The following is a 72,089-nucleotide window of genomic DNA, read 5'->3' on the forward strand; positions in this document are numbered from 1 at the left end:
GCTTAAACTGATTCAAATACTCATCAAAGTAGTTGTGGAACAAAAGGAACACATGGACAGAGATATTTAAGGCTACAATTTTCCAAGCTATTGTTTATTACAAAAATGTGCTCATGAACAGAGCCTCGTAATTAGTGTTTTTGCTGCTCTTCCCCCTTCTCCCTCTATTTCTTTTCCTCTCTCTCTCTCTCTCTCTCTCTCTCTCTCACCAAGTGATGGGCAGAGAAACCAATCAAGCTATACATGTGCATATGTTAACCATGTCCTCTTGTTTGACTGTAGAAGGCATAATAGTGTTGATTTGGGTTGAGTGTTGTTTTTGAGGTTCCCCTCCCCTCTCTCTCCCCTTCCTTTTCCTCCTTCCCACTCTCTCTTTTACTGCTCTCTCAGTCTACGGTTTGAACCTGCATTGGCCAATGAAGAAGAAAGGGATCAAAATCAATTAGTTAGAGAGGGAGACAAATGTAACAACTTTACTTAAACTCTCAAATAGATGAAGCCATTGTGGAGGAGAATAGGGAATGACATCTTTAACTTCATTGGATATTCTACACATGTGCATAACTGCATGATTGAGTATTTTCTTCATCTCATTTAAAGTTGGTTGTAGCAACATAGGGACCAATTAGCATGAGCTTAGATGGAACTTTACCACCAAAATCCTTGTCTTAGTCAACCAACAAATTTTCTCTGCTATTTTTCTTTTATTCTTTGCATCAAAACTAGGTTTTTGTAGTCATTTCTACTAGAGAAATAATAGTTTAATTGCCCCTTCTTGCCCTCTTTCAAGTGAGGTACTATTGCTCTAATAAAAATTGTTGAACCAAACTTTAGGCATGAGAAAATTATGTTGGAAAAGCTCATGAATTGCTATGCATACTACAAAAAATGTATGTAGTGACGGGGTTGCCGGAAAACAAATATCTGTACTAGCGATTGAGATCTTGTCACATGTATACATTAATCCTCTAAATAAGATGCAAACCACCCACATTTCCCCCATTTTGTTTCAATGCATTAAAACCCTCTTTTTCCATAGACAGAGAAACCCTATCCCTCATCCTTGTCGAAACCCTCTCCATTTATTGTCGGGTGCGAAGGTCTATCCATTCACCACTGACTACCTATGTGCTTCTCTCTCTCTCTCTCTCTCTCTCTCTCTCTCTCTCTCTCTCTCTTATCGGGCTTAGGGCTTCATTGCAACTTTTGTATCTGGTTCGCTGATATCTTCTTCTCCTGCTCGTTGCACTCCATTGATTGCGGATGAAGAGTACTCTCCATTTATAGTGAACATCGAGCTCCATCTCTCTCTACCCATCAAGGGAGGGTGCGACGGGAGACGGCGGGCCTGAAGGACAAATAATTTTAAAACTTGTGTTTATATATTGTTTTTTCAAGTGTATCCATTGTTTAGCATGTAAGGAGTCTTTCCATCACTGGAATAGGGCAAGAATCTACTGGATTCACACCTGAATAGTCCAAATCAGGTTGGACTATCCAATGAACAAATTTCTTGTTCATCCTGACTAAAAGGTGGGTTTTTTTGTTATGGTTTGATTGTTCAACCCACATTCTTTTGATTCAATATTATCTTCAATCAAAGGGGAAAGTTGAACTTGGTTTATGATGGTGAAAATCACTTTTTTAGAAAGAATCAAGCACTTTTTACAAGAAGGGAACTAGATATCGAAATTAATGGAGTGCATCTAAACCCCTTTTTTTGTTGATTCATGATCATTTCTTGGTTTTGACTTGTGTTTACACTTTTTAAGTTTGCAAAAAGGCTTCTGTTTACCATAAACAAATAGAGCCAATGCAAGGTACACTGCAAGCAATGTCACCTACTAAGTTACTTTTCTTGAATTTTGTTGAAGGACCATCATTCAACTAGTTTTATTCATGAACATGTTGCTTGTGGTAATTGTTAGCATGACTCATGTGCCGACCAGCGGTCATCATCACTCTGAATCTAAAGAAATTAACGTAAGGCATACAAATTTAATAAGGGATTTATTTAAGGTTGTGTGGAGACATTTGTTTGTAAGTTATATTATTATTTATACTCAGATGTTGGACAAAATTACCATTTTTTTATATGGGTTGCTTGAGACAACGTCGATCTCATTTCCTATGAAAGTTCAAATTGTTTTCAAAGTCTGTTTGTAATTATATATAAACATTTTTTTATCATTTTTTATGGGTAACAGTGAAGAGACTTTCAAAGGATATGCTCATGAAGGAGAGCACATTCATGTCACTGATCAATTATGTGTTGAACATAGTCCCTTTCTTGGGCACACTCAATGTGAATGAATGAAATTTGCCAACATGCATCCCAATAGGAGGATCATGCATCATGATGATGGACAATGGGATGGAACAGAAGATGCAGGGATTGAGCTCGTCACTCTCTTTCTCCCTCTCTCTTTCTTTGCAAGTATGGTGCATGGTACATGATGACTAAATTATTGAGAGAATGTCTACAAATTGCTTGGACGACAACCCAATTCATTTAATATTAGATTGAGCAACCATTTTCTTTTCTTTAAACACTTTGTTTGTGGACCGGTGAAGATAATGGAGCACACAAAAATGGGGAGTGACAGACAACTCAGAAGGCTTTCTCAAGCCTTTAGTCCGAACTTGTAGTTTCTATTCACAGGCTCCCTACTCTCATATGGTTCAAACTGCATGTAAATATATGAAATTAAAGTGTCTAGATCAAGGAGGAGGAAATTGCCAGTCTTTGTCTCATGAGAAGCTAGCCAGTTTCATTATGGGTTAAGTTTGCTAGAAGTCAAGGTTTGCAGAAAAGTAACAGTTTGTTTAAATTCATTATTTCCAGGATTGTTGTAACTTTGTAGCTGCAAGAATTCATCCATTTATGCATGATCCTTTTTATCTCTGATTTGGGTAGAGCACTGTAATAAATTAAGTAATTTGTGTTTAAGTCTTTGACCCTTTATCTTTCCCTTTTAATTAAAGTTCACATGGTGTTCATGCATATCTGCTTGTACAAATCAACGCATTTGCTTACTGTAATAGACAAATCTGCGCAAATTCCTCACGTAGGTGAAATTGAAAACTAGTTGCTCTTGAAAACTGGCATTTTCAGGTCACAGGATATGGCAATCACACATGCTAATGTATATAATGTAACTATTATAACCATTTTTTTCTTGTATATATAGTTAAGCATTATTGTATATGTTGTGTTTTGCATTGTAGGCTTTAGTGATTATACAACTATTTGACGATCATCCAATAAGATCAATTACTATTCAGGAGGAATTTCATTCTTCAAACTAAATAGCACACAAGCAGGATATAACCTTTGCGTTCAAGTGAATGCGTCCTATATCTAGATGATAGATAGAGTTACCTCCCATGAAGTTTTACTTCAATGATATACGTGCATGTGCATGTGGGTGCATCTGTCTTGTGCTTGCCCATCGATGACCATGTACATATTCAAATAATTGAAGTAAACTAGACTACATTGATGAGCATGTCTATATTTACCGAGTTTCAAGGCTAGGCTACATTTGAGAAAATTGAAGGGCAACTAGACTTAAAATACCCCAAATTGTCTTAGAAACTTTAAGAAAACTGAGGTGGATAATTGTTGTTCCTTGAGAAGATGAATAATTAGTGTATCTGGATGCTCTGGTCAAGAAAAGATCCTTGCTAAGGAGTTGATTGAACATGGCGGCCTCACAAAATGGTTGTTCAGTGACTCTGATTGTTGCCTTCAATTGGAGAAGAAAAAAGGTATTAATGGTTATTTTTTCAGTTTCAAGGTCATGGATCAAGTATTAACCATGAGAGATAGAATAAAGAGATTGACAGTGATGCCTTAATTTCCATTTGGTTGTGTCTCTCACTCTAGTATTTCAATCAAACTCTAGAACCCAAAGAAAGCAAAACCAGAACCCTACAACAACTTGAAAGGTAGCCCTTGTCAGCAGATTTCTTTTCTCCATTCTTGACTTTTGTCTTCTCTTGGTTGCCAGTGGTTGTGTTTTCCAAAGAAATGTTGTATGCCCTTCAATAAACAATCAATCATTTGACAACGGGCCCAATTGGCATTAAGAAAACTTGACATCACTTTTATTGATGTGGAGACCGAGATCGAGATTTTGTATGAGATATCATAGGATGCTTTCGATATAGCTCGAATTCTCTTTAGTAGATTTTTTTGTGAACTAACAAGCTTTATTTATAACATAAGAAATATTGGCCTTGCGAATACCCCCCTACAATGCTTTTGTAAATAGTTGGTTCTTTAAAGGTTGACTACTAAACTTTAATATATTTGTGTTAGCAGCAGCAAGAGTAAATAGTAGGTTTGACATTCTCCATATTGGACCTATGAAGAAGCTTCTTAACATATTTTTGTTGGGACAAAAACAAATGGTCCATTATTTTACCAATTTCTAGTCTCAAGAAGTAGTGGATATTGTTGATGGAGAATTCTGAAGGAAAATTGTTATAAGGTTCTATAGATAAGAACTGGAGCTTCCTATGGCAATAACATTATCAATAGAATGACAACAAATGTGAGTTGAACATTTGGTTAAATTCTAGAACTATTGTGGCCAAGGTGGCAATGCCAAACCGGGGCATTATCATCCTAAAGTGAAGCAATCATGGCATGCATACTCTTGAACCACTACTTGATCCTTGCAGTACCTTTCAATTAGCACCATTAGGAGACAAAGAAATGAACCAAACATACAACCCACAGTTATTTACTTGCTAACGAAGAATGTGTTTGAATTGCAGGTCCTTAAACAAAAATTTTGAGAATGAAATTCAAAATTTTTTATGACCATTAAATTTAGCCACTAATAGTAGATTCTTAGAGTACCAATAATGTAAATATTGTTGCAATTTAAAATTTATGCCATTAAAAGAGATAGAAAAATTATCAATATTGGAAATAGGGATTGACAATGTTGTTGACCATGATGTCATTTGCACCATTACAATATATTTTGTTTGAAAGAGCCTTTTCTTTGGCAGTCATGTGATGAGAAATGCCCACTTCTGAGTACTACATAACATCAATGAGTTGTCATCCTAAATATATAAATTTGGTATATCATGACTCTGGTAGGCTACAATATTTCATACCACAAAATTGATAAGCTACAACTGGTTAATCAATTACATTGTAACATCTTATAAGTTTAATCATATATATAAGATTATGAAAAATTTTGAGGGACTTATAAAGGGGTTGTTAAGTGGGTGGTTGTCATGATTCTTAGCCTTTTTGGGCTGTAATCAAAGCTACTAAGGGGTGGGTTGAGATATGATAGATCAAGGGCCAAAGCCTGATATGAGAGTGAACCGGGTTGTTACAATGGTATCAAAAATATGTTGAACACTTGGACCTAAGGTCCCATGTGCAAAAATGCATACGCATTAAAGGGATAGATTATAACACCCCAAAAGTTTAGTCTCATATCTAAGATTCTTGAAATTTTTTGGAGACTTATAAAAAGAGTTGTTGGTTATCCTAATTTCTAGTCCTTTTAAGGCTGGAACAGAAGCTGTTAAGCTGGGTTGGTATCCACCAACCTGAGAGCTTGAGCCCAATCGCGTTATTACATGGACTCTTTAAAATCACAATTACTTTAAACATGCTGGTTCCAATTGTTTTGACAATATTGATGACTGTCCTTGCCTCAATTATGGTGATATGCCCACAAACCATGTTGCTTAACGGCAGTGAGGTTTTCGATTTGTTGGGTGGCTTGTTGGTTAATATTTTGGAGTTGCTTCTCATAGTTCAGGAGAAGACCATATAACTCATCAAGTGTATGAAGCACTTTCATATTTAGTGGACAAAACATTGAGCATATGATACACAAGATCATCATTGGCAACAAGTTCATCAACAACACATAAGGGTCAATAAGAATTTAGCATTGTTTAGATAATCAATCATGGACTGATCTCCTTTGTGGACATCTTGTTGCAAGGTTCTCATACTTGATTGTGAAGCATAAGAGTTTTCCAATGAGTTTCATGTATCTTGAGTAGTATATGAATGGATAATTTGGCCAAGAACAAACTCGGCCATAGGAGATTTGATTCAACTTGAAGCTCGGTCTTCCAAGCATTTCCAAAATATAAGTTTAGGATTAATAGATTTATTTTTGTCATTACAAGATATTGACTAGGGGTCAAGCAGGTTCCATCCAAAAAATTAATCAAGTCTAGGTAAACATACAAATTCTATTATGATGACCAAAGTAAAGTGTTTGTTCTATCTAACTTGACAAAAAATACACTTGAGAAAGCATTCTAGTGAACCATCGGCTTAGACTAAAGTGATATCATCAAACATATGTTAGTAGGGGAAGAGGACAATTCAAATGCTGCCATGAAGGAGCAAGAGCAACTTGCATGGCTGAAACATGAAATGTTGAGAGATCACGAATTGGACCCCACAAATAGATCGACTATGTGGCCAACCTATTCACTGAACCATTTACTTATTATCATGAGTTTTGCCTTCCATCTTGCAAATTAATATTGAAGGAGGGGTAGAAATTAAAGAGGCTTAGGAGACTCGGCCTCACATTCTTTGTATTTATCTAGTCTTCTGGTTCAATTGCCAAGTAGTGATTTGTAATCATTTTCTTTTCAATTGCTGCTTTGAAGGTTTGGATGAAGATGAGGAAAGACATCCTAGATGGGATTACCATTGTGGATTTATATTTTTGACTCAAACTTGAGAGGAAATCCTTGAACATATGTCGGCCAAGGGATTGGTAAAGCGTATAAGGAATTTGAATCCCAATGAGGTGAAAGACCCCCTAAAATGTTAATATTATAAGTTTTATCAAGCTTACAAGAAGTGTTTTGTATTGCTAAACATCATACAAGACTACATTGATGAAGTGTCTCAGGCTCAGAAAGAGGAGAAGTCCAAGATCTTTATCAACTCTTTTTCTGAACATGACAAACCCTCAACAAATGTCATTTTAGAACTACCATTCATTCTATAACAGTACATCATTCCAATGAAAGGCATAGATTGATGGAATGATAGCACGTATGGTAGTTCTATATTTCAAATTCTCCTTCATTTGACTTATTTGCAGAAATGGCTAGAAGAAATCAGGTTGAACAAAAAATGAGTATTTATGTATGATTAGATGCAAAAGTTAGTTTTGTGTATGTCTTTGCCATGTTAGCAGGTAAACAGATGGTGCCAAGGCAATGAAATAACTACTAGCTACTTCTCCTCCTATTAAAAATAAGGATTAACCTCCAATTAAGACTAAAAGGAAGGAGAAAGTAGTTTGTTAGAAGTAGTCTGAACTAGGTTAGAATAAGGGAAAAACTAGTACTTCCACTAAAATCGCAGTAGAAGTGATTGTTGCTTAGCTTGTTAGGTCTTCACTAGTGCACTCAGAAGATCTGGATGGGCTAATAAAGAAGTTTGTGATCAAATCAGATACAATCATGTAATATCTTACTTAGATGATGAATTCTATCATGTCCAATTCTCTAGTTATTTTTTCAGATGATGATTTGCCTTGCCCTAATGTCTTTCACAACAATGTCTTATATATAGTTGTAAGAACACATGAAATGGTGGTACTACATGTGCTAATAGATGGTGGTAACAATCTTAATATTTGCCAGGAGATCATAGCCAAGGCCTTAATGGTTGAAGAATGTCAATCATATGCACTCACCTTTTACAGTTTTGACAATAATAGACAAACAACTAGAGGTAGGATTTTTCTGGACTTGCATATCAGTTACTCGATGGACAAGGTAATATTTATGGGTCAATGTGCCTCCTTAATAGAATTTGTTGTTTGGCATGCTATGGATTCAGACGAATGCGGTTCCTTCCACACTATATCAGTGTGTGAAGTGGAGCCAAGGCGGTGTTATCACGAAGGTGTTAATGGAAAATTCCAAAGAATAATTTCCATGGCCCATTACACCCCTACCTTGCCTACAATGTTGATGCCCCAAGTATCTATCAGGAAGAAGAAATCTCTTTGTGAAACAATTGAGGGTTTTGGAAGATGAAAGAGCCCATGGAATTCATTTAACAATTTTGTATTGAGCCTTGGAAAGACCCTGTAATTTTCAAAGTGGAGGAAAGTTGATGATCGCAACATCTGAGATCATCCCTTCTACCAAAAATTCATAAAAAATAATCCCTTACTCAAGTATGCAAAGGAGGTGAATTCCCCAATGAGCTCTTCAGCTAAACTTCAAAAGAAGGGACAGATATATAAAGACGAAACAATTTACAGGAGCAGCATCGGAGCACTTCAATTGCACTGGGCTCACAAGACTAGATATTTCGTTTGTCATAAATAAACCTTGCCAATATATGCACTGTCCAACTGAAGTCCATTGGAAATCAGTCAAATGCATCTTTAGGTATCTCAAAGGTACGCTTGATTTGGGTCTTCGCTTGAAGCCTTCGACAAACCGTTATTGCTTAAAGCCTTTAAGGACATAGGCTAGGTCGGATGGGTTGATGATAGAAGTCAACTAAAGGGTGTGTAGTGTTTCTTGGCACTCCCAAAAGCAAATAATTGTTGCCTTGTCAAGTATCGAGGCAGAGTATAAGTCACTTGCTCTGATCCAAGCTCTACTGAGAGAACTTGATTTTGAGGAAAACAAAATTTTAGTCTTATGGTGTGACCATTGTATTGGGCTTCAAGACTGATTTTTCATGTAAGGACCAAACATGCAGAAATAGACTTCTAGTTTCTTCAAGACCATGTAACAGAGGTCATACCGCTATGCAGTTCATCAAAACTACTGAACCAATGTTTGTCCAAACCCCCGAGTGTGTTCATGTTTTAACCAATTTCAAAGCGATATCTGCATAGTCAATACCATGCTCTGATTGAAGTGCATGTTAAGGAAGAAGATCACGGGGTCTAGACAATGACGTTGGAGGTAACAAAAGAGGCATCAAATGAAGTGATTCAAGGCTGGCATGAGAGTCGACCGTATCTCTGCGATGATTGGTTAGCTTATACAATTCTACAGTTAGTCTTGCTTCTGTCCTATACCACTTTAACAAGATCGAATGATATCAAATGCATATTCGTTTTCATTGACCTGGAGTTGGATCAAGCGTCGTCAAATCCGTGGAAAACTTATTACACGAATAGCGACTAATGAGAAAGTTCGGGGAGTGTGTGTGAGAAGCCACCAGAGATTGTCTTTTGGAACCTTTGTGATTCTAATGCCACATCTGCGTGGTAGACTGAGTGCCACCCCTTGGTGAATTTTCAAAGAACTTGGTGCAGATCTTCATAGAGAATAATGGTGAAATAAGATCATAAAACTTCTAGACGTAATGGAAACAGCTATATCAGGGAAGGATTATGAAAAGTTGGTGATCAAGTTTTACTTATTTTCCATTGTACCAACATGGGAGAAAATGTTGCTACTGTTGGTTTGAAAAAGAAAAAGGAATAAAAGTAGAACGTTTGCTAAATGGGCTATTGACATAATTGGCAAGCGTGCTAACTATATGAAGCAAACATAACTTGGTGCTCCAAAAAAAAAGAGTACTTCATATGAGTAAACAAATTATATGAAGCAAATGTACAAGAATACGAGGGCCCTCATAATGACAACAGCAAACTCATATGCCATGATTTAATCACAAACTTAACATAGCTTAATTTAGATTGTTAAAGAAAAACTAAATGGTAACTTCAGAAACTGAAACGGGATTTCAACTTTCAATAAAGGGAAAGGAAGAATGTGTGTGTCCACGATTAGGGTCTTGGAGAAGGTAAGAATGAGAAGCTACAACTCTGATGACGATGATGGTAATGGAGAGAAAGAGTGTGTGTATGTATGGTTGAAACGATGAAGACTTGAAGGGTTGAAGGTGGGGATAATTAAAAAAGTTAATTTGGAAGTTCAAAAGTCATATCCATATTAACTTTAGGTTGGATCTTATACATCATATCATATCTCTGCCATGTAATTTACCAAAATATTTTAACTTCCTTATTTTTTAAAATGAAAATAAAATATGATTAATTGATTAAGCTAACTAAAAAACTTTGTGCATTTATTAAATAAATCATCAAATTAGGTCACTTAGACAATTAAACTAAATATATACCTTTTATTGAGTGAAGCTTGTCGTTTAATCCTTGATTTAAATTCTTTAAGTGATTTTCCAATATTTTTTCAAAGTGATTTTCCTAAATAATCTCAATTAAGTAAACTAATTGAAAAATAATGGATTGTTTGTGTAAAGCATCAATGCAATTATTTAAAACAAATATCTTCATTTAATAAAACTCATATTGCTTAGTTCTTCAATATTTATTTAAATATCTTTCCTAGAATTTTTTTCTCCTTCCAAATATTTATCCAAGAAAATTAGGATGCCAATTGAATACCTAAGGCATTTACATAAATTGAATGGTCACACAAAATGATTCATTTGATTAATTAGACAAATAATTGATATGAAAAATAAAATTTCAAGTTATTCATTGTTCTCGTATTAAGCGTATTTTTTCAATGTCAATTTTTACATTTATGAAGAATAATAAAGTTTGTTGAGATTTCTGATTAAAGTTTGTTGACCAGGTTAATTAAAATAATCCATTTCATTACATAAAAGGGTCTAATTAAACAAAATAAACCAAAAAGTTTTTTATTAATTGAAAATTTTTGTTCGCAACTAGAGAAATTATGAATTTTGAAAATTTTATGGTGCTGGTATTTTTTAATTAATTGACTAAAAAAGTATCTTATTTTACATCTTTATATTTTTTTATGAAGGAAAAACATAGATATAAAGATTTTAAATATAAAATAATGTTTGTGGCCATGATTATTGTTAAACTTGCCTCCATATGAAGGATTTTGGAGATGCTTTGCTCATATTTTGCTGGATCGATTTGACCTCAATATTATTTTTAATTAGTTAATAACCTTCTTTTCATGATATTGACTTTTTTACATATGAATGTTATTTCTAAGCTATTAGTTCCTCCATTATAAATAGTTTCAAATTTTATCAATTATGATTAGGATGTATTGTGGTTATTGTCAAACATTTTTTGTGTACCATCATTTTCTTATTATTTTGATTGATTAATTGGGTGGATTAGTCTGCTGGTATTTTATTTAATCCAATAATCCAGTTAATTATTCAAGTTTGCCTGTTTAATTAATTAATTGAAAAATTTTGTGTTGACCGTAAAAAAATTTACTTAAGATATAAATTTTGAGTCTCAAATAGCGATCAAGGTTATTATTATTGTACAATTAATTTTATTTTCTTAATACCATTTTATACTAAGATTGTTTAAAAATGGCAGTTTTTAATTATTATTAAGCTTGTAGGTAGCCGATGTTCAACATATCTTATTCCAATGGTCCAGACTCTCAACCTTTTATTCAGAATGAATTTATGTACAAAAAGGAACTAGCAAGGATGTTTTGCATCAACCAATAACAACCAGAACCTAGATTCACGACCCAGAAACCACCCACCTTGTACCAAGAAAACAGCTACAAAGAAATAGTAAACAAAAAACCAAGAGAGCTAGCTAAATCAAATCAGCCATATTCATATCTGTTGTCAGTATCACTCCACCCACTGCAGAGGAAATTATATTATTATCAATCCAAAGAGCATTAGTCCTCTTTAATTCTCCTCTAACATTCCCCACTCTCATTCCTTCTAGCCTATTTTTCAAGCCATGCATTATTACTTCTCACTGAGAACCTGTCAACTTGGTCTCCTGCCATCTCAAGACCCTGCAGCAGCAGACCATTCTCAGCCACATCCCTCCCACAGACGGCACCACCTTCTTGATTGTAGGTTGCTGACCACCATAAAGCTCTAGAACTCCAAACTTTTCTGCAACCACAGGACTACAAATGATATTAGTTGACTGCTTTACTAAACACCCTTATTCCATTGTCATGAGTTATCTCAAAGCCATCAAATCCTCCATACAAAAACGTGAAATACAACTGTAGACATGCTCATCAAATTTCTCATAGGGAAAATAACCATTTTTGTCCTTCACAATGTGATTTCAAATTAATTTCAAAAACGAGATTTCAACAGTTGGGGCAATTTATCATAATGAAACTCTAAAAACTTCATTTTGTAACAAAGGACCTAGACTAGATCACCTAGGTTGCTGCAATCCTAAAAATTTCCATTTTGCCCAACCTGTAATTTTTAGCCAAAATCGAAAATTTTACCCAAGAACTCTGAGATATAAAAAATAAAACTTGAGCAATTAGGATAACTCTCATTGTAAATACCACAAAATATTGACATCATGACAAATGACTATTTTACCCTTGAATGCCAAAAAATCTTAGAATATTGATAATGATTAGAACAAACTCAAATTGAATAATTCTTATCTCCCCAAGTCTCTCATGATAGTTGGAATCAACTCATCAACACTTTTCATTGGCTTAAGTCAGCTTTCCATATCTCAAATCAAATCATTAGAACCTAAGATTGTACTTTCTAACACGACTATATATCTGTAAGTCCAACCCATTTCAGGATAGGTTTACCTTACTAGAGATAAAGTATTATTTCACTTACTTTTGAGTAACCAAGCCCAAATTTCAGTTATAGAGTAACACGTAGGTTTCCACTAGGTCTCTTTTTCGTTTTTTAGGAGATCTGTGAATTTTAGCTCAGTCTCATGGAGTAAGCAGAAACTATGTTAGGGTCATATTTATCATGTATAAATCTATCTTCCCTTAGTTCTATTTGAGTTCATTCATCTTAGTTTGAGTTCAACTCAATTCTGAAGTTATTGGAGTTCACTCCATCTCTTGTTTTTAGGGGTATGAGCTGCAGTTGAGCTCAACCAGATAAAGTAATCAAACTGAATTAGAATCGTGTTTATCATGTCTAAATCTATTTTTCCTTAATTCAATTTGAATTCATTTATCTCTATTTGAATTCAACTCAACCTCAAAGGTCCTGAAACTCACTCATCTTTTTAGGAATCTGAGCTAAATTTGATATCAACCCAACAGAATGAGCTGAAATAGAGCTTGGATCCTATTTGTCAGGTCGAAATCTATCTCCCTTTAGTTAGTTTGACTTCCTTTCTCCCAGTTTGAGTTCAATTTAGTTTTGAAGGTTATAAAGCTCATTGTGTCTCCTATTTTTAGGGTATGAGCTAAATTTAAGCTAAATTGGATAGAGTGAGCTGAAATCAAGCCAGGATCATATTTATCACATATAAATCTACCTACCTTCAATTTTGTTTGAGTTCATTCATACCAGTTTGAATTAAATTCAGTTTTGAAAGTTTTGAAACTCACTGATGTTACTTATTACACTTCATACTTGATCATGTAGGCTTTAATATTCTCAGACAAATTGATTTTTAGAGCATTTGAGGGTGGAAATTTTTAATGGAATTTTAACCAAAGCAACTTATGAGTAGTTCTATAGGCCAGTCCAGCAAGATCAAAAAATTTGTTGGAGCTCTGGAGTATCACATAGGTGCAAAACAGCTATTTTTTAACCACATTTTCCTACATCAACAAAGTACAAGTAAATTCATGATTTGAGCCATTTCCCAGTCCAAGACCATGCTATGGGTAGAACAATCAGACTCGTCTGACACATATTTTTCAGCTAAACCTAGGATTATATGACCTAAGTTCACTAAGCTGATCATTTTCATATCTTCACAGCTCCAACTTGAAATCTTTTTTTTTTTCATTTCAAATAGATAACAAGTGATTCAAAACTACAACCAAAGTCAAAATAGTCATTTCCATCAAAATCTTTTCCCCATGTTCAAGGGAAAAATAGTCATTTCATATTTAAAAATACCATTATGTACTTAGGTTATATATACCTAAGTTTATAACATGTGGAGCATTAATTATAATCTCTTCATCCACATTGTTAGGTCCAATGAATTGTTGCCATCTAGATCTCTTATATAGAATTTTGATCCACATCTCCCATCATTTCTAGAATTCATTTTCTAGAACTTTCTCTAGATTGAGACCTTGATCTGAATCTCAAAACCATATCTAGAGTCCATTTTCTAGAACTTTCACTAGATTCATATCTCGATCTGATTCTCAGAACCATATGGAGAGACCATTTTCTAGAATTTTCTATGGAATTAAATCATGATTTGAATCTCAAAACTATATCCCAATATGAATTCCAAATGCATAAGTGGGCACAAATGAGAAAAATATTGTGCTTGATTGTGTTTAGTACGCTAGATATTAATATGAACAATTGTTCATGACTTGTGCAAAACTTTGACCTGGGCACTATTGTCCAAAGGAGTCGAATTTGGCATTTGTATGGCTCTGAAACTAATATTCTTCTGTTTGATATCTAATATAACATATGTTTGATGTGTGCTTTCTCTCCATTACATTTGCATTAAATTCTTACCCCATGCAACATGCCAACATGAGCAATTCATGAATTGTTGAGAAGTTTGCAAAGATTAGTTGTTTGAGACTGAATTGATTTTTGTGAAGATATGGCTCCAAAATAAGCAAAATATGACAAAAATACACTTTTTAACATATAGTGTTTTGTGCCCCATGAGGGGAGCACGATTTTGAATACCAAAAATTTAGTTCTTTATTGAAGGTTTTAGAGGAGTTCTTCTCTCTCCTCGCACTATAAAATAGGTGCCTCCTTCCTTCATGACACACCCATCTCCTTTGAGAAATTTCATTTAAATGCTTGGAAGAATTGAAGATAGAGAAAAAATTTAAGGTCTAAGTCTTGGCTTGATTTGAGTCACAACATTGGACAATCAAACTAATTGACTAAGGCGAAAAGTAGTCAGTTGAGGTCATGGGACCGGAGTAGGTGCGGGTCAGGTAAATTTATTTTTTTCCTCTTTTTTTATTTTAGTTATTTTCTTTTTCTTTCTTAAATAGCATGCTTTGGGTTTTTGTTTTTATGTTTAGTAGGTTTAGGTTTGCTTATTTTTGCTTTGCATGCGTAGTTTAGCTCATTTTCATTTTAATGTTTAGGTTAATTTACTTTTGGTTTTGTGCCTTGGCTAATTTTAGTGCACATGGAAAATGGAGGCAAGTATAAATTATAATTCCCAATAGGCGGTCCATATGTGCAAAGCTGAACATTTTTGTATGTAAATAGAAGTGGTGACCGTGATGGGACCTGTCACCATTTGACTAAGTTGCACCGCCTAAACTTCTAAGTTGTGAGTGTCATCCAAATTCTAGAGTCTCCTAGGTGCCTCATGGAACCGTGTATATGTGATTTATATGTGCATTAGGACTTAAAATTGAGAGAGACATTTATTGCTCACATAGGTCTAAAGTCAAATGTAACCTCTCTTAATTTAGGAGTTGCTTGAAACCATGTTTGTTCTCTCTGCCCATTTTAACAACCACCTTAGGCCTCATTGCATTAGAGTTTACTATTTGTGCATGTTGATAATGTTTTCCAACAACCTCAAACCTATACAAGTCATGTTCATCATATCTTAGGACTCAACTGTCAAGCAATAGCTTAGGAAGTTTGACAGTTAGACCAACCTGCCAGAGGCAGGCATTGGCCCTCCTCTTACCACATACTGGAAAATGCCCCGTATATCTTAAGGTCCAAGGAGAAATGGAAACCCTAAACTTCATAACCTACAAGAGAGTCTTTATGCCATGTACCTTAGATTTTTCCCAAGTCTATAGGCATAATTTGTTAAGAAACAACTGATGATTAAAATGCCGGAAACTTGGTTTAGGAGTCCCAAGCCATTTTAACCGTGTATCTTAGAAGCTATGCCCATTAGCGTGCGTTGTATTTGCATGTGCATAAACTATGTGCTTATTTTACCTATTGTAATCATGCAAATATTTTCTCAAAACTGAACGTGTATTTTAAATGATTTTTTCTTTTTCCTTTGTCCAACACTGTATAGATGTCACATCTATTGTTGTCTTAGTTGATTTCCTTCTCATATGTCTCTTTAGGCTAATCTGGATCAAAACTGTCCATTATGTTGTTTTAACCTTCCTATTGGGTTGAACCAGTTAGGCACAATCCCTTCAATAAGTTTGTCCATTCCTAGTTGTGTTTTGATCTATCTCATGTCTGTATTAATCCCGCCCCCCGCCCCCCCCCCCCCCCCCCCCCAACCCCACAATGTTTGGACACTCAATTTTTGTCCAAATATGATAATATTTTCAAAAGTGTCCCCATTACATTTTTGAACTAAGCTAACATCACATAAACCAAGCAATAATAAAGCACAATGGCCCCTCATACAATATCAATAAAGAATAAGGATGATGCCTTTGAGAGTGAAGAAGCAGAATTGGAGTACAATGAAGATCCTAGTAGTTCAAAAGACATTAGAGAAGAAAAGAACATAGAGTTCGATCAAGAAGCTTTCGTGCATATTCGAATGATGTTCTAGAAAATGATGAAAAACAATGGAGGATCTAGGTCATTTGGGAACAGGAGTAGGAGAACACAACCAAATGACTCTCTCACAAGTCAATGAAAACCATACAGTCCTACTTGAAACAAAAGGAGAAGGTCATGTGCTAGATGAAAAACAAAGACAAATGATGCTATTCACAAAAGACTTATATCAAGAATTGGATGAAAAGGACCTTGAGGACCTGCCTAGGAAATTCAGTAAATTTAAGGGGACAGAGAACCCACACGTGCACTGGATATCTTTTTTGATAAATGTAGCAAATACAAGAATAGTGACAATTCTCTATTTATCTATTTTCCAAGGAGCTGGTTGGGAGAAGCGGCTGAGTTGTACGTCAAACATATCAATCCCTCTAAAATGAAAAATTTTGATGGAATTGTAGACACCTTCATCAATAAATATGAGCTGAATTATTCAGTGGTCCCCCAATTGACATTCTGATGCCAATGAGTCATGCCAGGGCTACATCCAAAAATGGAAATATGTAAGCTGCAAGACGAGAACCCAATTGTAGAAGACCATGCTCTGACAATGATTTTAGGCAGATTTTGGGAGCACATCAGGTACCACCTCATACAACATGAGTATGATTTTTTTTTTTTTTAGTGATCTCACCAAAAAGATAGAAATAATTGAGAAGGCATTCAAGAATGGGTGTCTCGAAGCAGAAACTGATCAGAGCTACCACAAGAAGGATGATAACATGAAGTCACACAAGTCTCAAGTAGATGCACTATTTCCAACTTAGGTCAATGTTGTAAAAAACAGCAAACGAAGCAAGTCATGGGAAAATAAGCACAATGACATGGGAAACAAGAACAAAATGTAAGACTGTTAACGGGAGATAGAAAAAGATACCTATGATGGACAAGCAACAGAAAATTTGCCCCTCTAGAGCAAACCAAAGAAGAGCTTCTAGAGTACCTCCTTCCGGAAGGATTCCGCAAACTCCCTAAGGTGGTCGATCATTATGAAATCGAAGGTAAATACAAGGGATGAATTCTGTAAATTTCGAAAGACTATTGGCCACAGTACCAAGTATCGTATTCCCTTCAAGCACATCATATAGGATTTCATTGACAAGGGGTTTTTGTTTGAGTGGGTGACACCCAAGAGAAATGAAGGAGCCTAAGTTGAACTGGCTATTGCTTTGCTTTCTTATCTTCCTTGTATATTGTAGAGAGATGGTGCACCCCCCCCCCCCCCCCCTTCTTTTCAATGTATTGAACAATAAAGTTGATTTTCCCCTGAACAAGTGTGTCTTTCTTTTCATGTCCAACCATTCTTGTTCTGTCATGCGACAAATTCTCGGTTTACAGTAGTACTCATTGGTGTTTACTTTCACTTTCTAGTTAATTGTGTTCCATTCTGTATCACTTTCGATTCCTTAGATTAGTTGGGTTGTTGATCATAAATTAAAGAATCGTCTCTTGCACTATATCAACTTGGTATCAGAGCTTTGGTTCACCTTCTCCATATTGCTTGATATGGCACACAATCTGAGAACGTCCCAAGGCACAATAAAAAAAGTGTTGAAGATCAGATTGCTTTGTTCGGGGATTCAGTCATCGCAATGCGAGAATAAATGTGGACAAGGTTCATTCAAATGCATGAAAACATGAACATTGTGGGAGAAAAGTTGTAGTTATTCGCAGATTCATTGGAAGGAATAGATGCAACATCAAGTGAGAATTATCGAACTCTCAAAGGCATGTTCAAGAAAAATGAGAAGAGATTAGCGGGGACAGTGAAAGGGTAGAATGATGACATGAATGAAGTGTCGAAGGAACCCAACGGTGACCTCAAGACATCGAGGACTCCATTGAACAGCATGAGGCATATGGTTTGAAGGGCATTGGGGAGACCCAAGAGTTTCCTTCTCCCACCCACCGGCTGATGAACCACAAGTTTGGCATACCAACCACCTTGCCAAATCCGGTTGTAGATCTGCAGGATCCTATAGCCAGACTGTCAAACTTCCAGCAATGGTCGGACTTCCTAAACTATGGTGGTGATGATGGTCTCAGCTTGCACAAATAGGGGCGCCCACCCGTCCTTGATTTTTTCCGGCCAAGGCAACTAGCATCTTCCATGATAATGCATGAAACACATTATATTATTATAGTATTTTCATGAATTTTGGTGTTTTTAGTTGTTTAATTAAACTGCAGTCACAAAAAACGCGGAAAAAAAAACGTGATAAATTAAATTGCAGTTTAAAACTTAAAAAAAATGTGTTTTTAAAAAAACTTTTAAAAAACGAAAAAAAACACATTAATGTGTTTTTTCAAATTTTTTCATTTTTTTCAATTTTTTTCATTTTTTTTAATGTCAAACAGATTTTTTTATTTTTCATTTGTTGTAAATTTACTTATCTTTTGTTGTTTGTGTTATTAGTTTTTCACTTCTTTTATTTTTTCCACATTTTTAGTTTTTCAATTTTAAAAATTTACGGTATTTTTTTTATATTTTTTCAAGTTCACTGTTTAAAACTCCAAAACATTATAACATTATTTGGGACTATGTTTTAAACTTAAACTCCCATGCATGTGTTCAAATAGCCCTCAAGAACGCTGTGGTGCAAATTTGAGGTAGAATAGAGTTAAAATGGATGAAATAGAACGAAAACAGTGAAAACGGCCTCTTCAAGGGCAAAACCATCATTTTCTTCATGAAGCAAACTTCAATCCCACCGAAACTTTAGTGTCCAACATAGATCCATGTCCCAGGGATTAATCCAGCTTCCTAAACTCAGATGTGATGGGCATGAAACGTACAAAATGGCACATAGTACAAGAAATGGAGTTTTCAGGGACAATTTCATCAGTAATGAGGAAGATAGATAGGCAATTAAGGTTAACTTTTCCCATAAAAAAGCAAAGGAGCACGAATTTTTCCATCTCCCTTGGTGATCTTTCAGCCTCCAATTAATCTTTTCTAGACATTGGAGGTGGAAGAACCCTTCAACCATGGAGCCCCTTCTTCAATTCCTTCTTCTCTACACCCCGAACCCATTGATCGTGCATGGAAGAGTGCAGCCCTTAAAGGGAGATGCTTGGCTGTGGCTGGATGGTGGGAGTAGCAGCTACTTGTGGAGATCGCAACCCAAATTAGGTAACTCATTATTTGTCTCAGTTTTAGAATTACAGATTCATGCATGCATGCATGCATGCATATAGAATTAGGGCTTATCACAAAGTCAGGGCTTGCTTCTTTCTGTTTCTTGCATTTCCATTGATTTATACATATATTGTATTCACGACCTTAAGTAAGGCAACATCCTCTAAATTTTATTTTCAACCGTGATTAACTTAGATTCTAAGTTTCTTTAATTATTATTGAGAAAATTGGAGAAGATAGACGTCAACAAAATAGATGTCTAACCGGCAATCTGTCCAAAATTCGGCCACTCACTGGCCAAATCCTCCACAAAAATAAGTACTTATTTTATTTTTGTTAAGAATAGAGTTTTAGGCATGAATTACAGTAGCGTCTTAGGATTGGATTCAATTTATAGGAGCTGGTCCTATCTATTTGATTTATTCCATAGTGCACATGCTCGTCCTTTTGTTTAGAGTCGTTGTTTTACAGGAGGTCTGTTTGAGATCGTGGATAGATCTGTCGTCAAAATTTTTATGCTGATTTTGATTTTTAATTTTCTATTTTCTTCACATCACTTCAGCATTTTAATAGACAGTGCACAATATGTTCAGTTGTTTCTAATTATGATCAATTTTTTTGGGGAGCTTTCTGGTTTCCAGATTGTTAGAATGACTGCAATAGTCGTGTTTAAGGTGTGGGAAGATGTGCGTAGGTTGCTGGTTTGAATCAAACTTCTGTTTAGTGATGAGATTTTTCTATTTTCTGCATGTCTTGTGTCCCTTCTGTTCATTTACTGTAGCTCTCATAGTTAGGATGTGTCTGAGGCATTCAGGTAAGGGTCGTGGTTTACTCCCAAAAAAAAAAAAAATTGCACGGCATTGTGGAGAAAAACAGCAGGTAATCAGATTACCCTTCAGTCACAATTGTCTCAATCGGATCAATGATCACATGATAAAATCTGCCATCTTTTGCTAAAAGAGTGATTTCAATTTTCGTTAAATGTCTTATTGTTTTGAATTGATTTTTATTTTGCTGAAGTACTAGGAAATGGATTAGGATTTATTTCTATTAATTTCTCGAAATATATCGGTAAAGGGCAAACTAGTAAAACCATTATTTTTGAGGATCAGTTTGGTTCTTTTTCTGCAAAGTTTATATTTTTCTTATATTTTAGTGTCTAAGGTCTTGTTTCAACCTTTGATCAAATTGTTAGAGACCTGACCAGAAGTTGTTTATTTTCTTCGTTTAGACGAGTCTTAGTTTAACAAGTGTTTATGTTCATAGCATTTTGTATATAATTTAAGACTTTTTTATAATTTTAGCTTGCTCCACCATAGTGTCATAGGTAAAAATGTCGTTTTTTTTTTTGTTTTATATTGTGTCATTCATCATATTTTATCACATTTTAGTATTTTAAGTGATTTCTCTGATGTCACTGACTTGTCATCTTTCTCTTATAGGTGTAATTGGGGTTTTTGCTTTTGATGGCAACTCTACTACTTGCATGAGTCATTGAAGATTTATTTATTGAATTTGCCAATCCATTTGGACCAAGACTCTTTTTTTTTTTCTTGTAATTAACTTTCAATTTGTTGACATTTGGGATTGTGTGAAGCAATGAAAGTTCAACTCCATTGATTATGCTTCTTCTCAATAATATGTTTCCTGAGTTCGACCCGGTATTCACTACTTGTGATTCTGGTTAAAGTTGTTATTTGGTGTATGGTTCCACTTCGTATTGTAAAAAGAAAAAAAATTGATTTTACAAGTGACATTTATTGAATTTAAAAGGCATATGCCGTAAATCCCATCACTCATACTGATTTTGGGCACGATACGGTCCATTATGGCTCATTATGGGCAGATTCATCAAGCCCAAGAATCGGTTTGAAGATCGAACCGGCTCCCTTATACCAACCACAACTCGAATCCAGTCCCAAATCTGATCCAAACTTACTATTTTGACCTAAACCCAAGCTTAAACCCAAATATGCATGTCTAAATCCAAGCCAACTTCAAAACCAAACGTCATACCTCACCCAATATTTAAGCTTGGATCCAAATCTAGACCTGAACCAGTTGACCCAAAAACTGATACCATCCTCCCACATGCACACCTCTGGAGCTGGCAAATTTGATTTGTTGAGGACGACTCTTTTCCAACCCGAAGAAAATGATGTAGGAGTGCAAGCAACATAATTGTAGTTGGGAACTTAATTTTTATTTATTGTTCCTTTTATTTGGATCCAGATCTAGCTAGGGATCCACTTTTAGTCAATATAAAGATGTTTAGGCTTCTTTCCTTGGGAGTCTTGAGCTAATAAAAACGCTAATGGCAATCCTATTTCTTTTTCCAGTTAATTATGTTCTATTTTGCATCTACTTTGATCCTTCCCCAGATTAGTTAGGCGTTGATCTTGGATCAAACGATAAGTTCTCTCTTCCACTCCATTATAAATATTACTCCGCTACTAGAAAAAAATCACCTTCAAACTTCCACCGACTACCCACCACCTAGACATCCACGGTTCTAGAAATTCACTTGTACAATTTTTCTTTTTTTGTCAGGTCTCTCTCTCTCTCTCTCTCTCTCTCTTGTTTCCTATGTGTCTATTAGATGTTGATGGTTTTTATCCAAAACTAAGTTCAAAATGCTGAATTCAATAACAAAATTCACGAGTAATCAAATAGAACTTTTTACCGAATTTCATGATATCTAATTTTCTCATATGGACACCTTAATCAGATGATATTACATATTTGAAGTGGTTTTCCCTTTTTATGTTTGAACTTGAATTGGAGTCAAATAAAAAAAAATAATGGAAATCAATATCTCAGCTTTAACTCCAGCTAGATTTATCATGATGGAGATGGACAGGTCTGATCTAGTCAAGTTCAATTTGTCAGATTTTCCAAGACAGGATCAAGCCTGGATTGTAAAGCTCGACTCAAGCTTTGGTCAAGATCAATCCAACCCAACTCAAGCTCGTCTCAGCTCATGTGCAGCCCTAATTAAGAGTGGTCGAAAGTCTAACCAGGGGCGGAGGGAAGGGCTCGCATAGGCCATGGCCCCACCCCAGCCAATGATTTTTTTTTTTTTTACATTGAAAAAAACAATAATTTTTAATTGCATAATGTATTTTTTGTATTAGAATTCAGTTTGGCCCTTCCCGGGTCCAGAAGTCAGACTGCTGGCCCGCCCTTGAAGAAAATCCTGACTCTAACGATTTTGGAGAGTTTCCTTTAGTGTAATCGGCCTTAAGTAGGAACTATAATTTTTGGGCATGAATTCAGTGAAATCTAGAATTCTCCACTTTCTTGCTCTCTTTCTTCCTTTCTGCCCTTGTCTTCTCTTTTTCATCCCTACCTGTGGCTTTTGCTCTTCTCAACAAGTTCTAGCAGCATTAACCTTTTGGGATGAAAAACTTAAGTTACTGATAGTCCATGGCAACAGGTGCAGGACCCCGCGAGAGTGACGACAGCAATAACTGTGGCTCAGCATTGTCCACCACAACAATATCAGTGGGCAAGGACATGTCCACATGGCACTTTACAGTCCTGTTGCAATTCTCCTTTATTGTTTAAAACTTTTAAGCATTAGCTATAGTCTCCAACATGTAAAATCATAGTCTTGATTCTTGAACACCCAAGGTGTGTAGCATAATTGGCCGGCATGATTGTACTGACAGCGCGTCCTCAATTTGATTCTCATGGGTACTACTCTTATGGACTCCAAAAGTTGGCATTGGTAACACTCAAGTTGAAGGATGTACCATATGACCACCTACGTCGTGATGTAACTCTGGACCCCAAGGGCCAGGGAGAAGGCGGGAGGCTTCCAACTCTCATTCAAGCGGTGGGTGTCTTGCACTTTCTAGCTTCTGAAAAGTTGGATTAATAGACCCTTTAGTCATTTCAAAATTTTCCAGTCAATTGATAAGATTAGATTGATGGACCTTTGTGTTACTTTGTAAAATAGATGGATGGATATTTCAGTCATTTACAGAATCAAATTAATGCAAAGCATTTGGTTGAATGACATATTGGCAATAGAAGCTTGAAATATTGATAACATAAGATGATAAAATGACAAGAATATCATAGTGTGAACTTTTGATTATGTCAACGAAAATATGAAACTAGAACAATACAATCAATATCATAATCATAATCATATAATAACGACATGATAAACATGAAATAAGCATAATTAAACATGTTAAAGCATAGTAACATGATCACTTTGCATGATTTTGTTTGTAATAATGCACTTGTTGCATATCTAATCATTCTACTTGTAAATAATTAAAAGTATGAAACTGATTTTGGGGAGTGCACCTATTGGGTCATTTGGCAATAGGAAGAGTAGTATATTTTTTTCATTAATCTGCCCTCAAAGATTGGGGCAAATTTATGGAACATTGTGTTACAGTGTTTCATGGATATGCCCCATTTGTTGGGTAGATACATGGAATAATATGTTACTGTTTATATTGCCAAATGACGCTTACGTTACTGTAGGAAGACCTACTTTTTACAAAGCCTGAATCCAGTACAGCTCTCTCTGAAGTCACTACTTAATAATTAAAAGTATGAAACTGATTTTGGGGAGTGCACCTATTGGGTCATTTGGCAATAGGAAGAGTAGTATATTTTTTTCATTAATCTGCCCTCAAAGATTGGGGCAAATTTATGGAACATTGTGTTACAGTGTTTCATGGATATGCCCCATTTGTTGGGTAGATACATGGAATAATATGTTACTGTTCATATTGCCAAATGACGCTTATGTTACTGTAGGAAGACCTACTTTTTACAAAGCCTGAATTCAGTACAGCTCTCTCTGAAGTCACTACTTAATTTTCAACAAAGCTTCTTTCTTGTCAAACCCGAATCATTTTTATTTTTATAGTCTCTTTTACTTCTTACTTCAAGAAAAAAAATGGAAAGAAACAAGATTAGAGAGTTTTCTGTAAAGAAAGTGAAGAAAAAGTTTGATCTACTAATGTTTTTGGGAGTTTTTTGTAAACGGCTCTCCTTAACTATACCAAGTTCGAATTTTACTATCTTCTTCACATAAACAATGGTTTCTGTCTTGCATTATGGTGGAAAAAATTTGGCGTCTCCCTTCTACAGGCCGCAGGAGTAGACTTTGGGCGGATCAATCACCCTCAACATTAACACCGTGAATTTTCTTTTAGGTTGTGCCTCTAGCCATTATGCAAATCATTTTCGTCTCGCTCCCACACCGGGTTCCCGGCAGGCAGCAGTGGTGCCGCCACCGACTACAGCACAAGAGCTCTACCACCTCAGCATTGAGTACCCATGGGTCCTCTCAGTCGGTAAAAACTGGTTCTGAGAAATCTTCAGCCATCGACAGCGCCTGGTTCGTTCAGCGAGCAGCTACTAAGAAAGAGCCCCAAAACCCTCACACCCCACCCATCTACGCAGCATGCTTCATCATACTAGGCAGCGAAAGGAAGCAATGAAGTGATTTCAAATGGCTTAGAAAATTGTTTTCTGAAACGCAAAAAAGAACGACACCATCAAAGATTCGCCCATCAGGTTCAGCTGAGATTGTTTTCTGAAATGCCGAAAAGAACGTCATCAAAGATTCACCCACAGGTTCAATTGACAGTTAATAAATCTCACTGCAGGTTCCATAAAGTTGAAAAGAAAAGGCAAGGAAGAAAAAAAGGGGGCAGGAATCATTAGGAGTTGGTTAACGTCCGCGAGCTTGTTGCCTTCTGATTCGAAGGATTCTGCAAGTCTCGACTCGTCAGGTTTGGATTTCCAGATCCAATTTTAGGCGTCTGCATGGGTAGAGGCAGGTCACACAGTTTCATCGTTCCTTCCGTTCTCAAAGTCTTCTCATCTTTGTCAGAAGGCTTTGGCAGAAAGGTTCATGGAAGAATTCTAAAACTTGGGTTGGACTCTGATCAGTTCTTGGTCACCAGGCTGATCGATATCATGCATGCAAAGTGTGGTGTACTTGCTGATGCATGTCAAGCTTTTAATAAAGCAGCATGAATAAGCATGTAATTGTTATGCTGCTCTGTTTATGTAATTGCTATTCTGTAGTGCTTATGCAATTGTAATTGTTATTCTGTTTGTAATTGTTATCCTGCTCTGTTTATGTAATTGCTATTCTGTAGTGCTTATGCAATTGTAATTGCTATTCTGTAGTGCTTATACAGATTTTTGTATGTGGTTATCAAACAGGAACAATTGTCCACAGATTTTTGTCTGTGCCCATCATACACAGGCATAGAATTCTCATACATGGATTTTTGTCAACGGATTCTCGTCCATGGATTTCAATCGGTGGTGGCCATCAGACGTCCCCTGAATGTGACTGCTGCAACTTGAGATGCAACTCATAGCCACAGACGAATAAAGAAGTAAACTCCAGAAGATGCAGGAAAAATAAGGGGAAAAAATGGAGTTGCACCAAATACTCAAAAAATTAAGGGAATTTCACAACTTTGAAACAATATTAGCTGTTGTCAAATAGCTATATGTACAGAAGACATCTCCACTCCCACTACCCCATTGCTGGTTGAATTGCAGGATCTATTCACTACCTCCGCCCAAGTACAAGCAACAAAATGGTATGTCACCAAGAATGCACAACCCTGTTCCCCCTTCATCTAGCGAGGGTCCATGTGAAAGCCAAATAGAAGGAAAGAATTGGTGAACTTGCACAAGGATGAAATACTGCCACTTCCACAAAATTTATCATCTTGCCTCATTTGTTAGCTGTAAAGATCCATCTTGGAACAACTTCAAGCTCAGGCTTGTAAACCGCTCACGTGAATATTGCCTCGAGGCCTTCCTCCAATCAGTTCCAGCTTTCATCATTGTAGCAAACTCCTCATAGCTTATGCGCCCGTCCTGTATATCGTGCCATGTCAGTTACTGTCGAGTATCTCTCAATATTCTAAACTGCCCAAAACTAGCTTTCAGGTTAATCGAGTGAATCTGGTCACCTATATCTCGGACAAATTGACTTAGGCACCACTACCAACCAAATCTTATTGATGAGTTGTTTTAAGACAGGGCTGACAGCTATGTCACATGGGTGCTGGTACAGGTGTCGACATGAATGCTGAAAGCAGACGCCAGCAAGAAAGAGACATTTTCCAAAAACTTGACATGAACGTCTATGTGTGTGCGTGTATGAGCAAATAAAACATAAATTTATTGTTTATATCAGTCACAAAAAAAGTTTTCTGGTTTTCAAGGTTTTTCTAGAGTATAATATGGTGCTTTAAAAAAAACGTACAAAATATTTTAAAAAAATAAAGAAACATACAAATTAGGGAAAATTAAAATAAGTGAAAACTAATAACAGTAACACAAACATCTAAGCAACAAATAAAAATTAAAAAATGAAAACAAGCAGTTTCGCATTAACAAGCATCAAAAAACGCCTAAAATGAAACAAGAGGAAAAACGCGAAAAAAACTGTGCTTAATTAAACGACTGACCTATTCTCGCATTGTATATGCACTTTTTGTTTGAAAAAAATGTGTTTTTTGTGACTATGCTTTATATTCATATAAACTCCAACCAAGTTTCAGGCTTAACATATTTAAGCACTAGGCACAGACTATACAGTGAGTTGATCCTAGAGCCTAACAGGACCAGGAGCATTAGAAAGAAACCAATAAAATGCAAAATTAAGACTAGAATTAACACAAAAGCTAAAGGAAATTTGAAAAAATACATGAATAAAACAATTAAAATATGATAAATCCTAGCCTAGGCAACGTTTAAGCACTAGGGGCTAGGCACATTTTGACAACATAAATCCCAACCTAGGCTGCTTAAGAGGTTCCATGAAGCCTAGGCTCGTCATAATAAACAAATGAGCGATCTTGTGCAGATTATCTAGTTTGAATGAGACTGTTTAAGCTCGTACAATTTAGAAGAGTATCAGCATTTTGTTGCATATGGGACAGTCAACAAAAAAGAGTTCTACCATTTCGAGTGAGTTGTTTTGTAAAAGGCTTGGAATTCTCAACATCCTCCTAAGAACTTTTCTAGATAACTGACAGAAGTTGAGCTTTTAGCACAAGCTAGTTTGGTTGTCCGATAGGCAACTTTATCACCCAGGCTTAACTTTGAACTTGGCTGGGACACAGCCCAAGAGGCTACTCGTGGCAACCCAGGTAAAAACACTCACGTCCATAGCCAAGTGAAACCATAATTTTAAATAATAAAGAAAACAAACCTTGTCAGTGTCAACATCTCTGACTATTGAATTGACAACTTCGTCATTGTCTGGACCCAAGTCATCAACCAAGGCATCTCTCAGTTCCTCGATCTCTATGTATCCACTTTTGTTCTGATCAAAATAGGAAAATGCTTTGTGCAAATGTTCATCATTTCCGATCTTTTTCAAGTGGATCGAAATAGCAACAAATTCACCATAATCCAGGGTCCCGCTTCCATCAGCATCAGCCTGTATTACAAACAAAATGTCTGCCATGAAGAAGCACATTCATACCAAAAAGACAAACATTCAAATTTGGCAGTAATAAATGACAAAAAAGTTCACATGCAATAGAACACAAAGGAACAAAGATCGAAATAGTCACAAACAAAGAGATGGTGATTTCAGCCAAATCCAAGGGCTAGTTTTGAACAATTATTCATAGCCTTAGAATAGTATCCGCATTACAAAGTTGCATGACAAAGCACACTACATGACTTTGCAAGACCATAGCATTTGATGCTTCTGAAATAAAGTCTTTATGCCTTAAAAAGCATTTCTAAAAAGAAGGATCCTAGGGACTAATAATTCTCAAAACAAACTGAAAGAGGCAAGGACAGAAAAATAAGAAAACAAAGAAGAAAGAAAAAGAGCACTACAAGAAGGAGGTTATAAAAGCTTACAGCTTCCATCAACATCTGAACATCTGAATCAGGAACCTGATGACCTATCTTATGCAAACCCACTTTCAGTTCTTCGAATGTGATTCTGCCTTTTTTATTTGAATCCATCATGTCAAACGTCTCTTTTATACCAGCCACTTCCTCAACCGACAAGTGCTCAGCAATAACCTGAAATTTTTTTAATTTAAAGATTGAAACCTATAGAAGAAAATGATGATCAATGCTATTAAAAATTTAAATGCATTCAAGAAGGAATATTCAAAATCCAATAGCACCATAAGAGATATCTAGAGCATAGTGCAGCTTTAGGAAAGCCTGAAATAAGGACCTAGGTCGGATGGGCCTCAAATTGAAAATGTGGACAGCTTCATAAGAAAGTAATGACCACAAGCATTTAAGAGGGCTGTTCCAAATGAAAATGCAAAGAAGATGCAGAGAAAATAGCATTCTAAAAGCCTCAGGGAGTAAGGCTTGAAGAGAGTGCCCCTAAAACAAGAAGCAAGCTTGCTAATATGACTACAAATTTGCTTTGCAGAGGCAGAAGTGAAGTGCACATGATTTGACTTGGCCATCAAATATTCAGTGATAAAAGATAAAGGAATTACATCAAAAACATTCTTATGTCATACCCTCAGTGCTTTCTTCTTAAATTTGCTCATGACAGAAAATTGTTTCAGCCTTGCTCTAACGGTCTCACCAAGCGGAACATTTGGAGCTTTTTTGGCATTCTGCAACCAAGGATGATCTGCATTCAACAGATTGCAAGAAGCAGCATGAGGACATGAACCCATCTCACAAGCCTGCAGCTAACCATGGCATAATATATTCATAGAAAAGTTACCATATGTTTCCTTCTGATCATTAGCGTTACAATATATTAAGGATGTTCACTTCAATATATTAAGGATGTAAGTTGTGCATCTATTGTAGATTACAGGAATGGAGCACAATTTTCCATGTCAAAAATACTGAAGATAACCTCTTCCAACAAGTTATTCTTCTCCAACATTTGGAAGAAAGAAGCAACCATGGAACGTCTTAGTTTATGAGATTACACGTCCTATAACTACCAATCACAGTAAAACCTGATAATGTGCTTGAAGTAAGAATTTTGCTCAATCATTCACAGAAAATTTATAACCAAAATAATCTTCAGAAAATTTTATCAACAGAGATGTGACAATGATGTTAAGAGGACAAACTTTCATCTCCTACAGCATCAAGAAAGGAAGTTGAGTATTACTGTCAATAATATCCTTTGATGAACTAATTTCCTATGCTAGTCTTATCAGAGTATGTCATTTCACCAACATTAACAGATCAGCAAGAATTACCAAATGGACAGGTCATTGACACTAAAATTGGTTTCTTTAACCAGGGAAACTAATAGTAAATGCCTAGATCAATGTCAATGGGCATATCTTGTTTGAACAGAAACATAGAGAAGTTACATGCTACAGTTAGAAGGAAGTTACATTTGGGTGGCACAACAAACAGAAGAACATACCAAGCACCTCCTGCGCAGTCAGTCGACGCTTGGGATCAGGGTCTAACATACGCTTCACAAGGTCTTTTGCATTGTCTGAAACCTTGGGCCATGGATCCCTTTTAAAATCAATGATACAACGAATAATTGCCTGTGCAACACCCTGTTCAGTTTCTGCAATATAAGAGAAGTATCCCAAGTAAAATCACTGATACAAGAATATTTCACGTCCACAAGTAAAATGACTGATTATAGAAGAACATTTCACTTGCACAATTATCTGCACAAACATATGAATTGATTAAGTCATGTGTGAACAACTATAATCGCCAATATTGCTCTCAAAATTTCTCATGAAGGCTCTTCTCAAGAGTTTCTTCAAGATGTGCTTGAAAAATACAAAGAATAATAAAAAACTTATGAGATAATATGTTTCCTAGCATGTTTCTTGCAGAAATATAAAGAGACAAGTAGAAAAAGTCTTCTCACTGTCATTTAATTTCCTGCAGCATTTCAACATATTGTGATATTTTGCAATACCATCCACAGGCTTCAGGATTACAATAGTGCCATGGTACTAACAAAATACCAGAGTTATATAATAAGTATCATGTGAACTTTGGAAATCAGCAAATTAAAAAAGGAATACCAAGTTCCACCTGAAACAGGACTAACCTTACATTCTAAAAAAGATTTAGATCACGTTGATAAGGGGAGAATAAGATATAAAAAATGATAGCTAATAAAACTCAGGAAATGTAGCACTACTAGTCCAAATTAACAGCCACTTTAAGCTGAAAAAATCAATATAGAAATCAAAACATTGACATCTGTTCTAGATAGCTAACCTGCCCAAAAAGGAGGCACTCCACAGAGTAAAATATACAGAATAACGCCTGCACTCCACACATCGACTTCTGGACCATAATTCCGCTTCAGCACTTCTGGCGCCATATAATATGGACTGCCTACTATTTCAGAGAATTGCTCACCTTCACAGATATAAGCGAACATTTAGCTACAAAAACCAAAAGTTCCAGATGATAAATGAGTCTTCACGAGAACAAGAAAAAAATTAATTTACCAGGCTTAAAAAAAACAGAGAGACCAAAGTCAATTGCCTTCAGGGGAGCTGCCTCTTTTTTATTTGCAAACAAAAAATTTTCAGGCTTCAGATCTCTATGCATGACCCCATACTTGTGACAGAGCTGCAAAGAATAAGAACTGGAAAATCAGTACCATGACAAAATCAAAATAATCAGTACAGAGGTAGCAGGTTTCTTATTTCAAATAATGAAGCACATATTCTCTGAATTCCTATTTTGGATTATCAAAGTATATAATCAACAGCAATAGCAGCACCCTGCCACCCCCAACAGAATTTTTTACAACACAATGCCAATAAACAGCAATTATGAGGTGAAGCAGCTAGAGAATCTATAGGGCTTCCACAGTGGTCCTAACCCAAGCCAACTTCAAACCAGCAATGGTCATAATGGTGGTTGCATTGACAGGCAAGTTCAGCAGCAGTGGATGCTCAGTTCCACAACAAACCGACTGAGAAAAAGGAGGGGGTGTTCAAGAAGCATAAAGGCACAAGCAACTAAAGAGAATCATTTGCCTGAAAACTGAATAACATAGAACTGCTAGACACATAGACAGAGATAAATTTAGAAGTTATAGATATGCTTAAGCCTTTGACTTTTGGAAGTAACACAAACAAGAGATGCATGACGAAGTACCAACTACAAAGCAAATATGGTTTCCTCAGTGTTGCCATAATCACAACAAGACAATAGGAACTTTAATTGGACTTGGAGCTTGAAGTTAAGGATCCAAGCGGAGAAAGAAAGAAAGCAAGAAGAAAGGAGAAAGGAAACACCTCTCTTGAATAAAAAAAAAGCACGAATATGGACACGGGTTGAAAAGAACAAAAAAGGCATCATCTCTTCAGGTAAAAAGTGAAATTAGCATCTAAATGGGAAAGAAAGAACTAGAGGAAAGTACCCACAAAGTGAGTCTTCGGTCAGGCAAAGGCAGTTCTCACGGTTTTGAAATAGAACGACAAATAGTTCTAAAGACAAACGAGATGTCCAAAAAAGGAACAAGACAGAAGCATTTATAACGATTAATAACCAATGGTATCAACTCCACTATTCCACATCAGCAAAAGACCATACACAATATTAAAGACAGTGAAAGCCAGAAAGAAGACCAAGCAACATGTCACAGGTAAAAAGTCTCAATATTCGAAGGCGACCTAGGTATTTAGGAAAAACTGCCACCCAAAGGCAAGGTCTTACCAGAAGAATCTAAATGAAAAAACAAATGCAATTGAAAAATCAAATACAGAGTACAGAACACAGATGGCACCAAGGTATACAAAAATCAAGTTAACCGAGCTATAAACCCTTCAAATTAAAAAACAGTAAATCAGCATTAATGAGAGAAATACCAGAAAGATAGGAATCAAAGAGATGGGCCAGAAAGAAGAATCCACGATTTTCAAGAGAAACTACAAACCTGCACGACTTCAACAATTGTGCGCGTGACAACCGCGGCCGCCCGTTCAGTGTAATGGCCGCGGGCGACAATCCGATCGAAGAGTTCGCCTCCCTCGCACAGTTCCATCACGAGGTGGACAGCATTGTCGTCCTCGTAGGTGTCCTTGAGACTGACTATGTTAGGGTGCTTGGGCAGATGCTTCATGATTGCCACCTCGCGCCGGACGTCCTCAACGTCGACCGGAGTCCGAAGTTTCTTCTTCGATATACACTTGCATGCGAAGACCTCCTGAGTGGCCCGATCGGTGCAGAGGTAGGTGATCCCGAACTCGCCGCGGCCGAGCTCCCGGCCGAGTTCGTACCGGCTTTCGATGTCGTGGCCGGTGGCGTTACTCAGGACAGCGAACTTGCTTCCTGGTGCGCCAGATCCCTTGTTCGTCTGAAAATCCGCAGAGAAGGGGTTCTGCTTCTTCGCCTTCCTCTTCTTCTTCTTCCCTTCAGAATTCCCCGGGGATGCACAGCAATTACCCATAGATTGACTACCCAAAAAAATGCAATTACAATTGGAGAAAAAAACCACCAAATCTTCCCCGCCTTTGGGTGACAAAAACCAAAGCAGCTTGAAGGGAAGATCAACAGAAACAAAAACCCAATTTTCCTTTTCCTTTGCCGCGATAAAAAAACAGAACTATACAAAATTGGATATATGGTTTCAAAGAAAGGTGGGTAAGGAGAAATGGGTGCAACTGTGCAAGGAAGCAAGAAATTTTACGGGAAGAGAAACTGGGTTCTTGCCAGAAACAAACTATTAGAGGAAGAAAGAAACGAGAGAAATATAGAGAGAATGAAGGACCAAAATTTTTCTGGTGGACTTTGTCAAGAGGAGAGAGAGGGATTAAAAGAGGGCAGGAAAGGGAGACTGACAGGAGAAGAAGAAAAGGAAGATCAGGAGGAGGAAAAAATTAAAAGGTGTTGGTGTGAAAGGAGGAGGAAGGTCGATGGGCCATGGCGGAGAGAGGGTCAAATCTGTCTCCCTCTCTCTCTCTTTCCCTCTTCCCTTTCCCCAAAACGAAAAATCACCATCAAAATTGAGCTGCAGTCAAGGTTGGTTGAGTTCCACGAATGCCAAGTCCAAGAATATCTCTATTATACCATTGTTGACCGAGCCACGGAATCCCTTTAGACCCCACCTACTCCTAACATTTGATTTCTCCATCTTCATCCTTCAGTTTCTGCCGCGTCGTAGCAGCAATCTAGAAACTCCAACCGGAGGATTTCTTCCCCAGCTTTTGCGGAACGTGTCCATGTGAAGTACGTTGTAGTAACACTAATTTGAAAAATAATAGTTATCTAAATCGGCCTTTTAGATGGCCGTCCAAAACCATATTCCATGGAGGCTTTTGCATCCAAAATGTTATTTCCCATACCTCTGATAGCATCAGATCTTAGTTTATTTTTGAAAGATGTGCAATAAAAGATCCTCAATTTAAGGAGTATCTCGGTAATCTTAAAATTTAAATTTAAAAAAACCATGGTTTTACAGTCGGATTGAGAGATGAATAGGAGATTTGCAACTAAACAAACACAACCATAAGTAACATCACAGCTAGGATTTGAACCTAATTTTGACAAAACCTGCTTTTTGAAAAAAAAAAAAAACAACCTTCCTCCAAATTTATGACAGGATGGATAAGAGATCTGCAACTAAACAAACACAACCATAAATAACATCAAAGCTAGGTTTTGAATCCAATTTTGACAACCTGGTTTTTGAAAAAAAAAAACAGCCTTCCAACAAATTTATTACATAAAAACTGATTTTTTGTTTCCTCCCTAAGTCTTTGTCCTATCCAAATTTCCAAACTAATTTTTAAAAACCCAATTTTTGACTCAGTTTTTCAAAAATTTGGATTTCACAAGACCAAGTTTGCAAAATTGTGCTCAATTTCAAATGTGGCAATTTATCCTAGACTCGAATAAAGCTAGTGAGCCGTATAATAAGTCCGGAGAATGTCGTTCAAACACTTCCTTAACCGCCAACAAATAATAGGCACCTTAACGGAACCACGAACAAATAATAGGTACCCTGGCCTCAAGCAAAGTTAGTGAGCGTGTAATAAGTGATGAAAATGTCATCCAAATACTCTCTTTAGTACGAGCCGCAAACAAATAATAGGTACCCAAGTTCGCAATAAGAATGTCATCCAAACACTCCCTTAATAAAATGGCTGACAAATAATAGGTATCCTAAGTCCTAACCTCCATTAAAGATAGGAGGTCATGTAATAGGCAATGCGAATGTCATTCAAACACTTCATTATAGGTAACGTGATGAAGAGGTTCTCGTCCACACGCTCCCTTAACTTTTTTGCTGCCTTTGCTCCCTGTTGGTCTCGCTTAACAACTAAAATGGTTTAATGGGAAGAGAAAATGAGCCCATTTTTGCTGACTTTTTCAAACTATTGCTTTCTTTTTCTATTTGGGTCGGCGAATCATTTTTGTCAGAGTTGGATTTTGTTTTTCATCAAAGGTTTTACGACGCATACGAAAAATAAACACTCTAAAACACTTGCAAGTTGAAAACCAATGGAGGTCGTTTTCAAAAGAAAACATGGGAACCGCGTCTGCCAAAAAAAAAAAAAAAGCGTGGCTAATCTGTAAATAGTGCCCAAAATTAAGGCTCATTTTGCTGCATGTCTCTCTTCTAGATCCTCTATCATGTGCTTTTCAAAGTTCCAACGGTTGTGTTCACACTCGCTCACGCCTTCTTCACTCTTTCTTTTCCAACGGGATTCAGTGCAAAACGGGAAAACAGAAATCCCTAAAAGAAGATCTTACTGAAGTCATGATATTGAATATATATATATATATTGGAATCACAAACTATTATCTTAACTTACAAGGAAAGGAAGCAAGTTTGACCCAATTGAAACTTGGCAGTCTACCATAACATGCTACCAATTCAAGATTTTTTGCGTTCCTTCATCTTCAGAATTTCTAAAACTCGTTATTACTGCTACCAAAGGAGGCCCTATATTGAATGGGGTTGTTTGGCAAGAATAACGATATGTTATTGTTCTATATGGATACCATAACATAGTTGTGTTTCCTCTCCAGTATTTGTGGTAGATACATATAACAGTTCTAGAGTGTCCTTATTGCTAAACAACCTCAAGAGGTTGGGTGGGCGCTTCGGCTCTCTATGAGTTATGAACAAAAAGTAGAAAGTGTCTAATTCGGGATATTGATACTAAAAACCATAACTGCATGGGTCTAACCAAGCAGTAACTAGAAGCTGGACCCTGCCTGGAAGCATTCAACCCAACTGCCAGCCTTTATTGTCATCCATCTTTGATTGTCATTGTCGAAAGAGAAAAACAGGTTAACTTTTGCTACGTCTGGGTGTTTGGATACCCTAATTAGATCCAACAAATTAACTGATTGGACATGGCAGGGAAACATTGCAAACTTTGGATCAAGCTGGCTTACACTGATATCCGCGTTGAGTTGCACTTGCACATCAGCTAGGCCAGATCTCGGTTTGTTGAAGCAAGAAAAAGAAAATATATATGCATAGACTCTCTGAACTCCATTTATTATTTATTTAAATAGACTAATTAGCGAAGCTCCAGCTTGGGATCCACTCCTGATTTGGCTCTAGCATCTGGTTATGATATCCGGTTCTTCACATGGATGCAAATGACTCAGTTTAAACCTAGCTTTAGGTAAAAATGAATCTGCTTGGTCAGATCTAGACCCTTTTTAAAGGTTTTGCCTCTTTATCTCATATGTGAAGGATGTAAAATGAATCGGAGTCATTCAAGCATCATACAAAACTGAATCCACTGATCATACATGAATAGAATAAAAAAAATTTGCCTCTAAATGTTTATATTTATAAATGAAGAGAAATGAAAGATTTTTGGGTGAGCAGGAGAATTCCATCGAAAGCCTCCTTTCACAACCCCTCCCCCCCATTTCAAGGTCCAGGCTGTGTCGATGCCTCAGGGATGTGTTCGTGCTGCACGTCAACTAGTGTGTTGTCACATCCTCATTTAAAACACGAGGGATGATCAATAAATGAGAATTCTAAAAAACACAAAGAGTCTTGTGTTCTTCTTCTTCCCTTCAAAGGTGATTCTTCTAAGTCACTGCCACAACAAAGCAATGGAACCCATTGGCAACTTTTACAAAGAAAACCAACTAATTCTAGCAGCTTTCAAGTCAAATTGAAGGAGATTTTCTTTCTTGTTTCTCCACATGGAAGCTCTCTCTAGAAACTAATGCAATTTCAAGTCAAGTCAAGAAATAGATTGAATGCACATGTGATTCCCAATGCCATTACACCTACACACGTAGAGCAGGTTTCAAACTCATTAGTTGGGTGGGTCCAATCTTAAAGAATCCATTACTAAATCATGTTTTTTAACTAATCTTGTGATTGTGCCAAACATATTACATAGACTCATTTCTAGTACCGCCATATCCTCCAAAGCATTGGCCATATGAATCCACTAGATATTCAATGCCTGGCCAGTAGCCATCCTGAAACCTGCTGCTAGTGTTGAACAACGGGGCCAACTCGAGCTAGTAGGTTCAAGTTCGAGCTGGTTCTAAAAGACTAGAAATCAGAGGGAGAAACAAATGAGTAAATATATTTAAAGTGGTTCAGCATACACGGCTACATCCATGATTTAAACTCTCTTCACAATTTCTGCAAGCAGCAAGAGAGAGAGTGTGTGTGAAAACTTTTATTTATGGTGGTTGCTTACAAAGCACAGCATGATCCTTAGTTTTAGGATCACTTTTACAAGTTACAAAAACATGATATTCAACAAATTGAACTTCTCTTTCCTTTGTTGTTGTGACACGTTCTTGAACAAAGTGGTAGTCAATCTCAATGTGTTTAGTACAAACATTAAAAACATGGTTCAAAGCTAAGCATGTACCACCCAAATTGTCACATTTGATTATGGGTGGTCTCCCTTGAGGTGTCTTTCCTTCTTCAATAGGAGACGTTAGCCATAAAATCTAAAACATAGCTCTTGCCATAGCCTTGCCTTCAGCTTTTGTGCTTGATCGAGCTACTGTATGTTGTTTGTTTGATCCTCACGCAGTTGACACAAGCATGACAACATAACCATTAGATCAAGGTAACCTGCCCAGTCTACACTTGCATATGTTGTAAGATCATTGGTGATCACTGATAAACCACAATTCATTGTCCTTTTGAGATAACAAAAAATTATCTTAACATGTTCCTAGTGTATGTCTGTTGGTTCATGCATGAACTGGCACACATTATTAACAGAAAATACAATGTCAAGTTTTGTGAGTGTGATGCATTAAAGTGCATCGACCAAGCTCATGTATAGAGAAGCATTTGGCAATAGTTCCTCCTCATGCTTTGATAAAGAAACGTTGGGTGCAACTAGCATGACAACAAATTTGGCATTTTCTATGTGAGATCTTAGAAGATCACAAATATATTTACATTAAGATAAAATAATCTTAGAGTGAACATGAGTAATCTCTATCCCAAGGAATAAATAAAGGTTACCCAAGTCCTTTGTAGAAAACTCTTTACTGAATTGAGATATCAATTGGTGGACTTGTTTCTTAGAATTACCTGCATTAAAAATATCATCCACATAAATGAGAATGTAAATAGTGGAATGTGACATGACTCACGGCTGGCAAGAAACCCATAAAAATGTAAGCAATCATGGAGGCATTCAAACCAAGCATGGGAAATTGATTAAGCTCATATAGAGACTTGTGGAGGCGATAGACATGATGTGGGTAACTAAATCTTCAAATCTTGGAAGCTGGCACATGTAAACTTCTTCTTTTAGAAATCCATGTAATAAAGCATTATTTATATCTAATTAATGAATTTTCCATTGATTGCTGATGGCAACAAATAATACCAATATGATGGTAGTAGGTTTAATAACTGAGCTATAGGTGTCCAAGAAGTCCACACCTTCACATTGATTGTAGCCCTTCACAACAAGGTGCAACTTGTGCTTGACAATGCTACCATTAGCATGTTTCTTAATATTGCAAATCCAATGGAACCCTTCTATGTTATAACATGGTTGAGAGGGAAATAAGTCCCAAGTCTCATTCTGCTATAAGGCATTCATCTCTATAACCATAGCATTCATCCAAGAAAGGTCATCATGAGCATCTTGAAAACAAGGTGGTTCATAATCAGAATATGGGCTAGAGGTGGTGTGACATGTACAGTGCTTAGCTTGATGGGTACTATCAAATGACACATTAATTATGGGATGAATGTATGTAGGTTCTAAAGGTTCAACAACATAGGTGGAGGACAATGGTGGGGAAAAATTGTCTTAATAGGAGTAGATAATATAGTCATGTTAGGTGGAGGCTCAATTCAATGCTCCACATGTGGAGGTTGAGTGGCATTTAATGCTAAGAGAGATGACAATTCAAGTAGGATTGATGGTGGTTCCTACGTTGATGGGCTTAGATTATGGCCATGGCAATGGGAATCAGTAAATGATAAAATTGACCAGCAAGCTACTTTATCACATTGTCCTCTAGTAAGGCAGCTCTATACCCTTTGTAAAATTTGTCTTCATTGACAATCACATGTATGTAAAAGCATCACACCACTTGCATGGATTATTATGCTTAGACCCATTTCAACCACATGTCAATGTCTGCGTTCAACCATCCCATTTGTTGGGATGTTGGGGGGGGGATTGAACCAACATTTGATACCACAAGAGTTAGGAAAATTTGAAAATTCCTTGCTTAGAAATTTTCCACCCGAATCACTACGAAAGATTTTAATCTTATTGGACAATTGTTGCTCAATAATATTTTTGAAAATCTTAAAACATGAAAACACTTCAAATTTCCATATCAATGGGAACAGCCACATAAATCGAGAATAATCATCAATAATGATCAAGTCGTAAAAGTGATGCAATAGAGGCTGGTTCCGACACATCAACATGAAGAACTTCAAGAGGTGCAGAGGCACGAAAATCAGATGTAATAAATGGTAAATTATGCATCTTGGCCAAAGCATTTGAAGAACAAAATAAACTTTGTTTATCACTAGTCATAGAGATATTTATGCAACATTAACTTGGAAAAGTCTAAAAATTAGTATGTCCCAAACAAAAGTGCAAAGCACTAAGAGAGTAAACTGCTTTCATGAAAACTAATAAAGCTTCTTTGTTGCTACCAAGTCCACCAACGCCACACATAGAGCTTACCAACATTCTCACCTTCATGAAGTATCTGCCATTTTGCACATTCTTTCCAACAAAACCATTAAACCTGAATTTCGCAACACAATGATTTTCTTTGGGTAGCCTTTGCAATAGAAAGCGATTTATTCTGAATATTTGATGCAAGAAATCTTTAAGAACAAACTTTGAGGACCCAAATGAGATAGACATATTAACAATGTGATGAATAGGTACTTGGCCACCACTGCCAACGATAAGAAAATATGAGTTGCAAGAAGCTTTACCGTGCATATTTTTGTCTGAGTACCAATCAGAATTTAAGTCAGACTTATCACCTTCGGAATTGAGTTGAACAAAAGAAGAATAATTAGCATTGAATGTCATGGCTGTATACAGTTTTGGTGTATCATAACATTGATAGGCAGTATGGTTCTTATGCCTACAAAGTTGACAAATTACACCAGCAACACTTCGATTTGAATGAGCCACTTGTCACTAATTTGGGCGATAGGTCTGTTGGCCGTTGGGGCCTCCATAGCCTCTGACTCAGTTGCAGCTTCCACTACCTTAGCCGCGACTAGCCAAAAAAGCTGATGGGGCAAATTTAATTTGAGCACTAGTAGTAGGTGTGAGCATCTGAAGCCATTTTTCTTGAGAAACTAACATATCATATAAATATGAAAATGTTGGCAACTTCTTGGATGTTGCAACAGATGTAATAAATCTGTTGCAATCACTAGTAAGATCATTTAACACATGCAACATAACATCTTCATCAGAAACTTCATGAGCAAGGACATTTAAAGAATCACCAAGAAATTGCATAATTTAAGTAATATGTCATGCTTTTATCATTCATATTTTGCAGCTTGCGCTTCAAATGAATGATCCACATATGGGATTGAGAGACATGAGGATGTTCAAGAGTGGTCCCTGCCTCTGTAGCTGTAGAAAGTTTGTTCAGTTGAACCACAATAGGCTTAGTAATTGTAGCTTTAATCCAGCTTAGAGCAAGCTGGTCAGCACGTTTCCATCAATGATATTCAGGATCAACTTGAGATTCTTCTTTGTCAAAATATTGCTAAGGGGTTGTGCACGATCCGTCAACGTACCTCATAAGCTATTGATTGATCATCATGCTCTCTATTTGGGAACACCACAACAAGTAATTGCTACAGTCCAGCTTCATTGACACAAGGCTAAAAAATGCATCCCACTGAATGACTAGGGCTGATGACAAATTGGTGGAAGTAGGCCATTGAGAAGACGATAATCCATTGGTAGCCATGAGGACAACAAAACAAAGAACTGATCACAATACAGATAAAATATGGGTTGTGGCCCTGATACCATGAATGACTAGATATCAAGAGGGAGAAAAAAAGGAGTATAAAATATTTTTAACCTGGTTCAACATACATGCCTACATTCATGACTTAAGCTCTCTCTACACTTTCTGCAAGCATGAAGCAAGAGAGAGTGAAATTTTTTGTTTATCATGTTTGCTTACAATAAGATTCCATTCCAGGTATCTAAGGTTTTTACTTCCAGCATCAATTAAAAATATTGATTTTAGACGTCTTTTTGATTAGTTTGCAATCACTAAGGGAAAGAAAGAGATTCTATGCCATATGCAGATATCATGTACCCCTATAAGGTACCAAGTGAAATAAAAAGAACAATCTTAGATGGGATATAATGAAATTCCTCTATCAATCAATCTCCATGTCCCTCATTCTTTGAAAATCATAAAGGACCCTTTCGAGTTTGAATTTGTTCATGTAGAATATGGTTTATTTTCTTTCCTTTTGTTACTCTGGAGTGAATGATTTTATCATTGAATATTTTATTTGTCTTTCAAATTGGAATTGATTTAGAACACAAGAGTTATGAAAGTCCGGTGTTTATCACTGGTGGTATACAATCAGCTTGCACATGAACGAAGATCTTTATTGATTTTTTTTTCAATCAAATTTATTCCTCCAAAATATTCCATTTAATTTTTTATGAACCCATTCTTTCTTACCATAACATTAGTGGAAATCTCATTGAGGACAATGCTAGACATGTTCTTCAAGATTGTCATGTTGTTTATAAACATTAAGATACCAAGTTAGGATGAACATGAATATCCCCTAGGGATAGGAGACATAGGGCTGAAGAGAGAGCCAAAACAGGATCCGAGTGAATCGCTAGGAACATGTGAAGTAATAACATTCGACCAATATTTTTAACTATTACCAATGAAGGTAATACATTGTATTTTTGAAGAATCAAGTGGGTTACTAATATGGAACTCCTTATTGCTTGAGCAAAGGGAAAATGAACAAACAATAGCTGGAGCAATCAAAATTCATGTTTCAATTTATTCAAGTGAACTCCTATTGATTCTAACAACTGTTTTTCCTTGGAGACGGAAAATACGTCCACCCGGTTTCATTAATTTGCAAATTCTTCCTCAGCTAGTTAAAAGAGGTAGAAGTTTGGTAGCTCGCAAGGTCATAACCTTGAGGTCACTTTAGTTTTAGGATCAGTTTTAAAAGGTACAAAAACCATACTCTAGTCGGTGCTCGCTTTTCATCATGGGAAGTTTGTGCCATTTTTAACGTGCTGATATTACAAACGTTTGCTAAATGTGCATTTAGAAACAAAATTTGCTCAATGCAGGGAAGGGCCATCTATGCCCGAAATATAATTATACATGTCACTTACCTGCTAAATGAGAATTGAGTATGCCTGGAACATGCTCTTGTTACTATACTTTTGTAACAGAACCAGGTCAGCAAGCCGTATTATACATGTCACAATTTTGGTCATGGTACTTGCGCTTTGTTTCATTTTTTTTGTTTTGGCTTCTTCATAGGCGCATTTAGCTTCGCCTCATCACATTTAACAACATTGACCATATTCATGCTTTTGTGTTGAAATTGTGTTTAAAATCATATTTTGGTCACGTGGGTATCCAATAATTCATGGTTTAAGATCAAGAGAAACCAAATTCAAATTACACAAAAGTGATTTATTCTATTCAGGCTTAAAGCAAAATTTCTTAAGAAAACTTTCTAACGGACATGGTTTAAATGGGGAAAATGTGTTTCAAGAGGCAGGAGGCGCAGTGTAGCTGCTTAAGCTATGAGTTCTTATGAATCCTTTCACCATAAATGGTAAGGTGTGACATTGCAAATGATGGATGTGGGATACTCGAGTTTAAAAAACTACGAGCTCATCCCAAAAAGTGGACATGATTAATGCCGACAGCCCAAAACTCCCGTGGATTTTAGGAGGCGGAACATTGGGGCTCTTTTACCGGCAGTCGGTTGTGACCCAACCTTTAAAGTGGAAACGCCAAATTTTGGGTCAAACAGCAAACTTAGTTAAACTGAAGAACCTTATTTTATGTACAAAATTCGAGAAAATCGCATCAGATTAGCGTACCCAACCGACCAATTTGTTGGAACTCCAGCCGGGTTTTCGAAGGCAGAGCGATAGAGTTGCGGACGCAGAAGGTTCTCCTCTGCTGTGCTAAACTTGGCTGTCACAGGCGCAGCTGAATCGCAAAAGCATTGACTGAGAATTGAGTTTCCTAGGTTAGTATCGCCAACCGACCAATTTGTTTGAACTCCATCCGGGTTTTCGACGGCAGAGCGATAGAGTTGCGGAGGCAGAAGGTTCTCTTCTGCTGTGCTAAACTTGGCTGTCACAGACGCAGCTGAATCGCAAAAACATTGACTGAGAATTGAGTTCCTAGGTTAGTCGGTCGATCATGATATACGTCGGAGGAGTTCCCTTTTCGTCGTCGCCTTCATCGGCATCCCCTCGTCAGGTATCGGATTTTCTCTCTGCACTTTTACTGAAGGTCTTCTGCTTCAAAGTGCATCTTTTGTTTTCTTTATTTATTCATGGGTACCCAAGTATAGTTTTTATTTACAAAAGAATTGGCAGAACTGATGAATGAAGATCTGTTCGATTTCGCTCACAAAGGCGTTAGTTATGCTATCTTAATTTTCTTGAATTTCTGTTTGTTATTCTTTTATTCTTTTAGTTCATGATTCTCGCTTCTGTAACCCAATACCTTTTGTTTGCTGGTACTCTTTGACAGTTCAATTCCTATTTATCAATTCAATATAAAAATAAAAATTATTTTATTCTTAAGCAATTTATCCATGACAAGTACAAGAGAATGAAAAGCTTCTTCATTTCCCAAAACAACTAAATCTGATACGATCGGCTACTGGCGTCAGCCAATAATTATGGCACAGACATTCTTACGTCTGTTGGTATTCCTCTTACTGATCACTACAATTAATTAATAAATACAGGCATGTTTTTTTTTTTTTTTGGTGCGTGTTTCATGAAACGACAAACCAAATTCTGGCGTTAAAGCTGTTTGTTGTCATTATGCATGGTTGGTTCATCAGCCACTCATGATATCAGTTGTTAACAGCAATTCTATTTCTTATACATAATAGATGTGGCATCTATTGCTTGGCAGGAATATGAAATCTTGGTTGCACTATTAGAGCACCCCATGATGCTTTCTGCATCAAATTCATTTAAAGAACTACCAGAATTGAAAATCTCAGATGCACAAGGAAATAGCTGTTGCAAGCTGAAGCATGTCTATGTCTTCCAGAGAGAATACGCAACGGTTTATCCTGAACATGTTGATGTACGTTTGTTTCTTCTAAATCCCTGTTATTACTTTTTTAAAGGTGTATTCCGAATGACGTGACAATTCTAATTTCATAATGTTATATTTTTCTCCTGGTTCTAATTTACAACCTAGACATGTTTCCAAGTTTTAATCAGAAGTGCATCACCATACTTGCAAAATTTAGTTTGGTGTGCATAGCGTGTGCATGCATGTTTGTATGAAAATAATGAAATAGTAAGGAATACTGGAAATTATTCTTTGCTGCATTTTTTGAATTCTCAAACACCAAGACTGTTATATGTGTAGATCTGGCTTTTGACTGCAGTAATCATATCAGTCCCACTCCCATGTTATCTTGGGAATTTGCCAACATGAGTCGAATGTCATGTTGGCATGATAAGGCACAGGACACAGAATGGCACTTCTCTCTGAAGGGGCTCTTGCAATGTGTTAGGTGGCCCCCCGTCCCACTGCCTAAGAGATCAGTGGAAGGGATAGGGTAGCTGACTCTGCTTGTCCAATCCATGCAAATGAGAATGTGTAAAGCTAACTTGACTACCGTGTCTTGTTTGTTATGTCTGATGTTTGAGTGTTTTTATAGTCTTCTTTGAACTTTAAATATTCAGGATGTTGAAGATGTGACTGTCTTATCTCCTAAGATTCTCCCTTTTTGCCATCTCTATCCTTTCTTTCTTTATTTTGTTTTTCTCCCCCACCTGTTTTGCATGAAAGTTTACATAACTATTCACCTGGAACACTTCCATACTTTTGTAACTTAAAATTTGAAACACTATCTGCACTCATAATCAAGCTTCTTGCCACTAAAATGTAAAAAACTTCTGGAACTTCTTATACACTGTTGACGTTTATTTTCTTTCTGGTTATGCTAGTACCGAAGGATTTACGAACACAGACTATGCCTTGATCAATTTGTTCTCATCATCCTTGGATGATCACTCGTTAATTTTTTTTTTGTTTCACGTGGGATACCTTACCACTTATGTTATAAGAGTTAATCTGAGTGCACTTTTTACTTTGATTGCCTTAAAATTTTGAAACCATTCTTTTGTCCTTACCGTTTTCTGAGAACACTTGTCAACTTTTTGTGAAGTTTACCTTATATTGGAATGCTCTTATGGCATATTTTGTGTTGTTTCAGACCATATTAATATTGTCAATTATAATTCAGTTAAAGCTATTTTTCTTGTAACATGCACAAGGTCACTTTCATGTGGTATGGGAGTGAACATGTTATATTTGGTCTATTGGATTCGGGTTTGTTCCTGATTCTGGCTTTTGCTACACTGACATCTAATAGTTCCATCTCATTCAAAGTAGTTTATAGGAACAGATGAGGCAACTACCTGTGTGGGACTAGTGATTCGCAACCAGAAGGATGGGATGTAAGTTTTACAAATTCACATGTTGATATTCAAGCAGTCATAGTTTCTAGCATATGGTATTCACTTATTTGTTCCTTGATACAGCACCTCTGTTGCTCATCTGGACTCTCCAAGTGTTGTTTCTTTGGGCCTTAACAGCATGTTATCATCACTTAATACTAGCATAGATACAGAGCTAGATGTGGGTTCTTCCTCTTTCTTCCATAGTATGATTTCCATCTATTTTGTTTTCACCTTTTAACAACTGTACAAATCTATAAATCTGCAGGTGCATCTAATAGGTGGCTATGAGGATTCACCTTCTCAAGTTTGTATTCCTTAGCTTTTCTGTTTTTTTTAAAGGTTCAGCTCTATTTAAGATATAGAGGTGTACCTTATGCACATTTTTTTTTCTCAGGATATGGGTCATAGTGGTGGTAAGTCAGAAGATCGCAGAAAAAAGGTTGGGCATTCTTGGGATTTGTGCGGTGAAATAATCAAAGCTTTACAAAATGATGCTACACCTTTTCACATTAAAACGCTCTGTATCCTGTCCCATAATACTTGGAGAGACAACTGTGGAACCTCACGCCCCATAGCCAATGGTTTTCTGGTTAGTCAACACAATGACCTTGAAGTTTCTTTCTTCATCTAAGTTCCTTCTGTGATAAGAAAAGTTTATTGTTATTCTACTAATTTCAGTTGTAGTTTGCGGGAAAGAAAATTGAAGAGCAATTTTCTGTTACGTCCCAGTGGCATGAGTGCCTCTCTTCTCTTTTTTTTCTGAGGTTCTTAAACATTTATGCAAGCACTAAAAGTTATTAATAGTGGATTCTAAAAGGTCTTTTGCAGCTTTTGTACAGCGGAGGTGATTAGTCTTTTTCAATTCCAACATAATGGTCTTATTTCATGGGTCATTACTTGAAGAATATTGCTTTACAAAATTTGTACATTAAACGTGCTAAATTTCTATGACTTATCATGTCCACCATAATCTATCTAGTGTTTCCAGTTTAATGTTTTTACTAGTTTGGAACTTTTTTAGTTTTTTTTTCCCGTTTTTTGTTCTCCATCGTCTATGTTCAAAACTTGCTTTTTGATTCTTTCAGAAAAGCACATCACCATGTGTCTATCCGTAAACTTCTGCTTACAAATTTCCATTAGATCCTCTCAAAAAGGCACAGGACCATGTATCCATCTGTAAATGTCGTGCTTAGAGAGCCACTTGCTAACCACATACCTTCCTCCGTTTCCTTTTCAAGTGGCAAACTGGTTATATACCTTCCTCCCTTTGCTTTTTGTTACAAGAGGTTTGGAGAGATAAAAATCTATTCTAATTGTAGGCTTCAGCAAAGGAACGTTAAAGCTGGTCAGCATTTGAACCTTAGCAACAAAAATATTCAGATGATAGCCTCGTAAGAAATTTGGTAACCATAGTCTGGTCTTGATGGGTCTTCTCCTTAGTGCAGCATAAGGGTATGTGTGCATTTAGTCTTTTAAATGCAGATTTTTCTGATGCATAATAATTGGGTTAATGTCTGCTCTCTTTGTTACAATTGGTAAATCTCCTTCTCAACTTGTAAAACTCAACTCATATTAGTGTTACGAGAATATGTATCATGGAAATTATCCCATCTCATTGTTTATGGTATAAAATAAATAAGCTCCTTCCCTATATGAGGCTGCACAATATTCGTTATCCATGACATTGCAATGTTGTTATCTTTTTCCCATGTCTACTTGCCATTCTTCTCCAGTGGTTCCTATTCCAACAAGATACACTTCCTTCAATGACCTGAAACTGACATCATGAAGGTGCTGACTACCTTGCATAATTGGCATTATCTAATTTTACTCAAGACCAATACACAGATGGGTTTGTAAAGGCTTTATATTCTCCAAGGACCTCTCATTTTCGCTCATTATCTTAAGCTTGTGAATCAGCCATAATCAGAGATACAGAAATTTAGACACCCCAGGGACCGCGCTACAAACAGAACCAGCACCATAATCATGACCTTTAAGTCCAAACTAGGGTATTTTCAAAACATGAACTTTCAGCAATGTTGTATAATATTTCATATACATTCAACCAAACTATCAAAGATTCAAAACATAGTCATGAATATATGTAAAAGATCTAATCATCAATCGTTAACCTGATTCAAAGACTGTCATTCTGTTCACTTCTCAATTGACTTGGTGATGAATCTCAGCACAGTCCGATCTGAATTCCGTACTGCAATAAAATTCATTAGACAGGGCACACATCTTAAACAAATTTCTATGACAATATTCGACAGCCAAACGAGCATCAAACCTGATAAATCATGCTGAGATTTTGTCTTCCAGTTAGTGAGATCTCTCTACCATGTGATCATATAGGGACTCTAGTTCTTTTTTCTTCAGCAACACATCACCACAATGACAATCCGTTTCTAGTCTGAATTGGAAATATGATTAGATTTATGCCACAGCCTTTGGGTTGGAAATTTCAACTCAAAATATCAAAGATGGCGATAAAATCTTTATTGCATCGATCTCGATCACAGCCACGACGTTCTACAAGAAAAACAATTTATTTTCCAGATTTGATCATGATGTCATCACAGACTCCTGTCAGATCTGATCACTAACTGCCGGAAGATCTCTTATAGCTTTGTTGGGCAACATTGCAAAAATAGTTATTTGGAATTTGGGGCAATTCCATATGATATAGATGTCTGTTCTTACAGCCTTTTCCGATCAATTTTCCTGACCGGTGGTCCTGCACCTAACACTTATTTGATGAGAAAGAGATGTCATATGTATGGTCAAGAGTTGAGAAAAGGAAAAATCTCCAAAATCTGACCTTGGTATAAAACTTATTTTAGAGACATGGATTTCATGTTTCAGAAACTCCATTTCTTTTAATTTCAAGAGAAATGCACCCACTATCTAAACTACTCAACCATGCAAAAGCAAAAGATTGCATTTTTGTATCTATGCATGCTACTTTCTGTTGAGTCCTTTTGTGCTTTTTCAGGTAGAAACTTCGACTGGATTCATTAAACCAGCCAGCTTTGACAGAAGCTCCAGAATTCCTGACGAGATTGTGAGGAGACTTAGAGTCAGTTTCTCATTTGATGATCCTGCATGGAATGGCAAATTACTGGAGACTTATGATGCTCGTGAAGACAAGTTTTCTATTGCATCTTGCTGTTGGTAAATCCAATATTGTAGATTCTTAATTAATAAATAATGATTTTCTCTTTGAAATTTTATATAGATGAGATGTTCATTTTTTCTTCGTTTTCGTATATTGTGCCTCTACTTGGTCCATCTTTATGTTAAGAAGTAGGATAAATTGCTATTAATTTTTGTATTTTCCCTTTGTACATACTTTTCTGTATTTTTTACGGCCGTTGGGATCCCAACTCTCTTGGGTCTGTCAGTGGGGTCTCTTGCCCCTCTTTTGTTATGCTTCTTTGAAGCAATACTTCATTTGTTTGTCAATCAATTATTTGGTGTCTTAGTGCAGTTTTCTCTTCTTTTTTGAGTGTTTGTGTTGAGTGAGAAATATAGATTGGCATCTATATTTGTTTCTTGTGGAGACTGAATTTCGTGCTCATTTGAGATAGCTTGAAGAATATCGGTCTATGTGTATATTTTCAGTTCTTTACATTTCAGACTTTGTATGAGCTTTTTTGTTTTTTTGTTTCCACAAGAGCTCTGAATGCCAGATGCATTGGCCTAAGACCTTTAAATTGAAATAGGTGAAGATCTTGACCCCATGGGTGCATCCCTTGAGCATAATCTGGTATGGACTTGTAAAAAGAGAGAGAGAGAGAGAGAGAGAGAGAGGTTGAAATCATCCATGGTTTGAAACCATGCACAACTTGTGGGGGGCTATCGAGATGTTTATTAACGTTGTCGTATAGTTCTAACTGGTTTGAGAACATAACTATAAGTGGATGTTTCAGCAGATTTTCTCATATTGATGACTTTGCAGTATTGCAAGCCATAATATATTCTTATGCTATCTGCCTTTTTTTATTGCGTATGACAACATTTATCAGAAATCCGTTTTTGTGATAATTTTATGACAATTTTATATAGGCAGCTGGTGGTGATTAAATGAAGTAACTATGAAGTCACACTTATAAGACAGCTTTGTTCCCATGGGTCCTATAAGGAGACAACTAATAAGCCATTAAGATTGTCGTATTTTTTTCTAGTGCATCACACATCGTGCTTCTAAATACATTCATTTTGGTGAGGAACATATGTTGTATGTTTTCGTATTTCAGGGATGTGAATTTGAAGTATCATGCACGAAAGGTTCTTCTATTGTCTGATTTGGAAGTGCTGCGATTTTGTTCAACTTCACCTGATGCTGAGAATCCTGAATTTGTAGAAAACACAAGGCGGTATCTACTCTCACCCAAGTGTTTCTTATAGCTTATATATTTTGTTTACCTGTTAAAGTTCTTATTTTTTCTCAGTTGGTTTCTTATTTATGACCTATCTGGGGAAGAAATCCTATGATTAGTCTTAATTCCTCTTGGTTAAGGCTAGTGTGAGTATGCTGGTCCTGCTCAGTCTCTGAGAATTTGTTGTTTAGAAGGGCGGGGCAGGGGGTGGGGAGGGGGGGGGGGGGGGGGAGAGGGTTGGGGTGTTCGGGTTGGGTGAGGAGGAGGATGCAACACAATTCGTAGTGCTACCCAATGTGTTAGTATGAAGGACATCATGAAAATAATTGGCCTAAGTTAATTTGATAGTGATAGATCACAATCGCAAAGAGATAGTACACAGGGAGGGTGGGGAGAATGCTGTTAGCCTAAAATGCCCCTTGGGAGAACTGAGGGGGCCACTCAAGCATGAGCAAATGTACAAATTATGATGGATTTTTGAAATTCGTTATTGTCATGATGATCTTGCTTCTTATGTTTGCCATAGTAGATTATTCAGTCCATGTATGTTCTTTCCCTTTATCAGACAGATATTCTACGGTCTCTGTGTCAGATGATTCTGTTTCTTGTTGTGTTGGGCAGATGATGAACTGAAAACGTTCATTGCAGTTGTACAGCTCACACTTTGTTGGATCTAGTTTAAAGAACGACCATAAAAAGAGTGGTAGTAGCTCAAAACAGCAAGAATGTTGGTTCAAAACAACTGAAAAACAAGTCCACCACAATTGACAGAATCCAATTCTCTCACAAGCTTGCGAAGTGGACCCAGTTACATCATTCATATAACATGCTTAGAAAAGCATAACAAAAATAGGAGTAATCTTGTCTATACGTACAAGCATGTTCGACGTGTATTATACACACACACACACACACACACAAACAAACATATATATATATATATATATATATATATATATATATATATATGTATACACACACACTTGGTTGTTAACTACTTGTCAGGTTTGTCTTGATTGTGATTGGGCCTATTATTATGGTTTTACATTCTACAAGTCAAGCCATCACATGTAGAATCTGACGAGCTGGGAACTTTTGTCACCATTGTATTTCTTATAATTTTAAATTGCTAGGCTCATGGTGCTGATTGTGCTGCCCTGGTTGTGAAGTTTCTTAGACTTGTTCACTTGTGATACTATGTTAAATAAGTTAAATTGGTGACCAGACATTGTTAGTTCGTACATGGCGATAACAAACCTTCGTATGGTAAAATGGATCGTAGATGTGTTCCTTATCTCCTATAATTGAAATGAATATACGGTGGTTAGGCGTACATCCAATGCTATAGAGTTGGGTGGAAGAAACAGTTTACATGAAGTACCCGTACGGTATTACTCTAATGAGAAAGTAATGATTAAGATTAATGAGTGTTAACACCGTCCACACTCATGACTAAGCTAAATCTATGCTTAAACTAACTAAAACTCAAGCAAAATGTTGAACTAAAGAGAAAAAAGAGAGAAAAAACAACAAACAATTTTTTTTGTATTCTTTCATTAACTGTGTATACAAAATGAACCCACGTCCCTTTATATAGAGAAAGGGACGGATTGTGGATCTCGATCCATGTACAGGTATTGGAAACTAACTAGATCCAGTTACAGAGATGTGGATCTAGTACATAGATATTTATATTCAGGTTCAGTACTAAGGTCCAAATAACCAAACGAAATCCAAAACATAAGATGGAACTCTAAACGAACTATTAAACCTCATTATAATCCAAAATAAGTTGGATTTGGATCTATCTGCTTCTGGCTCTGCATCAGAAAGGATACATGTTATTGTTGTTAACGTACATGCAAATATGTTTACATATTTCTCTGCAGCAGCAAGGCAATGCTAAAAAGCATTTGTTTAGACGTGATGGAACAGCTTTGTAATATATCACAACTGACTTGGCTATTTCATTTTGCTAATAATAAATGTGGATTTTGCAGGGTATGTAGATATCTTGTTAAGAATCCAGATTGGAGAAAGATCTTTCCTTTGGGGAAACCTCATGTTTTCAAGAGGACTAACACTGGCGAATGGGCACGATGTGAATAGATTGCGAATCACTCAATGTGACATGTTTCATTTGATTTAAGGGGGTATTTGGTAATGAAAATTTTGTGCTAATGTACCATGAATTTGTATAAAAAATTGGTGTTACATGAATTTACTCTAATCTTTAAGACAAATTCATGGAACATGAATGTGGTGTTCCTGTTACCAAATGCCCCTTATGCCCCTTAGGAGACTTTGTTAGCATATATTCTCAAGTATTGCAACCCCTCCCCATGCTTCAATAAATCATTGTTCTCCAAGTGCGCCCAATAATTCATGTGCATAAGGGAGGCGTGCAAGCAAACTGGCTGCCTCTTTTTTTCTAAAATTAATATTTAATATTTTTTTTTTTTAATTCCTTAAGGGCATTGCCCCGCCGCTCTCCCTCTCCCAATGATCTTGTTTCTCGAGGGGCTAGAACTTGACCTTGGGAAAATGTAGTCTGACATCTTCCTTGACGTTTTAGTTCACGAAAGGTTTATGTTCATCGTTAGAATTGTTCTTATTTTGCTATAATCTAGTTCTTATTGTTATGCAAATTCCGTTATTTGGTTTTATATGATGTAACCTTCCAACACCTTCTTGGAAGCATGTTTTAGTAATGTTGAATTGTTGTAAAAAAATTCACTAAATTGGTATTAGCCACAGTTTATGATGCAACGATGGTTTATAGTGGTTTTTATAATGATTTATGGTCCTTTTGGTGACTAACTTTTAAATTTTAGCTGTCAGAGTACAGCAGCATTGACTTTTCCTCTCTCTCTCTTTCTCTCTTTCTATATATATATATATATATATATATATATATATATATATATATATATATATATATATGAAAAGTTGGTAAAAACCTGACCACTTGGATAAGAGACAAAAACCATACCCATTAAAATTAATTTATTATTATTTTTGCATCTTTTTTTCTTACAAAAACACTTCTAAAGCATGATGTATACTAAATTAGTGTTTATAAACACATTAGAAAGTTCATTTTTTGTTTAAAACACTTTTGAACATGAATACAAGAAGTTCTGTTTTTATCCCTTACCGAAGTGGTTTGGTATCTATCAATTATATATATATAATTTTTGAAGTATGAGCACTTATTTGTATCAGTGCTAAAATATCTTATCTAAATGTGTATCTGGAAAAGCAAACATGTTTTAAAAAAATTTAAACATCATCCTTTTACGTTTGAATAAAAGGATTCGAGTCAGAATTCTATTAAAAGAATATAACATTAAATGCATATATCCCAGTGTCAGATACTGGAGTATGGAAATATATAGGAAGCAGCTTCAGGTGCAATATGGGTAAATATTCTATAGTTCTGGATTTATTGAAACTACTTTATGAGGCATAAAAGTCCAACACTCTGAATGTCAAGTTACTAGACGTTACATTGTAATATATTTTATATATATATATATATATATATATATATATATATATATATATATATATATATATATATATATATATATATAATTCCAGAATGAGATTGCTTTTAATGTTTAATTTTAGAAAACAATTAGACCAATATCCTTTGCAAGTTTGGATGAACTCGTATCAACATGTCAAAGAGCTGGAACACCGAAATTCCAAGATATTGATAGATTAAAACCTGATTTCAGCAACATATATATATTCACTTTCTATGATTCAGGAGCTATTCAACAAATAATTTACACTATTCAAGTTTCAGTAAACAATTTACTTGTATCCTATGATTTTAGCTAAAAAGTTTCAATTCTTAATAAACGATTTAGTTATATCCTATGTTCATTCTACAGTTTTAAATGTCCAACCATCAAAATGAAGTTGTGAATATGCAATATGACATCATAAATATTATTTTCCAGTATCCTTTGGTTTGGGTAACTCCACAAACACGTGTTTCTTCTATGATGAGTTCTGCTTTTGAGTAGGCGATCTCGAGTATCTGTTTTCTATAATCCTTCGTTTCCTTCAGGCCACTGTGAACACTTGTTCATCTCCAAAATCTAGCATCAATTCAATCATATAAGTTTTTAAACTATGCCAACCGTTTAGTTGCTAGTGCAGTTCATGGCGTTAACTAACTTTTATGTCATTAGAAAAAAAGAAATACGTCATCAGTACAAATGTTTCTAGAAAATATATGAAGATTTTTTTTTTGTTGGATTATGCATTACCCATTTGCACTAATGTTTCTGCATAAGACAATGAAAGTTTGACTGACAAAATTGACACTATTACGTGTGTCCGTCACATGCTTCATCGGCATGTCATTATATATATATATATATATATATATATATATATATATATGTATATATATATATATACACGCTACAAATTGATAAAAAGAAATAGACACAGGTCGTCCATCAAATAAACAAAATAAATTAAACTAGACTAGACTATGTTTTAGGTCTATGGTTGCTAATTGAAAATGAATTAATGACTTTCTAGACGTATTACACTAGAGTCTATTTATTACTGGCCATACTTTTCATTTTTCCAATAAAGCTAATAATTTCTTTCAATCATGAAATTTTGTATGCTACCGAAGTTGAGAGTAATAGGACACTTAAAAACCTGCTTAGTATCATCCAAAAAAGATAAACAACAAACTGAAAAGAAAGAAAAAACATGCAGACTATATTAATGTAATACTATTTAAAAATATTTAATTTTCACTCTATTTTTCTCACTTGCTACTAAGCGTATAGTTACCTACAAGTAAAGTCCAGTGTGCTTTTATCTTTAAATGGTTTTAATTATTTTTAAAATAAAAATAAATATGTATGTTGCTACCATTTTATACGTGTATAAAAATTTGATGCATTAATTACCCATTCAATTTTTACGTTCATTTAAATACGACAGAAAATTTGATAGTGGCAAGGTTAGTCTTTTTATTCAAAATTTCTTTTAACTATATCAATTTCCATATCTGCAATGTAACAGGCTTTTTTTTTTCCTTTTACTAAACAGTTCTTCAACTGAGTAAAGCTTATATGTCCATTGTTTATTTTTGTATTTCTAAAGTAATGCAAATTTTTGCTTTCCTAAACAATTTTTTCATGGTGATCACTGACCTACGAAGTTGGTTTCTATTGAGAATTCTTAAGTAAGGCTACTAAGACTCACTACAAGAAAAGTAATCTAATGTGATGCTGGCGGGTCTGCACCACTATTTCCTGGTACACTATCAGTTTCTATAAAAAATATATTTCATCATTTTTGAGTTTATATAATGGTGGTGAAGTAAACAAATCACCATATTTTACATTTTCCATGTTTTAAAACTCTCTTGAGTTATACAGTCAAATAGCGTGTGGCAACTATAGTGAACCGTTACTATTATTAAATTTCTTTCTACAATATTAGCGCATAATAAGGTGTTTATATTATTTTCAATTGGTTTTGTAGACTTTCCATTTTTTATTTTTTGATTGCACTAAGTAACTCTATTGCACTTATTTAGTCAAATAATCTTATTAAAGTACACATGTTTGGTTTAATTAAAAAAATTGTCTAGATAATAAAAAGCTTATATGAAATGTTTGATAACAAAAAAAACTTATCTTAAATGAATTTGGAGTCTATATATATATATATATATATATATATATATCTTATTTACAAATAACATCTTGAAGTTTTAAACGGCAAGGTTTTGTCTGGTATAATACGTCTAGCTTGAAAAAAAGGAAAAAATATGGTAATTTTTTTTTAAAAAAAAAACTAAAAATGGGGGGAAAATAAAATAAGTGAGAAACTAATAACACAAACATCAAAAGATAAGTAGATTTGCAGCAAATAAAAAATAAAAAATAAAAAGAAAACCGTTTAGCATTAGAAAAATTGAAAAAATGAAAAAAGTGAAAAAAACGCGAAAAACACATTTAAAAAGGCGTTAAAACACGTTTTTTTAGTTTTTAACGTTTTTTTCAAACAATCGCATTTTTTAAAGTTTTAAATGGCCATATAATTTATCACATTTTTTGTGCATTTTTTCAAAAAAAAAATGCATTTTCTGTGACTATGATTATATACATATATATATATATATATATATATATATATATATATATATATATATATATATATATATATATATGTATGTATATATATATATATTATTCTGATGTATCTAGCTAAAGGATGTCCCGATGACAATTCAATAAAAGTGGAATTATTTTTAATGTAACTCCTAGTTGCTTTTTGGACGTCCCTTTGTTATTTGCCGCAAATTCCTCTCATTGCCTTGGCTTGGACGCTCTCTCCATCCACATATCGGTTCGTCCTCTCTTGGGTGAGCATATTTTTCTGGAATATAGTTCCTATTAGCTATATTTTTTCCCCATTAAAATTGTAAGATCTGTGTAGTGCATAGCTTATATTTAGCTGGGACGTCCACCATTTATTTCACTTGTTACCATTGATAGAGTTATGTTTTGAGTGACATTTCCTTGCAAATATCTGAAACTCTAAATGATCTTAAGGTGGTGAATTATAATGTTAGGAGTCGCATTTATTTGCAGGTATCTGAGATTCTAAATGATCTTAAGGAGGTGAAGTTTAATGTTGTCACATTTATTTGCAGATATCTGAAATTCTAAAAGGTCATAAGGAGGAGAAGTTTATGTTAGAACTGTCAGAAGAGGAGGCTGAGAAGGCAATTGCTTGAGGAGGAAACATCTAGATGTAATGCAACAGAAATTTCTGAGATGGAAGTGTTTGAAACTGCTGCTCTCAAGTTGTGGATTCTGTCTCCCAAGACAATATTAAGACAGAGAAAATGTCTTAAGAAGCTCCTCAACAAATACCGTGGTAGCGACCAGAAGAAGGAGAACATTATATTGTTCCTCTTACACTTATTTGAGAAGCATGGAAGGTTGGTGAAAGATCAGCACCAAGAAAATGCTGATGATCAATGTAAAGAGTTTTCCACTGCTCGAGATTGTTCATATGATAGGTGTAGATACAAAGGAGATGGTACCATGCACACAGTCTCCTGTGAATAGTTTCAAAATCATATCCAATGCATTCCCGTAGCTCCTAATTCATTTAGGTGTCCCCTTTCCTTAGAAATTATGCATGATCCTGTAGTCATTGGTTCTGGTTAAACATATGAAAGAGCATGGATACAGTGGCTCGATGAGGAACATGACATATGTTTGAAAACAGGGAGAAAGTGGCCTCATCTTTCAGTGACTCCAAATGATCGTCTGAAAAACTTCTCTAGTTGGGATGTTAAACATGGGATCACTAAGGAAGACAAAAGCATAAGACTCACACCCTCAACATCATGCCATTGGGATGAGTCATGTTCAACCTTAGTTTCTAGTTTAGACATTTTCTTGGAAGCACCAAACTTTCTAGAAAAGAACAGAACCTCAAGACTCACTGTTGAGTTGATATCGGCAACATATCAATTGGCTCTTCATGCAGCAGTTTCTTTTCAGATTCATCATCTAACATGAGCTTTAATACTTTGAATTACAATTCATTCCAGTCACTATATTTAGCAAGTCACAAACATGGACTTCTAATCATGATTTCTTCCCCACCATTGGACTCTCAACATAAAGGAGCAGGAAACATTAAATTTCTACTGGAGGAACCTCATGATGTTTGTAACTCCATGTTACATAATGGTTACCTGGAAGACTTGTTGAGTTTCACAAAAAGTGCATCTGAACCATCTGATCTAAATTCACAATGTACAAGAGGACAGGCGTTTTTGTCTTTTGTGAACAAAATGGGGTAAATTCCCATATTTCACCTAATAATATTAAGTACTTATAACAGTTTATCATACCAACTTTGCTGGTCATGCTTAAACAGTAGAATCATGGTGGCTTTAATGTTGTTTGCATCTGAAATAGCTGTATAGAAAACCAAGAACATGTTGTGGCCATACTCCTTTCTTTGTGCTCTCATAGTACTGGTCATCATGACTTGGTCTTAAGGGAGGGTATTATCCCTTCTCTTGTTAGTGTTTCTGTTACTGGAAATAAAAATGGGAAGAAAAGGTGCCCTCAAATTGCTCAAGTATCTGAGGGACCTGAGGCATAGCTATTTTGAGGAAGACATGACACCTTATATGAATGTTCGGTGTGAAATACTAATAACTCAATAATCCTTGCCCCATGAAAAGAAGCTAGTGATAAGCATAAGCATCATTTCTTCGTATGCTTAGTTGACTATGCTTGTCTTTTGAGTTTTTGAACAAACACTGGGGATGAGAGAAGCAATTACATGCTGAGGTCATTTGCGTGTAGATAGGCATTGTAACTCTTGATTCAATTGGGTATTTTGGCCGGTTGACAACCAAGTTGGCTGTCATGTTTGAGATCCTTCAAATCTTATGTTGGTCTTCTCATGGGTTTCATGCATGTGTGGTGGACTTCATGCTTCATTTTGTAAGAACTTGAAAGGTCATTGAAAGTCATTGGAGTTGACAAAATATTTCTTTGTAGGTCTGCCTTCATGTTTGACTTCATCCTGCTTGCCCCTGAAACAGTATATTTTTTATGCTCAACTAAAATTAGTTTATAATTATCAAATTTACAGCAGCTTTTGGTGAATCTCAATGAGTGCAAGTGAGGTTTCATTTCAGAGAAACATTCAATATGAGAATTAGAGAGTACATAATACTAATTCAAGGTGAAGTTTTCTTGCGGACAAACTGTGAAAAACTGGAACTACAAAAATGAAAACAAAAAGAAACTAACTTGCAGCAGAAAGGGCAGAATTGACCTGGTCCTGCTCAAGATCTTAGCTCGTAAGGAGAAATTTACTAACAAACATAGCAAGAGTCTCCAGAGTTTCCTGTTGCTTTAGCCAAGCAACAACATTTCTAGCTGATTTCAAAGGAAGCCATGTTAATGCATGGAAACATCATAGTCTCATACAGAAACTCAGTAAGACATTGAAGAACAAAATTTGAAAGACATTTCATGTGGCCCTTAAACATTTGAGTGGGACTGATTAGCACTCTGGTTGTAGTGTGTTAACTTGATGCTGAAATGGGGTGGTGAGCTTTGATGCATCTCTTGGTGATCTTCATGTGACTGACTATTGTGCAACATGGTAAGCTATAGAGACCATATTCTACGATCTGCTGAACTAACTGCTTCTACGATCTGCTGAACTAACTGCAAGAATTTGGAGTAGATTAAACATGATACACAAAAGCCGTCAGTCTTGAATGTATCAATACTAATACCCAGCAGCAATTACAAATGTAGGAGAAACTCAATATATTTCTAATCAAAACAAATATTGTAAAAAGAAATGGCTGTCTAAAATAAGTTGATCCAGCAAGTGAAGAATAATAGCCTGGCCAATAATCTACTTTTTCACCTTCGATAGTCAACTTGTTCCATTAGTTCGTGTCAACTAACGAAGCATGTCTCCCTGCTCCTATTGTGTCCAGCATGTCTCTCTGCTCCTATTGTGTCCATAAACACGTAACCCCTTGGACCATCCCATACTAGAAAAAAGTTACAAAAATGTTTGTCAACATACAAGAATGAAACCACTTAACTGAGGACAATACTATGCCTTACTTAAATTATTTTAAACAAATGAATAAGCATAAAATGTAAATTATTGGAGAACCTTACCAAAGTTCATAACCCAAAATCAGCATATCTGGATGTGGAAAGCACGTGAAAAGACATCATTTTAATAATTAAAAACTGCATATTAAAGCTTACACAAGGTCAATGCAGTTTCACCAAAAACAGGAAACAATAACAATAAAAGTTGCAGCAAATACATACGTTGATCAATTATGTTTTTATCGAGAACAATCCCCATAGTCAATGGTCAAGAAAGGAAAACATGATGACGACGCATAAGATATGCAGCATCTTCTTTGGAACTTCCAATAATCCTGCCAAATTACAGAAAGAGGGTGTTAGAATGTATGTATCCCATATGTATACATATATACATTTATATATATCACATATATTAGTCATCTAATATATGCTTTATATATATATATATATATTTTATATTTTGGGTACTTAGGACACTTATGTAATTTTCACTTTCTTTATGTATTTTTTCTTTATGTATTATTTTCTGTTTTCCCCTTTTATCCCTCTCCTTTTTCTATTTTTCATAGAGGGAGACTAGTCCCAACGGCTAGATTTCTAGCCGTTGGGACTGCCTCCTCCTTCTTCTCTTTGGCCCTCTCCTCTATAAATAGGGCAGCTCTCCCATTGTTTTAAGTATGGCTTTTTAGCCTACTTCTTGTATCTCTTTGTGTGATTAATTTAAGTTCTTCACCTCTTGTTTGAGGGTTTGTGAGATTGACTTGTTGGTGAAAGCTTCAAGGCTGATATTACTTGAAGAGGTTGTTTCTTTGGGCCTGATTTACATGGTATCAGAGCCTCGTCTTTGGCTCTTTGTCTTGCTGCCATTCAAGATTGAAGGTTCAGTTTTTATTCTTGCGTTGGAGCTGTGAAGCACTCCAAGTGTTCGAGATATTGCTTGCTGCAGTTTTACACAAGAAGAAAAGTGTTTTTGCTGGCTTCTTTTTGGTGATTTCTTGACGAAATCTAGCTTCCTTGGTGGTGAGCTCGTGGCTGTTGAAAGGGTGACTGGTTTCTATCATTGTTGAGTTTTTATCCTTGCCGTGGACTTCTTTTCACGTGGTTGCCATCTTCTTCATAACTTGTAAGTGGATCTACCTTGTTGATTGTGCCCATGGATGACAAAGTCTCTTCTCTTCCTTTTCCCAAACTCTCATCAACAAATTACATACAATGGGCTAGAACTATGGAACACTTTATTCGTAGTAAAAGCCTTTGGGGACTAGTTGATGGGACAAAACTTGAACCACAACTAGTCCTTACGAAAGTTGTTGATGGAAGGGCTATGGAATTGGATGCAACCGAAAAAGAGAAGGTAATGGCTGAATACAACAAAAAATGGGAAGAATGGAGTGTTGGTCATCACAAAATCATTACTTGGATCTTGACTTGTGTTGACAATGCTACTAGCGGGCAAATCTCTAAATTAAATTCTGCCCTAGAAGCTTGGGAATATCTAAAGAAAATTCATACCATGAGAGATGTTGCTTATATGCATCATGTTCAACTCAAAATTCACAATCTTCAACAAGGAGATATATCCATTAAAGATTATGTGGCTGAAATGGATCAATTATATGATGAATTGAGTATTTTTGAACCACATTGGACACAAGATCTTATTCTTAGAGAAAAACAAATACAACGTGAGAAGTTTTACAAGTTTATCATAGGTCTTAGACCGGAATTTGATGGTGTCAAAACCGCTTTACTTCATCGTTCTAAAACACCATCTATGAATGAGGCTATTTCGGAACTTCAAATGGAGGAAAATCGTCTTTGTCTTGATAAAGAGAAAGTCAACAATGTGCTTGCCACATCTAAATTCACAATGTACAAGAGGACAGGCGTTTTTGTCTTTTGTGAACAAAATGGGGTAAATTCCCATATTTCACCTAATAATATTAAGTACTTATAACAGTTTATCATACCAACTTTGCTGGTCATGCTTAAACAGTAGAATCATGGTGGCTTTAATGTTGTTTGCATCTGAAATAGCTGTATAGAAAACCAAGAACATGTTGTGGCCATACTCCTTTCTTTGTGCTCTCATAGTACTGGTCATCATGACTTGGTCTTAAGGGAGGGTATTATCCCTTCTCTTGTTAGTGTTTCTGTTACTGGAAATAAAAATGGGAAGAAAAGGTGCCCTCAAATTGCTCAAGTATCTGAGGGACCTGAGGCATAGCTATTTTGAGGAAGACATGACACCTTATATGAATGTTCGGTGTGAAATACTAATAACTCAATAATCCTTGCCCCATGAAAAGAAGCTAGTGATAAGCATAAGCATCATTTCTTCGTATGCTTAGTTGACTATGCTTGTCTTTTGAGTTTTTGAACAAACACTGGGGATGAGAGAAGCAATTACATGCTGAGGTCATTTGCGTGTAGATAGGCATTGTAACTCTTGATTCAATTGGGTATTTTGGCCGGTTGACAACCAAGTTGGCTGTCATGTTTGAGATCCTTCAAATCTTATGTTGGTCTTCTCATGGGTTTCATGCATGTGTGGTGGACTTCATGCTTCATTTTGTAAGAACTTGAAAGGTCATTGAAAGTCATTGGAGTTGACAAAATATTTCTTTGTAGGTCTGCCTTCATGTTTGACTTCATCCTGCTTGCCCCTGAAACAGTATATTTTTTATGCTCAACTAAAATTAGTTTATAATTATCAAATTTACAGCAGCTTTTGGTGAATCTCAATGAGTGCAAGTGAGGTTTCATTTCAGAGAAACATTCAATATGAGAATTAGAGAGTACATAATACTAATTCAAGGTGAAGTTTTCTTGCGGACAAACTGTGAAAAACTGGAACTACAAAAATGAAAACAAAAAGAAACTAACTTGCAGCAGAAAGGGCAGAATTGACCTGGTCCTGCTCAAGATCTTAGCTCGTAAGGAGAAATTTACTAACAAACATAGCAAGAGTCTCCAGAGTTTCCTGTTGCTTTAGCCAAGCAACAACATTTCTAGCTGATTTCAAAGGAAGCCATGTTAATGCATGGAAACATCATAGTCTCATACAGAAACTCAGTAAGACATTGAAGAACAAAATTTGAAAGACATTTCATGTGGCCCTTAAACATTTGAGTGGGACTGATTAGCACTCTGGTTGTAGTGTGTTAACTTGATGCTGAAATGGGGTGGTGAGCTTTGATGCATCTCTTGGTGATCTTCATGTGACTGACTATTGTGCAACATGGTAAGCTATAGAGACCATATTCTACGATCTGCTGAACTAACTGCTTCTACGATCTGCTGAACTAACTGCAAGAATTTGGAGTAGATTAAACATGATAGACAAAAGCCGTCAGTCTTGAATGTATCAATACTAATACCCAGCAGCAATTACAAATGTAGGAGAAACTCAATATATTTCTAATCAAAACAAATATTGTAAAAAGAAATGGCTGTCTAAAATAAGTTGATCCAGCAAGTGAAGAATAATAGCCTGGCCAATAATCTACTTTTTCACCTTCGATAGTCAACTTGTTCCATTAGTTCGTGTCAACTAACGAAGCATGTCTCCCTGCTCCTATTGTGTCCAGCATGTCTCTCTGCTCCTATTGTGTCCATAAACACGTAACCCCTTGGACCATCCCATACTAGAAAAAAGTTACAAAAATGTTTGTCAACATACAAGAATGAAACCACTTAACTGAGGACAATACTATGCCTTACTTAAATTATTTTAAACAAATGAATAAGCATAAAATGTAAATTATTGGAGAACCTTACCAAAGTTCATAACCCAAAATCAGCATATCTGGATGTGGAAAGCACGTGAAAAGACATCATTTTAATAATTAAAAACTGCATATTAAAGCTTACACAAGGTCAATGCAGTTTCACCAAAAACAGGAAACAATAACAATAAAAGTTGCAGCAAATACATACGTTGATCAATTATGTTTTTATCGAGAACAATCCCCATAGTCAATGGTCAAGAAAGGAAAACATGATGACGACGCATAAGATATGCAGCATCTTCTTTGGAACTTCCAATAATCCTGCCAAATTACAGAAAGAGGGTGTTAGAATGTATGTATCCCATATGTATACATATATACATTTATATATATCACATATATTAGTCATCTAATATATGCTTTATATATATATATATATATTTTATATTTTGGGTACTTAGGACACTTATGTAATTTTCACTTTCTTTATGTATTTTTTCTTTATGTATTATTTTCTGTTTTCCCCTTTTATCCCTCTCCTTTTTCTATTTTTCATAGAGGGAGACTAGTCCCAACGGCTAGATTTCTAGCCGTTGGGACTGCCTCCTCCTTCTTCTCTTTGGCCCTCTCCTCTATAAATAGGGCAGCTCTCCCATTGTTTTAAGTATGGCTTTTTAGCCTACTTCTTGTATCTCTTTGTGTGATTAATTTAAGTTCTTCACCTCTTGTTTGAGGGTTTGTGAGATTGACTTGTTGGTGAAAGCTTCAAGGCTGATATTACTTGAAGAGGTTGTTTCTTTGGGCCTGATTTACATGGTATCAGAGCCTCGTCTTTGGCTCTTTGTCTTGCTGCCATTCAAGATTGAAGGTTCAGTTTTTATTCTTGCGTTGGAGCTGTGAAGCACTCCAAGTGTTCGAGATATTGCTTGCTGCAGTTTTACACAAGAAGAAAAGTGTTTTTGCTGGCTTCTTTTTGGTGATTTCTTGACGAAATCTAGCTTCCTTGGTGGTGAGCTCGTGGCTGTTGAAAGGGTGACTGGTTTCTATCATTGTTGAGTTTTTATCCTTGCCGTGGACTTCTTTTCACGTGGTTGCCATCTTCTTCATAACTTGTAAGTGGATCTACCTTGTTGATTGTGCCCATGGATGACAAAGTCTCTTCTCTTCCTTTTCCCAAACTCTCATCAACAAATTACATACAATGGGCTAGAACTATGGAACACTTTATTCGTAGTAAAAGCCTTTGGGGACTAGTTGATGGGACAAAACTTGAACCACAACTAGTCCTTACGAAAGTTGTTGATGGAAGGGCTATGGAATTGGATGCAACCGAAAAAGAGAAGGTAATGGCTGAATACAACAAAAAATGGGAAGAATGGAGTGTTGGTCATCACAAAATCATTACTTGGATCTTGACTTGTGTTGACAATGCTACTAGCGGGCAAATCTCTAAATTAAATTCTGCCCTAGAAGCTTGGGAATATCTAAAGAAAATTCATACCATGAGAGATGTTGCTTATATGCATCATGTTCAACTCAAAATTCACAATCTTCAACAAGGAGATATATCCATTAAAGATTATGTGGCTGAAATGGATCAATTATATGATGAATTGAGTATTTTTGAACCACATTGGACACAAGATCTTATTCTTAGAGAAAAACAAATACAACGTGAGAAGTTTTACAAGTTTATCATAGGTCTTAGACCGGAATTTGATGGTGTCAAAACCGCTTTACTTCATCGTTCTAAAACACCATCTATGAATGAGGCTATTTCGGAACTTCAAATGGAGGAAAATCGTCTTTGTCTTGATAAAGAGAAAGTCAACAATGTGCTTGCCACATCTAGGCCGGGGGCCCACTTGAGACCTTATAGACCTCCTCACTTCAATCGTACAAATGAAGGAACAAGGAGAAAAATTATTTGCTATCATTGTCAAGAAGAAGGACATACCAAGCCAAGATGTCCAAAACTTAGAATTTTTGATAAAAGAAGCAATGTTGCGGCTCAAATTCAAGAAGAGAAGAAAGAAGCAAGTTCATTCCAACTTGAGCAACTCATAAGTGCTCTTCAACCTTTTCTAAAAGGAGGAAGCACACCTTCGACTTTGGGAGCGACCGTGGCATCTACTTCTTCAAGTAAGTACTCTTGGATTATTGATTCGGGTGCATATTTTCATATGACTCCTTATGAATCCCTTCTCACCGAATGCACTAAAAATGATTCTTATTCCTTTGTGAAAACGGCGGATGGTACCTCTCTTGAAATTGATTTTATTGGAAATCTTGACCTAGCTTTTGGATCCAAAATTTTAAAAGTACCTCAAGTAAGACATATTCCTAAATTAAACTTAAATTTATTGTCCGTTTCTCAAATAGCCGACCTTGGTTTTGATGTAATCTTCTCACAATCCAAATGTTTTATACAGGATCGGATATCCAAGAAGATGATTGGGGAAGGTTTTAGAACAAATAATCTCTACTACATAGACTTTTTGGACCTTTCAAGACCATCTTGCAATATCTCCAAAGAATGTGACATTCAAACTTGGCATCAAAGACTTGGACATTCCAATATAGAAAAAATGTCTCATCTTCCATTCATGGAGAATTTTTGTCAAAAGAACTTTGATTGTAATGATTGTATTAAGGCTAAAATGAAAGCCTTACCTTTTGATAATAGAAATTTTATTGCCCAAAAATCTTTTGATTTGGTGCATTCGGATGTGTGGGGACCCGCTCCTATTATGTCAAAAGGAGGATTATTGTACTATGTGATCTTTATTGATGATTATTCTAGGCATACTTGGGTTTATTTTCTCAAGCACAAATCGGAAGTATTCACAAACTTTAAGAATTTCTACAACATGATCTATACCCAATTTGGCTCAAATATCAAAGTCTTTAGAAGTGATTCGGGAGGAGAATTTATGTCAAATGATTTTCAACAATTTCTAAAAGAAAAAGGCATTGTTCATCAAAGATCTTGTCCTAACACTCCACAACAAAACGGAGTGGCCGAACGTAAACATAGGCACATTATTGAAACTACTAGAGCCCTTCTTTTATCTAAAAATGTTCCCAAAAACTTTTGGGCCGAGGCTGTTTTGACTTCAACCTATTTAATTAATAGAATGCCTACCAAACTTTTGAAACATATTTCTCCTTTTGAAAGACTTCATCATGTTAAACCTAATTACAATAGACTTAAAGTCTTTGGTTGCAAATGTTTTGTGTTAAGTGACAAAGACGATAAGCTTTCCTCCAAAGCTATTTGTTGTGTTTTTATTGGGTATTCCGAAACTCAAAAGGGTTATAGATGTTATGATATTAAAAAAGATAAAGTTTATGTTTCTAGAAATGTGATCTTTTTAGAAAATGAAGATGGTTTCAAAGATGAACCCAAGAAACTAGAAGATTATACTTTTCTTTGGACTAATGATATTGATGATGATGATGATATTGATGATGATGAACCCGATAAAGGTATAGAGGTACCAATTGAAGAAGTCAACAATGATAATTCTACTCATATCATCCCTCCAAAAGAGATCTTAGTTTATAGAAGAAGAGACCCCCAAAATCAAGAAACTAATCAATCTCTTCCTAGGAGATCCCAAAGGCACATTAGGCCTCCTCAAAGATTTGTCTCTTATGAGTCTTTTTCTCCAAAATTTCGAGCTTGTATTATGGCACATCATTCTTTTCATGAGCCATCTTCTTACCTTGAAGCTAAAGAAGATCCCAATTGGATTAAAGCCATGAATCTTGAGCTTAAAGCTCTTGAAAGCAATGAAACTTGGGATATTGTGCCTCTACCAACGGGGAAAAAGACTATTGGTTGTAGATGGATCTATAAAATCAAAACTAGAAGTGATGGAACCTTAGAAAGATATAAGGCCAGACTTGTTGCCAAGGGATATGCTCAAGAATATGGGATTGATTATGAAGAAACCTTTGCTCCTGTTGCTCGCATGACTTCTGTTAGAACCCTTATTGCCATTGCCTCTGTTAAACATTGGACTATTTTTCAAATGGATGTTAAAAATGCTTTCTTAAATGGTCACCTACAAGAAGAAGTTTTCATGAGTGCTCCCCCTGGTTTTGATCTACCCCAAAACAAAGTTTTACGCCTTAAGAAAGCTCTTTATGGTTTAAAACAAGCTCCCAAAGCCTGGTTTGACAAGTTTAGTAGTGTCATGTTTAATCAAGGTTTTAAATTTTGCTACTCTGATACTGCCATGTTTGTAAAAACTACCTCCGTAGGTGTAATTGTTTTATTACTGTATGTTGATGATATGGTTATTACTGGGAGTGATGATGAAGGGATTATAGAGGTAAAACACTTTCTTAGCAAATGTTTTCAAATGACTGATTTGGGAAGACTAACTTATTTTCTTGGAATTGAAGTTGCTTATAGCAAACAAGGTTATCTTCTTTCTCAAATGAAGTTTGCTAGTGAATTAGTTGACAGAACAGGTATCTCAGATGACAAAGTTGTGGATACTCCAGCAGCACTGGGAGTAAAAATGAAAATTGATGATGGAGAGATATTGGAGAATCCCACTCCTTTTCGGCAAATAGTTGGCGCTCTCTCTTATCTCTCCATCACCAGACCTGACATTGCTCATGCTGTGCATGTGATAAGCCAATTTCAACAAAGACCCACCTCAGTCCATATGGGAGCGGCAATGCGGATTGTCCGTTATGTGAAAAACACTATCAACAAAGGACTATTTCTGTCTTCTTCTTCTATATTAGAATTAGTTGCGTATACAGATGCTGATTGGGGTGGAGATCCCAATAATAGGCACTCCACCACTGGTTTTTGTGTGTTTTTAGGTGACTCCTTAATTTCCTGGCGATGCAAGAAACAGAATAAGGTATCGCTATCATCAACAGAAGCTGAATATCGAGCAATGGCAACTACAACAATGGAGATAGTGTGGCTCAAAAGCTTACTGAAAGATATGGGAATTCATATTACGAATCCTGTCAAGCTTTGTTGCGACAACAAAAGTGCAATCTATATTGCTAGCAATCACACATTCCATGAAAGAACAAAGCATATAGAGATGGACTGCCATTATGTTCGTGAAGAGTTCCTTCAGAAAAACATAGATCTCTCCTATGTCCAATCAGAGTATCAACTTGGCGATTTCTTCACTAAACCTCTCGCTGCTACCAGATTTAATTTTCTCCTTGGCAAACTTTCGGTTATCACACCGTAAGTTTGAGGGGGGGTGTTAGAATGTATGTATCCCATATGTATACATATATACATTTATATATATCACATATATTAGTCATCTAATATATGCTTTATATATATATATATATTTTATATTTTGGGTACTTAGGACACTTATGTAATTTTCACTTTCTTTATGTATTTTTTCTTTATGTATTATTTTCTGTTTTCCCCTTTTATCCCTCTCCTTTTTCTATTTTTCATAGAGGGAGACTAGTCCCAACGGCTAGATTTCTAGCCGTTGGGACTGCCTCCTCCTTCTTCTCTTTGGCCCTCTCCTCTATAAATAGGGCAGCTCTCCCATTGTTTTAAGTATGGCTTTTTAGCCTACTTCTTGTATCTCTTTGTGTGATTAATTTAAGTTCTTCTTCACCTCTTGTTTGAGGGTTTGTGAGATTGACTTGTTGGTGAAAGCTTCAAGGCTGATATTACTTGAAGAGGTTGTTTCTTTGGGCCTGATTTACAGAGGGTTCATTACATTAGAGACATAGTATTTTAAGTTAAAAAGCCTCTCTGTCTCCGAGGTTATATATAATGATTATAATGGAGGAATACACTCATCTTGACTTGCCACAAGATTAGTAAAAAAAATATATGTTTAAGTAAGAGAATGGACAATTCGTGGTAGAAAGGTTTAAATCCTTCAACAAGAGAGAAAATTCAATTATCTCTAGGTCCGTCACCACCAGCGGAAAAATGTATTCTTGTTTGCATCATGTTCAAGATGAAGGAATGGAACTGAAAAGTTATATATACATCTGCAGCTCATGCCCCTGTTCCAACATTGCTCCTCCCCATCAACAACTTTGAGCAATGGTATGCATGTCCATCTTCAAATCGCTCGTTTTTGGGGCTATCCGCTCAGCCGTTCAGGTTGTGAAAAAATGCACTTCCATTTTTCATCTCTTGATGCCCTCTTGGAATGTAAATACTATTCTTGAACTCCCTTTACTATTACAAGATCTCTCGTTTGGATTCGTCTTTGCACATGAAGTTTTTGGTTGTTTGGGTTTTGGGGATGCCCTTTCACCGATGGCACTGTAAGATTTAGATGCATGCTACAAGGTGTAAAACTTGCCTTATTTTTATCTTTTATGAAAGCAAAAATAACGTTGAAGATCATGAACTTTTATTTTGTTTTTGATTATTTACCTACCTGCATGTCATTGCAAGTTGCTCTTGCTTTTCACTTCTTTTTCATTACTTTTAGCACCTTAGATATGGTGCATGCAGAAGGGCATTCTTTGGTTTCACCTTAAGGGAAGAGATTAACTGAGGTTACTATTATAGATGCCATTTTTAAGAAACATAACATTACCTGTGATGACACCTTATAATTAGCATATGCAAAATCCATGCCAAACCCCATCCCTGGTTGCACCTCAAAACAACAAATTGCCTGATGTGCAAACAAGGTGCACCCATTTAAGAAACCTTATGTGGGAAGATAGAGCAAAGAAGAGAAATGTAATCATCAATTTAGTCGGTCAACTAATGGCGAGCTCTTCTGGTTACACAAGTTTTCAATGTAAATGTGGATAGCCAGCTATCATTCATACAGTAAAAGATGATCGAAATTCAAGAAGGTTGTTTATAGATGTCAGAATTATGTATGTATTGGTGCACTGAACTATTAGTTTTCATTGCATTGAACTTAAATTGTAACCTTCTATTTGACAATTTTATAGGGAACGACGAGATTTGGTCGCTTCTTTCAATGGTATTGCAACAAAAACGATTCTTACTTGTCAAAAGAAGAGAATGTAAAGTTTTTGACCGACCGATTAGAAGATGCACAAGAAGACATGTTACGCTTGAATGAGAAAAATTGCAAAACAGGATCGTGCAAGTGATCTTGAAGTCACATATGTATGAGGAAGAAATGAATGGAATAAGGAAGTTGCATTGCTTTCCCTGTGAGCACGCAAGGCCACAAGCTAACTTCTCAATCTTCAACTCTACAAAATCACCTAAAACCTGTTGTTTACCTAAGCAACAACTCAATAGCTTGAGTTCACATTCAATCTTAAGAACATATTGAACCTGGTTTCATTCAAACATATGAAAACTAAAATGTTGCTGAAACCATTGTACATGCTCGATGGAACCATAGCAGTAGAAAATCTCAAAGTTTGAATTCTACATCTCCACCTGTAGGTTGTTCAAGGACCATGTATATTTAAATAAAGATGCAGAACTGCAGAGAGATTATAACATTGATTCAGAAATTATGATATGCTTAACTATAGAAATGCATTTCAGTTGGACTTTAGCAGCAAACTAGAGGACATCCTAACACTTTATCATCACCAAGGTTCACATGAAAAATATGACCCTTGCTAGTTGGCATATGTTCAGCCCAAAAAAGCACTAGATCAAACTCACGAATGGGCTAGCTGCAGGCAAACAAAAACTAAATTCAACACAGCTTCATCCATGCAGACTTTTTAACTCATAACAAATATATTTTAAAGTACATTGTTTTCGAATTAAGGTCTACAGTTTGCAATTAACCAAATTTTACTGCCTAGAAGGTTGCAAGTTTCAAAAATGTCTTTATTTTGTAAATGAGTAATATATATATATATATATATATATATATATATATATATATATATATATATATATAGATTGTCCGAACAAGCATAAGAATTATGAAGCTCAAATATTATATTCTACAGCCCACATGTCGTCGTTCGTAGTCACCAGTAGGTCCCATTTTTTTTCTTCTCCTTCCTCGCCACCAGTTGCCATCTTCTTCTTCTTCTTCTTCTTATGCGACCAGCTTCCTTCACTTCTTCCTTATCTCCTTCTTCTTTGCCTTTTTCTTCTTAATTTTCTTTTTCTTCGCCTTCTTCTTCTTCTTTTGCCACCGGCCCACCGACACCCTTCACTCTTTCTCTCCCCCTCTCGGTTGGAGGGTGCTGGCTGGAAATCAATCTGCAGACGACCCAGCACCCTTCTTCTTCTTCTTCTTCTTCTTCTTCGGGCCGGGCTGGGTCTCCGCAAAACAATTCAGCCTAAGGACTGACACTCCATTGGCCTAGCTGACTCGATTACTAACAGGCTGGCCTGGCCTGGCCCAATGCCCTGCCCTAGACATGCTTGAAAAAGAGAATTCTTCATAGATTGTGAGGCACAAGGAAGGAACATTTAGATTTGGTGGATGGGTTTTGAAGCAAGTGGGCCTTGATCAATCAATATGTGAACTAGTGCAACGCTGATTAGGATTAAAAATGGTGGTAGATACCAGGAAATGGTATAGGAAAGTAAGCATTT

The 72,089-nt window shown here is 36.0% G+C and overlaps 2 protein-coding genes and 1 long non-coding RNA gene across 3 annotated transcripts; 1 reads left to right on the forward strand and 2 right to left on the reverse strand.

Moving 5' to 3' along the window:
- Positions 1-26,035: 26,035 nt before the first annotated feature.
- Positions 26,036-33,589, reverse strand: LOC116255660 (calcium-dependent protein kinase 20-like). Its single transcript, XM_031631554.2, has 8 exons — positions 32,491-33,589; positions 31,052-31,175; positions 30,816-30,959; positions 29,989-30,141; positions 29,111-29,226; positions 28,482-28,649; positions 27,817-28,047; positions 26,036-26,474 (listed from the first exon to the last, which is right to left on the reverse strand). The coding sequence occupies exons 1-8, from the start codon at positions 33,001-33,003 to the stop codon at positions 26,319-26,321; spliced, it is 1,605 nt and encodes a 534-aa protein (XP_031487414.1). The 5' UTR covers positions 33,004-33,589; the 3' UTR covers positions 26,036-26,318.
- A 9,372-nt stretch (positions 33,590-42,961) lies between these two features.
- Positions 42,962-52,515, forward strand: LOC116262794 (protein N-terminal asparagine amidohydrolase). The gene is made up of 9 exons (XM_031642298.2): positions 42,962-43,529; positions 44,199-44,375; positions 45,699-45,763; positions 45,848-45,944; positions 46,032-46,070; positions 46,161-46,355; positions 48,768-48,946; positions 50,032-50,151; positions 52,155-52,515. The coding sequence occupies exons 1-9, from the start codon at positions 43,470-43,472 to the stop codon at positions 52,261-52,263; spliced, it is 1,041 nt and encodes a 346-aa protein (XP_031498158.1). The 5' UTR covers positions 42,962-43,469; the 3' UTR covers positions 52,264-52,515.
- Positions 52,516-58,865: 6,350 nt separating this feature from the next.
- On the reverse strand, positions 58,866-65,563 carry LOC116246112 (uncharacterized). The gene is made up of 8 exons (XR_007574381.1): positions 63,765-65,563; positions 63,606-63,680; positions 63,343-63,472; positions 62,712-63,134; positions 60,045-60,157; positions 59,886-59,960; positions 59,623-59,752; positions 58,866-59,414 (listed from the first exon to the last, which is right to left on the reverse strand). It is a non-coding gene; the product is annotated as an uncharacterized LOC116246112 (long non-coding RNA).
- Between the last annotated feature and the right edge of the window lie 6,526 nt (positions 65,564-72,089).

The sequence above is a fragment of the Nymphaea colorata genome, chromosome 1, assembly GCF_008831285.2.
Source record: "Nymphaea colorata isolate Beijing-Zhang1983 chromosome 1, ASM883128v2, whole genome shotgun sequence".
NCBI lineage: Eukaryota > Viridiplantae > Streptophyta > Magnoliopsida > Nymphaeales > Nymphaeaceae > Nymphaea > Nymphaea colorata.

Coding starts and splice junctions, on each gene's coding strand:
- LOC116255660 (XM_031631554.2), bottom strand. CDS start 33,003: ATGGGTAATTGCTGTGCATCCCCGGGGAATTCTGAAGGGAAGAAGAAG. Junction 30,142..30,815: donor AGTGCCTCCTTTTTGGGCAG/GTTAGCTATCTA, acceptor CTTATATTGCAG/AAACTGAACAGGGTGTTGCA. Junction 29,227..29,988: donor GACTGCGCAGGAGGTGCTTG/GTATGTTCTTCT, acceptor TGTTGAATGCAG/ATCATCCTTGGTTGCAGAAT.
- LOC116262794 (XM_031642298.2), top strand. CDS start 43,470: ATGATATACGTCGGAGGAGTTCCCTTTTCGTCGTCGCCTTCATCGGCA. Junction 44,376..45,698: donor TTTATCCTGAACATGTTGAT/GTACGTTTGTTT, acceptor CATTCAAAGTAG/TTTATAGGAACAGATGAGGC. Junction 45,764..45,847: donor CGCAACCAGAAGGATGGGAT/GTAAGTTTTACA, acceptor TCCTTGATACAG/CACCTCTGTTGCTCATCTGG.